This window comes from Dermacentor albipictus, chromosome 4 (assembly GCF_038994185.2).
Source record: "Dermacentor albipictus isolate Rhodes 1998 colony chromosome 4, USDA_Dalb.pri_finalv2, whole genome shotgun sequence".
Lineage (NCBI taxonomy): Eukaryota > Metazoa > Arthropoda > Arachnida > Ixodida > Ixodidae > Dermacentor > Dermacentor albipictus.
This window is the reverse complement of record NC_091824.1, coordinates 18,824,738-18,893,082: the sequence shown is the minus strand read 5'-3', so window position 1 is coordinate 18,893,082 and position 68,345 is coordinate 18,824,738. Positions and strand designations below refer to the sequence as shown.

Below are 68,345 nucleotides of genomic sequence, written 5' to 3'. Positions count from 1 at the left end.
ATCCTTGCGCCCGGCCGCGAAATTCGCAGTTTCTGCCGGAGCACAACGCCGCCTCCCCCTCCATTCCTCACATCCCCCCAGGACCTTTCACGCGACGGGAAACGGCGCGTTTGCCCTCCGCTTCCTTCGTTCGCGTGCGTGAGATTGAGACGCGATCGTTGGCTTCTCTCGCGTGCTTTCACGCGCACATACAGCATACGACACGCAGTGACGGTGTTCTCGCCCTTGGACTTTACACGAAACATCACGGCGACGCCGGCGGCCAAAATATGCTTGCAGTGTCCATATAATTGATATCACAATCAGTGGCGTAGCTAGGTCACCTGGCACCCGGGGCCCTTAGCTCTTCTGTCAACCCCACCCTCCCCCGGGTGTAGTCGAGGAAGGCGAGGATATCAACAATTTTCGGGTGTCTTCAGACGTATATGACACCCTCCCCCCCTCCCCCTACTGGCCCCGTGCACCCCGGGGCCCACGGCCCCCCCTGTTGCTACGCCACTGATCCCAATTAAGCTGTGTGGTGTAGGTGGCTTTGAGAAATCGGCAGCTATAGTGCACCACATATAGGCCCACCACATATAGGCCCTTTGTTTTTTGCTGTAAGATCAGGTGTGCATTAGATTTATACTTCACTTAGGGGCTTTAATGTCATTTCTACGTTAGTTTTCTACTTTGGACGCATAGAAAGTGGGCACACGTTTGATTCGGGTAAGTTAGATTCGGGCAAATACTGCCAAATGAATCAGCAGTGTTTTCTGATTGTGCTTTTTCTCTGCATATTATTTAATCTGACCTGCCAGGTAATTAGATCATTTTTTTGTCCCTCCCATCAGGATTGAATTAAAGGAAGTAGACCTGCTACCACTTATACTACTAATATACCTACTACAAGAAATTAAAATATGGACAAATGCCCTTTGTATGGCATACAAATATGGCATACCCTTTGGCGATCTGTCAAGGCTGCAACAGCAGGGAATTGAAACACTCAGAAGTCCGCTATTAAAACTACTTGTGGATTGGGAACGTAACCCGCTCTTCCCAAATGACTGTCTGCTTTGTAAGAATAGAATTGAATCGATTATGTTTTTTTGCAGAATTTGCATTACAGTTTCTTGCACAATTGTTGGGCCAATAGCAGAAGCTGCAGGAGGCCTGTGAACAAGATAGGAATATTGGCAGCAGCATTGCAGCATAACAGAGCTAAAGAATGCACCAGTAAAGCACCGCCTGCACTGAAGAAACCCCAGACGCTTGTCCCCTTCTCTCTGCAACTGATGGCACAAACACGAGCTACCAGTGCACCCACCACAGGTAGCTTGCGAGAATGCTGGCTAATAAGTTGAGAAACTTGACTGGTTACTGGCAGATCACTCTTCTACAGTGAACTCTTCCTAACAAATAGGGGGGTGCTTAGATTCGCATGCAAACTTTTTTTCCAAATTTTTTCGCGAAAGTAGAGGGGGGTGCTTAGAATCGCGAAAATACGGTATGTTTGGTGCAGTGTAAGAAAGTTAACTTGGCCTATGCAATATTGCTGCATGCCAGCAAAAAAAAAAAAAAAAAAAAAGTGGATGCTAAAAGTGTGGACCCAATTCAAACACATGACGAAAAACGCAACAGATGACGAAAAAATCTCAAGAAGAGAATTGCAAGAAAAAGGTGAAAAAAAAATTAAGCAGTCAACATTGCAGGATGATTGCATTGATAAGTGAGGTATAAACTTGCTGAGATGTCCAATTAATCGCATGTGATACGAGCACATGTGTGATAATGACACGATGGCAGTGACAATGCAAACTAAAGGACGGCAACGATGGGATGGCTATTTGCCTTGCCATTGTCGTTGTCCTTTCATCTCTCTCGTGATCAAAAGTTCACCATAGAGCAGCCAAATTCGAAAAATATGGATGGCGTACTAAAAAACGACATTGTTTTTGCTGCAACGTTTTCAGAGAGTGAAAGGTCCAGGATGGTCCTTTATTACTGGGTTAAACTTATAGTGGAAGCTGAACCTTAAGGATAGTAATGTGTGTCCCACAACAAGCAATGGAAGACAATTGACGTTGACAATGTTACCTATCACAATATCAATGAGAATAAGGAGGCAGAGAGGAAACACTGGAGAAACATATACAACACCATATCCTATACATAGTCCCATTCATGGCTAAAATCAACTTTCCTTTTTGCAGCCACAAAGAAGACATTAATTCAAGTAACAAGGGTAATTTTCTGCAAAGCAAAATTACAAAGCAAAAACAAATTAAAAGTTACAAAGCAAAACAGTGCTAAACACCGTTTCAAAGGAACATTCCACAAGAGTAAAGATTGTCGTTTGTGCTGACAAGAGCCTGACCTAGTATTTATTGCCACAAATGCAAAGTGAGCTTATCCCTTTGTTGGGCAAACACGTAAAAGGGGGAATCATGACAGAGACCAAGGAGACATTTTGTTCAATAGCACTCCAGATATTTCCCATGTGGGTCAAGCGTGTGAGTCCATAAGGTATGTACACAATAAAGATAGCATAATCATGGTGATATAGATGTTCTTAGTTTTCTTTCCCACAGAAGCTAAAACTGCTGTCAAGATTACAGAAAAGGTCCTAAAGGAACTTGAAAACAATGGACAGGACATCGAGTTTGGTCACAGACAACACTACGACAATGTAGTAGCTATAACTACTACATTGTCATAGTCTTTGTGATCATCATTACATTGTATATTACTACGTTGTCATTGCTTACTACACAGAAATATCAGAACACTTGGAGGCTTTTAGAATAAAGTGATTCATAGCAATTTTTGTGACTTTTGCTTAATGAAACTTCAGATAAAGGGTACACATATTTCGGTCCCTTCGAATTTCATTTAAGCCGAGTCCACTGTATTTGAGACTGTTTTGGGAACAATGTTTGATTTTAGTGCACATTTAAGGGTTGATCTGAGAATGAATGTACACTGTCCTATTTGAATTTCTTGTGAATAAGAGTCTTCTGCAAGCAGTGATGGAGCACTCAAATTATTCAACAAAATCATTCAAAAGGTTCCCAAAGTCATGCTGGTTAATGCAAGAGAAACTCCCCAATTAATGTGTTGTGTGAAAGAGGCACTAAAATGACAATGATAACCACTGAGCAAAATGTGAACAAGGTGAAAGCAGGAGCCAAGGTTTCGACAAGTCCACTTGTCGAAACATTGGCTCCTGCATTCACCTTGTTCACGTTTTGCTCACCGTCTTGAATTTCCATCTCCTGCATTCCCCGTCTTTTCCCCCAATGATAACCATCGTTATAATGAAAAGATTAACTTTTTTTTACACAGTGCCTCAAGTTTCAGATTTCAGGAAAATAATGCACCTTTCAAGTAGTGGTGAGCGAATATTTGAAACTTCAATTCAAAAGTTGCTATTCGAACCCCCAAAAGTGGGCAAGTTGGTGCTTAGATTTCCTAGGTATACTTGATTGTGGCACAAAATACATTTACATATGACTCAGCACACTGTGACACATGGTATCGCCTTTCTTTGCCTGGAATCAGCTCAGCGCAAGCCATGTGTGCATTTGATGCAGGCAAGTTTTCACAATCAACTTGGGAGACTTTTAAAGGTAGGCTACCCTCAGTCTGCCTTAAATTCCGTGATTGTGTCCCTGCTACAGAGGCTGAAAGCTGGCACTACCAGTGTCAAAATGCACTCAAAGAAAGGAAGCATGTTAAGCCAGAGGTAGTCCCTTATGTGCATCGTGTGATCCATAACCTCAAGAAGATGGCTACCAGATATGGCATTGCGGTCGTCTTTACGGCTCCCAACAAGCTAGATCAAATGCGCCCCTAGATCACATACGATGGACCGCGGGGATGCCAGAAGCAGCATGCCAAACCTTTCAGGGACTGTGTTGAAGTAGTGGTCTATGAAATACCCTAAGATTGCGGCAAGTCCTACGTTGGACAAACGGGACACTGTATTAATGAAAGATTGAGGGAGCATGCAAATAGTACTGGTAAGTGTGACAATGTGCATCTTCCTGCGCACTGTAAAGCCTGTTGTTGCATGCCATGCTTTGAGCAAGTTTTCATTCTTGGCAAAAATAAGGACCAAACTGCCAGGGAGTTGTTTGAAGCATTCTATATCAACACAGAAAGGGTCTGATTGTGTGAGCGCTACATATATCATATCATATTCTGCAGAAATGTGCTTTTTTCAAAATATGTTATCATGACCATGTTGTTCTACGTCACACTTTGGCTCTCTGTGCACGGGCGAAAGTTCTATTTTTTTCTGGATGTTTCTGAGGCTGTCGGTAAACAGTTGGTAGTTGGCGCTCCACTGCCCTTTTTCTTCTGCACCTTTTCACCAAATGTATTTTTCCTCACAATAAGTATACTTAAGAAACCCCCCAAAATTGCTGTTGTCAATTCTTTGTAAGCTTCATTGCGATGAAAACATGTGCAGCAAAGCACACAGAATGCATTGTGATGAAACATGTCTGCCGTGCAGTGAAGCATATCAAAAAGTAAAAAGTGACACTGTCATGGGGCCCCTGCTGGTGCTTACGGCTACCCTGCACTATCAGCTGAAGTACCCATGCTGTGATGCCTCTTTATGCGTCTGGACAAGACCAGCCAACAGGTGGAAACCTCTGTCTGCCACTAATCTGGCCAAGTGCCTAAAAACATGGTTTACAAACTGCGAATTTGACCAAGAAGCAAGCTTGGCAATGTTTTTAGACCCTCACTTTAAAGTAGCTGAATACCATCAGGATGCTTCAATGGCAAACTGGATTAAAAACATTAATTTAGAAGAAGCGTGACAAAGTTCAACACTAATAAACCCAGATATGTCCTCAACAGTGAAAGCTTTTGAAGGCGCTCCTTCCATGTCAGCACCGTAGATAGACATTGATAAGCTCATAAAGCAGCAGGAATTTCCACTTGCTTGCAGCAGCAATTTTCCCTGCCACAAGCACAGGCTGAGAGACATGTGGGGGAATGAGAAAGCCTTTGCCCCTATTTTTTTTAGCCAAATTATGGTTGTAAACGTGAAGCTAACATATCCATTCCCAGCGGTGGACCTTTCTTGGACTGGTGCGGCCTTATCTGCTGGCAGCTCCGCTGGCATGGCACTGCCGTCAGTTGTTGAAGGTGGCGGTTGTGCTTCACATATCCACGGCATATAAGCAACGAAGTGTGATTCGTTTTCTATGGAGCAAGGGACAAACACCCATCGAAATCCACAGGGAACTGCAGCCCATGTATGGGGAAAGGTACCTCGCTTTGAGAAGTGTGAGATGGTGGTGCTGAGAGTTTGTAAAACGCTATCGGCGGTTCCACAGTCCGATGGTGGTTCCACAGTCAGCTGGATGAATTCTACCACAGGGGCATCTCAAACTTAGTGCTGCGATAGGACACATGTCTGAACCAGTGTGGGGACTATGTGGAAAAATAGTGTGAGGTATGCAGAATAACTCGTATATTTGTAATAAAAAAAGTAGGCGCAGACTTTCCGATTCACCGACGTATGTGCATGATGAAATTTTGGGCCAAAAAGAAAATCCACGTGAGTGACGGCATAAGAATAGTGCCCATCATTGGCTTGGCTTGCAAAGAGATACCTGCAGATATCAGACACAGTGTGTCCAGTGAGCAGCTTTTTGGTGTCTGAAGGAATTGCGAAATGTAGGGCATTATCGCTGCTCCTCAAACTTGTCAAGCAGTTACCTTTCCTTTCCTGCAACAATAAACAACTGCAGTTATGATGCTGTCAAGCAAAAGTGTTCTACTATAGAATTTTGTTGATCATAAAGCATAATTTTCCTGTACATTATTTGCTGTGCAATAAACTTGCTTCTTTATTTCATACCTTTGTTTGGTGAAAAAAATTGCATTTTTGCAAAACCAAAACTAGTGATATTCATCACACCACATCACTCACATCACTTTATTTTCCTTAAAGACCCCTTTTGGGGTGTTACATAAGGGGTGGGGTTTATAAAATGCAGACATCAACAGTGGTCGGAAATGTTGATGGGCAGGTTATGGCACCGACGTGATGAGGAATCCATCAGTTGCTGCTCGTGTAAAAAATGGATTCACGAAGGTGGTGGTATGAGCTCGTGGATGTAAAACTTGAAGAGGGTGACCGATGCGATGGGATCTGCATGGTGGGAGTGCGCTGATGTATGGTTCTTGTCTTAGTGATGAATAAAAGAACTTTTGATACAAGACAAGACTGGCAATGCGGCGGCGAGCAGAAAGATTACACAAACCTGATTGCAATTTTAGAGATGATATGCTAACGTTGCACGAGTATGAGCAGTGAATGAACTTGGTAGCCCGGTTTTGTACAGCTTTGATGGCATTTGTTAAATATGCTTGATGAGGATTCCAGATACCCGATGCGTATTTCAGTTTAGTTCTGAGTGAAATGTAAGCTTGTAGTCTGACATGTTGTGGAGCTTCCCACAGGTGACACTTCAAGAAACCTAGTGCTTTATTAGCCTATGATATCAGGTTAGTCACGTGAAGGATAAAATTTCTGAAATGGTGATACCTAAGTATTTGTAAGTCTGGACGAGGGGTCGAGTGTCATCATCCACTGCGAACACCAGTTTAGCACATGGTTTAGGTCTGCCTGAAGGGATTCTTGGTCAGAAGGGCTAGTCACTGAGCAATAATGCAATCATCGGTGAACAAGTAGGATGCAACAAGATACGTGCTGGGGTAAGTCGTTAATGTAAATGAGGAATAACAAGGAACCGAGGATGGACAGAAGTCACTGGAAGCGGGTTCGAGGGTTGGTTTTTAATGAAGACAGACCGAGAGCGATGCGCGAGGAATTCGTTAATCCACGTGATGATGTTTGGATGTAGGTTCAGCTGGGAAAGCTTAAAGGGAAGCTGAAGCGGTTTTCAATTTCCATGAATTGCTGGGATTGGGAGGAACAGACCTAATAATTTACGGTTCCGAAATTTTTTTCTTCGTTTTGTTAATATAAGGGGCGGAAATCGCTTTCTAAATCACCCCCGCGGACACGCCCCCATCGCTTCCCGGAGCGCCGGGTGAGGAGGTTACCAGAGGAGAGAGCCGGCGAGAGTGACGTCACTGGCGGGGACCGAGCTGCCGGACCGGCGTGCTGGCATGCGCTGGCATGCCTCTTTCCGTCCTGCGCTTTACTGAACGACGCTACGAGAGATTTGCCGCCGTCGCCGCTCACGTTTGTTTTGCGATTTTCGTAAACTGTTCTTTCCTTCTGTGCTGCGTGAGTGCCTACAGCCAAGGGCGCCCAACATGCCCTCGTTCTGTGCAACATTCGGCTGCGCGAACACACGCGGGCGAGACGATGTGGTGTTTCACAGGTTCCCGAAGCACAAGAAGCTTGCAGCGCAGTGCGGTGAGGAGAGATAAGTTCGTGCCGACGAAATCAACTGTGCTGTGCTCGGACCATGTCCGCGATAGCCGGATAGCCTTACGACAAATGCGAAAATGGCTAGTTCAGTTTCGCGCGAAAAACCCTTACGAAATCTATGCTGCGACAGATGGAAGAAGTTATTGAAATCCAAGAATGCCATGATTTGGGAGTAAATGACATGTTCCATGATTTTTCAGGTTATATAATTGGTAATGAAATGGGCCGATAATTAAGAGGTGAATCAGTAGTATCTGTTTCGAGCACGGGAATGACCTTCCCCAATTTACAGTCCGCTAGAATGGATCTTTCAGAGTGCGATTGTAAAAACAATAAACAGAAAATACCGGAACAGGATAGGTTAGTGTTCTCAAAATTTTTGAATTGATGTCATCTATGCCAATGGAAGAGGAATGTTTTATTTTATCTATTATACACGAAATTCCACTACTACTTAATGCTATGGCTTCCATGGCTGCAGTAATAGCAAGTGGTAATGTGTAACATGGTGCTTCAGATTCGTCAGTAAAAACAGATGAAAATTCATTGTTAAAAATGTCTGCACAGTTGGTGTTGGTCATGATTACACCAGTGTTGTTAGTAAGGGCGATAGCGTGCATTTCCTTTGGGTTCATCACCTTCCAGAATTTCTTAGGGTTATCGACTATCATTTTTGGTAGCTCTACTTCATAAAATGAGCGCTTAGCCCTTCGAATCACGGCCAAGTATTCATGTTCAGCTTCACAGTACTTTTCCCACACGTGGATTTACATGGGGCTTAGCTGTATGAAATGCAAATTTTTCTTGTTTTCAAGTCTTTTCAGTGTCCTTGTAGACCAGGGTTTCCGAGTACGCTTTCAAACACTGCATGTTGGGATGTATTTATTCGTTAGTTCAATAATTTTATGTCTGAAAAGTGTCCATTTCTCCTATACACTTCTGGAATGAAAGGTTGTTTCAAAGGCTGAAAAAAAAAATTATTTCAGTGTTGATTGCTTCGTAGTTTCTCTTATTGTATAGCCTAATAGTTTTCTGGGAAGTTCAGCTTAATACAGGTGAGAAGTTGAAATTGGCATGGATTATTTTAGGGTCGCTGATTTTTCAGAGGCATATAATGTATTTAAAACTGTCAAGATGAGTGGTCAGTATGAGGTCAGCAGTGTTAACTGCTTCCCCTGAAATGCGCGTTGGTTCAGATACAAGTTGGGTCCAGTTAAAATTAAGGCAAACATCAATGAAGTCTTTCAGCTCGTCTTGACCAACTATGCACCGAGGTTGATTACTCTAGTCAATATTGGGGTAATCGAAATCCTCAAATAGGAGGATGTGTGCTTTAAGGTGCTTTGAAACTAGTTGATTTAGAAAATTGCGAAGCTTGCGGGAAAAGTTGGGACTAGTGTGAGGTGGCCTGTAACACACACCAATTAATAACCCACAACATTTCCAAGTTTGATGCAACATTAATGGCAGAACAAGACAACTGCTTGCTGACTGCAATTAGAACTCTTCCCCCTTGAGAATCTTTGCGATCTCGGTGAAAAAGTTGAAAATTGGGCAGCTCAAACAGAACCTCCAAGTCGGTGATATTGTTGTGCAACTACGTTTCAGTTAATGCAAATACATTGCTGCCTGACGAAGTTATAAAGTTTAATACAATATTGCATTTCAGCAGGAAGCTGCAAATGTTAGTATAGATTATCGATAGGGAAACCTTGGCACGAGAGGAAGGCGGGGGATAGCGCGATGAGTGGCAAGGATGAGTTGATTGTTCAGATATTTCTTTTACAGGTTCTGAAGTTTCATCAAAAATGTAATGTTTTGGCCAAATATGCAAAGTTTTAAACCACAATGAAAAAAGACCGACTTTGCCCTAGGAAAATAGACAAGGTGTTTCCGACAGTTTTGAACACAGTGCGAAAAGGCTTCACCTACGCTGCAGTCGGTACCTTTAAATTTTGGACCTGTAGAAAAAACAGATTCTTTAGTTTTGAAGGTTGTAAACGATAATCGAGCGTTACCTGTTTTTAGAGTGTCTTCTGAGGCGATGTGTGCTTTCAATATTCGAAAAATATTCAAAAAATATTCGAGAAATATTCGATTCGATTTGCACTTGGTTTCATTAAATTTCCTTTGAAATTTGAAATCTTATATTTGCACACCCCTCCTTTCTTTGCAACATCTCTAACCTTGTATTTGAATCCATGAATTCCACATGTTGAGAACAACAAAGAATAAAAAGAAGAGGTCACTCACTTGTGTCACCTTGCAGCCGAAGTAAGAAACTGGTTGTTGCAGACAGACACATGCAGTGTTGGTTGCTACCTTTTATTGTTCACTATTTCATTACAGCCAAAGAGTCAGAACACACAGTGTGTTTCAAAATTGAACAGATTGCAAGTGAACTGTCAGCCCAAAAAATATAAAACACATAACCTAGTTGTGGCCACAGAACACAATGCCTATTTAAGAAGAGATCAATGCCTATAAAAGCCATGACATGGCAAGCCAGCTAAACTAAAGACAAAGAGAACAGTACAGATGTACAGAATGGCACCCATGACATCACCGGTTGCCTTTGGCATCTTCTGTCTTGCATCACTGCTCTGGTTAGCTGTTACTAATGGTTGTTTTCGAGTTGCCTCGTGACTATCCATGCCTTTCACACTTTTATTTCAGTTGACGATAAAATTTCAAATAATTGTGTAGAGGGAAAACTGGCACTCACACACTCTTGTGGGGGAGCACTTGATGTGGAAGGAGCATGATCAAAAGCAACCAGCCGAATGCAAGGTGAGCACTCTCTTTTGACCAGTTGAAGACAACCCTGTCCGTGAGAGCATTCAGAAAGGACCAGCCAAAGATGCCGTAAGGTTTGAAAACGAGAAATTCAGCATATGGCTTCCCTAGGCCACGAAGTTGTCTTACTTTTCTTTTAAAGAAAACATTCAGAACCTCACCTTTCCTTTCAGTTAAATGCTGAGGCTATGGCATGTTTAAACGCGTCATCCTGCAAAGTTCGAATTACGGAGATTCCGCATTACCTAACTACCTCCAGGTTTTGAAGTTGGGCAGTGCTTAATAAAAATATTATGCTCACACGCTGTAGCACGATGTAGTCGTTCTGACATGTGTGTCTTCCCTCCTTCAGACGTTAAGTTTGTTGGTTTTTATTACTGTAAGGGAGTCGACACTTAGTGGGGGAGGAGAGAGGGGCTGTGCAATGTGGACGTCACTTACAAGACTAAAATGGCACAGCAGAATTCTCACTAAGCGTACTCACAAACAAAAAGTAATGATTGTAACAACTAACATTTGCAACAATGTAGGATATCTTATGCAGCATAAAAGCAAGATCAAATTGTGTAATAATAATTAGTGCATGCTTTTCCTAAATCTTCAAATCGTGACAGTGTGCATGCATGTGACCAATTGCCGGCAACTTGTAAGGCTTGTTTTGACCAAATAAACTTGCGTGAAATTTTTTGTTTCCCATCTAACCACAGCAGGATGCTACAAAGCAGACTTCATAATGCCGGTAAAAACTCACCCTGACAAGTGAGCTCAAGCCAAATTGTTGCATTGCCATTATGGCACTGTGCTCCAATCTGGTGGGGGCAAAATGGTCAGGATTATAGTTGATTGAAGAACTATTGCAGGTCAATGCAAAAGCTACATTCACGATATGAACTACAAGAACGCAATGAGGTAACCTAATTTCATCTCGATAATACGGCACAAATAATCAATGATGCCCAAGCAGTGATGCAAATTCTATTACAGATTTTTGACAGTAAGTCACCGTTGCGAGGCCAGAACACTTTTGCATTAAAACTATGGGGGCAGCTGAGCAATTCTCAAGATGCATAAATGCAAGAGCATTACTTGTTGCCGAGTGTGCCACAGCCGCTCACTCTGCCCTTCGCATTCCCGGGGACTTGGGTGGGGAACATTGTTTCACTGCAGTAGCTCACTTCGCACGTTTCACTGTGTTGTGATGGTCTCGTACTTTGTTGGCAGTGAACTGGTGCCTCCAGCCAGGCATTGCTGTCTCGCCTGATAGATAGATAGAATAAACTTTATTGTCCAACAGATAAGGTGCTCTACCCACCCCCTGACATGCAGGTCAGGGGGCAAGTGCCGCTGCCTCAGATGCAGGCTGGGAGGTCTTGGGTCCCAGACACCTCTTCAGCCAGTTGGATGAGCCGGAGCTGGAACTCAGAGTCCGAGCTGCGCAGGTCTCCCAGGCGTCTCTACTACCTAGTTTGTGCGTTCCCCCAGGAGAGTCTCGCCTGATGATGTAGATGTGAGTGATTCAACTTCAAATGATGAAGACTCCATAGTGCCGACAGTGGCACTACTCCTATCACACCCCGTCTAGTGAATTGCTCACCAGGCAGAGCCCAAGCATGTGCACAGCCTCGAAGATATTCATCACTGTCGCCTGTTGCAACAGTGGCACAATGAAACGCTGGTGCAGTGGTTGGTGCACTCGACTATGGAGCCGTAGCAGTGGTGGTGGGGCAAAGGACTGAATCCTCTACGCCCACTTTTTCTTTTAGTTAGATGAAGATGACGTCACCTGTACGCCATTTTTCTGCTACGGCTTTCTGATGACAGTGGTGTTGCACAACGAGCCAAGTAATGCTCTCAGATTAAAACAATACGATGCCGGACATAAGGAATGGCAGCGACAAGAAAGGCAATACGCATAAAAGGCATGAGATGATTGTGTGAAAGCAGGAAATACAAAAGGTCAACACTTCACAAAATTTCTGGACATGCAATTCTGCAGTGTGACAACAGCAGATGAAATGGTCCAAATTCTCAAAAGGGAAGAAAAATTACTGGCAAGCATTAAAGTGCCTTAAATAATTTATTATTGTACTTGTTACTATGAACCATTTTCTATTCTGGTATCCAAGAAGTGGATGTATCATGACTTTGTGATCGTAGGTTGGCAGAATAAGATACTCACTCATACTCATGTGCACACATTCATAGTCGTTTCCAATCACACTTACTGACACTTACTCACATACACAGTAATGCCTACTCCCACTTGTTGAGTCAATCACTTTCATACTCGCACTCAAACTCACCATCACTGACACTCATTTCAACTGGAACTCACTCCCATTCATACTTACATCCACTCACACCCTTTGTCGCTCCCTAACGCTCTATCTCATGCCTGTGAAATGAGAGTGTAGCAAGTACGAGTCAGTGTACTGGCAAACGAGTATGCCGACCTATGATCCCGACACAATGGCTTGTTCTGTTCCCATGAATGTGCAGCTGTTGTACAGAAGTCTAGCCAGAAGAAATGCATGCAGCACTCTCCAACTTATTTACTTATTTACCTTACTTCCACTCAACATCATCAGATTTTTCTCTCTCATTAAGTCGCTATGACACCAGTTCAACAAAATATCTTCCTAATCCTGCACTTGCAAAGTGTACCCCTTTAGTTGTAAGAAGCAGCAGGTAGAGTTTCTACAATTTCCAAAATACTCCTTTAACTCTTCCTCACCAAATGGCCTGGGTGCATACAACACCAACAATTACATTGCAGATTTTGACAGAAAGCAGGGGGGATAACCTTTCACATCAGGTTTGGCACCATAGAGAAGGCCTTTGCATGAGGTACAGGCCACAGTATTCGCAACTTTCACAACGTAAAGGTGGTGTGGTGGCTATACAGCATGACGGACATCAAGCCGACTGTGCCACTGGCCCAAGGTGCACATTCTAGAGAACGGCACTGGCAGCATGCGCATGCAGAACTACAAGCATGCTAGCAGTCTTGCCGAGCCGCTATGCGTATGCACAGGTCTGAGCAAAACGCGCAGTAAACGTCAAGATGACAATATCTAATGATTCACTGAGCACCGACTAACACTGATGGCTTTTCATCAGTCTCACCTTGTGCACCATCGAGGTGCGATGCCTGCAACTTGAGTGGCGGTGCTCTTCATCATGCCAACTTTGCGATACCTGGCAGCTGCCAGGGTGCTGTTCCCTCTTCCCAACAAAAGTTACATTCTTGCTGCCTCAGGCCAACATGTCGCACTCACATATGGTTAGAATACTATCCAAGGAGTTCAACCAGAATGCTAAACCTTGCCGCCACTGTCAATGCCTCACCCATAGCGTGAAACTGCCAAATTTATAACAGAGTTTACATGAGGCAGGCTTATGGCTGTTAGGCTTCGAATTGCACTCAAGACTGCTACATAAAGCCCAACTTCTTCCTAAAATCTTGGGAACTTGCACTGTTTACCCCAAAATTTCTTCCGGTTTGGTTGGTAGTGGCAAGTTCTTTCTGAGGCCACCAGCGACGCATACATTTTTTGTCCACTTCAAACTTCCACTCAGCCACGCATCTACTTATTTTATCCATGCAATCACCTGGAGCTTGAAGGCTGCAGTATATGCAGTCAGGTGCCTACTTACTGTCACCAGTGGAACGAGCCAGAAGGCACAATGCAGCAGAACAATGTACTGCAGCACAGGCAGTACATTGTTCAGGTGCATGCGACCTATGCTTCATGATCCGGCAGCCTACAGTGATGATGACGCTAATGCCAACGAACAGGGACTAGTACTATCTATTAGCAGCTTGCGCAATTCAACCATCATGCGTTTGACGCTTAGTGAAACTTTTCCTCCCAAATTTTTGTGTTGCACAGTGGGGATTACACGAAGACAGGTCTTGCAAGGCTAAACATGGTAAACAAAGAATTGGGTTTTGCATTTCATGGCCAAATGGGAAGAGCGACTCCGCAGCAGATGCAGAAGATGTGCAGTGTTGCATTCCCTCAGGGAACCAGCAGGAGACTCCAACAAGAGGTTGGCTAGCAGTAAAATACTCGTGGAAGGTAAAAAAACTCACGAACGATTACAATAATCCCTAATGCAAAATCTGAGCGCAGCTGTATATGTTTTGATTCCAAAATATATTGGCTGACACAGACAATCTGTCCCATGAGACAGTTGGGAAACGGAGCGAAGTGTGGTGCAACTGCCTCGCTAATCTGGAGATTGTGAGAGTTGGCGTGTGGGTGATGTATGCACGCGATTCACAGAAGCTGCCGCTGAAAAACCTCCTAGATGACACATACTACTTTGTCACTATCTCTAGCCGTCGTCGCCGCACCACACTTTTTCTTCTCATGTTTTCGCCATACCCTCTTCCACTTTCCGCCTAATGGTTCCACTGCACCCTCCTCTCCGTTTTTCTTCTTGTGCCTCCTCGACCTTGCCAACCTTTTTCATCCACTGCCGTGCTCCGCGTTTGCTCTCATCTTTCACTGTGCTCGTTTGCTCAGTCACACTGTAGGACAATGCCGACACTCGCCGCAAGAACGAGTGCGTAAGAACTGAGCTCTAAAAAGTGATTAAAAAGAAGTGTTGCTTCTTTTTTCAATTCTTTCCTGTTTTTCTGCTTTTGAGGAGTACACAAGTTCACACGCACACAGATAAAATCTGGGCTGAAGTGACGAAAATACAGGGATGTAGTGACTGCTGGAGATTTAGTGTTTGTGGAATTGTACTTTCTGCACACTTCAGATGCTGGAATAATGCGATTAGCATTTTGAAGGCCTACTTCACATGATGCATCCTTTTACATGAAGTGGACTGCAAATAGCAGTTGTGTGAAGTTTTCTTCCCTACTCATTCGACTAACAACTTTCTTTTTGCACTGCTTCAACAACCAAACCAAAATCTGTTTTCTTCTACATAATTCCATATGTCCCACATAATTTGGAGTGCCATTTATAGGCAATTTGCTGGCACTTCTTTCTTTGCCTGAAAATTTATAAGCTGCCCATATCGCAGAGGCCAGTAATTAAGTTGCTATTTTCAAGGACACACTGGTGTGTGAAAGTTGTATGCTGATGTGCAGTTTTGTTTCTAACTTTGTTATTTTTTTTCCTCCTGTGACTTCAGGAGTAATATGCACTAAACAATGCAAAGTTCCTACTAATGGCACTGCAACTAAGCTTGTTGCGGATCGCTACTTGTTGCTGGGCTAGTTGGTTTATACTATTGCCATGGCGTAAAAGGACGAGAAATGATGCGAAGTAACAGCAGGATGATTTTTCTTGTTATTACTTCATATCCTTTTGCACCCTATTACACCATAACAGGCTCATCATGTTGCAACTCCACTGTGGCTTTCTCGTTCAATGCAGTTACATCTACACACAAAAGAACATCTCAGACAGAAATTCGATACAATACACTCAAGCATAATGTCGTTCACTTAAACACTGGGCACAGAAAAAAAAAAAAAACTTAATGAAACACTGTTCAGTCAGATCTATCATCTTGCTCATGTCTCCAGCAACACAGCCAAACACGCCAGTCACAAAAGCTCACCTACACTGTTCCAAACACTTCCTCCTGGGTGGGAATGGGCCTGATCTGAGGGCCGATCCTAGTCCATATGAAACCACATTCGGGACCTGGAGGATTTTGCAGAGGGTACGGCGACTTGCGGGCCTTGTAGTACTCAGAAGGAGCATGGCAAACAAACTCCATGTAGTCCAACTTCCGAGGAATGTCCTCTTCTGGTCCTGAAAAAATTCATGGGTTTACAAATGTTCCACTACAACTTGATGTATTTTCCATTTGACTGCCATGCTGTGCAGATTCATTGTTAATTTTTGGTGGCATCATTGCTGGTTCGTACATTTAACTTTATTAGCGTACACTTGCAAGTAGTGCTAGCAACTTTTTCCTCATTTTCATTGAGGTGCTACTTCTGGTTGCCAAGATGTGTTTTGCATTTTGTGTCTGCTTAATGCGTATCTTTTCTTTTGCATTCAAGAATGATCTCTGCTTCAGTAGTATTGTTATCCCTATTTTTATAAATGTATATTATGCATTTTTACCTTATTTTATTGGATAATGTTATGTTTAACAGAAATTAATAAGTGGTAATTTTATGCATGCAATCTATTGCTTGCCATGCTCAGATGCTAGCGCATGCTTGAGTGCATTTTCACCCATTACAAGATTGTTAATGGTCATATTAATGCTGAACACCAATTTGTACGGTGAGGCAGTAGAACATGTTGTGGGGCTAGTTGGTTCATAGCTTTCACAAGATGAAGCGCCCACAGACACAGCACACTAAGGGAAAAGACAGGACAATGCACTCCTGTCTTCGTCCTGCACTTTGCCCTGTCTTTGTTCTTTCTTAGTGAGCTGTCTCTGTTGGCGCTTCATCTTGTGAAAGCTTAGCGAGGCCTTCAACCAGAGCTACATGTGGCACTCACCCATTGAATATCAAACTGCTTATGCTTTTTTAAACTGTTTTAAAATTTCTTTTTTGCCATTTAAAGTTGCAGTTTAGAGTAGCTAACATGGCTCATTGCAAAAATTGCCTTGTGATGAATTTGTGTAAACCATGTTCATTGTTGACTTTACTGTATGTTCTTGCAAATTCTCTTTTTGTAAGGTAATTACATTATGCATTAACACGTTCATTGTCAATTTAATTCTTCTGTGAATTTTCTATCACACTGTGTTGCATGCAAAGGAAATGCCCAATGATGTTGAATGTTACTTCGTTGTTCTGTTTAAAGTTGTTCTATACTGCACCTGCTCCTGCAATGTGCCGGTACATTGGGATAGCAGTATATATAAAATTTGAAAGATATTGCATAGTTCCTATGTATGCATTCTCTGTATTGCTCTGCTTACTCCTTTTTCAAATAAATAAGTTCACACAATGCTTGTTACTGCAATTCATTCACACACATTGTGGACATGCTTACATCGGCCAAATGCACTGGTGTATTAACAACAGACCTAGTTTTGAAGGGTTCAGTTAGCTGCCTTTATGGCCGAACACTGTAAGTAATGTTTATGTGAGCCCCCTGCACAAACTTGGGTTCATACCAGGAGTAATGAGAACACAAGGTTTTTGAAGGATTAACAATAGTAGAAGTACTAGGGGCAGCTCTGTCGGCATGTCTTCCCTATCACTGCTTCGCAATGAAGGCGGCTAATTATCTAGCACATGATACCACACCTATTGAAAAAATATTCCGGTTGTTCCGGTTTGTTTTTCCATGTTTTCATAGCATTCTCTATACCAGGTGCCTTCTTTTAATGTGAAAAGACTTTTTGAATATTGTTTGCGGCAGATAGCCCAATTATACTCATTGTACTGCACTATTCAATGGGTGCACATTACTTGCATGAAAAACCCAAATTTGAAAACATACAAGCACTATTTGATGTGAAAGAATATCAATACCAGGACATACACCACTCATGGTGTAAGTTTTAGTGAGCCCATTTCAGTGTCAATGACAAGACAAGCAAGAGACACTTAGTACAATCTATCGCTTCTTCATGTTTGCACGTTGTGTGCCGATCGCACCATTTTGAAACTTTTGAAAGTAGCCTGTGCACTGCAGTGGTTTTAGAAACTCAATCCCCAGTGAAACAACATGCTTCTCAGCCTGTCACTCTCTACCAGCAGCAGGTCTTGAAAGCTGTGCATGCGAGCAGTATTGTAGCCCAAGGGCTTGGCCACACTGGTGTGTAACTTTTTGGAATTGCCAGTTAAGAAAGCATGGCAATGCTCTCACATCGCACGCTCGGGCATTTCTTTTTAATCCCCTGTACACATTAACAGACATATGTTCGCTTGGAGCCATTTCACTGCTAGTTAATTCAGACGAGCCTGGTAGCCTCATTTAGGTGTGACCTAAGTGACCCTAGCATAATATCAAAACTGTAACCATTTAGGAGGGCCCTGTGCCTAGCACGCTCATACCCTCAGGGGTGAGGAGCAGGTGAAATGCCGCTCACTGCTCCCATTTACCGCCCGCCAGTGCAAATGTCTAATTCTAATGCAAACCCTTTTTAATAAAAAGTGTGTTCAAATTTGCATGCGCATTACAATCGTAACTAACAATACTCAAAATCAAAAATGAATCTGATTCTTACTAAAAATAAAGCTCAATGCAAGGTAGCTAGCTAGACGGCCAACAAACGGACATCATATTTTTTTTGCTTTGGCTTGTGGTCGTCATTTGCAGTTTGCTGTACATGTGGCATTTCTAATGCAATAGATGGGACTGAAGATGACTTTCTATGGATGGTAGAAAGTGAAAGCGAGGTGTCATCAGACTCCGATAGCAACTAGCCACTAAGATTCATCTGTTATTCATAAAATTGTTTCAACATGGTAGGCGGGCTTAGGTTTCATTACTTGATGTGTGTGGTAGAATCAGCACACAAGTTAATATTTTTTACATGTGGGCGGTAACAAAACTGCCCGTTACAATCGGGGGCACGGTAGGATCATGCAAATACGGTAGTTTTCCTTTTCCCCATGACCTCATGCATTTCTTTACCACATGGGAAAAAAATATAACAAAGTTGAAGTTGAGAAAATAGCACTTTTCTAGTGTGCTGTCGATGAGAGTAGGGTAGAAAGTCGGGCTTTGTGGAAGTGCCATCACTTTTTATTAAATTCCAAGGTTTTAAGTGCCAAAACCACAATACGATTATGAGGCATGTCTTAGTGGGGGACTCCAGATTAATTTTGACCACCTGGGGTTCTTTAACATCCACCCAATGCACGGTACACAGGTGGTTTTACATGTTGTCCCCCATCAAAATGTGGCTGCCGTGATAGAGATCCAATCTCAAACCCTCAGGCTTAGCAGTGAAACCAAGGTCAATTCACATGGTCGAGTAGGCGATGCTGAAATGAAGTTCCAAACCAATGAGCAGCGACATCAGCTATGGTCATACAATTGAAGCGTGCCTACATCTTTCGGGAAAAAACAGCAGTTGATGAAAATTATGTATTCAATACGTCACCAGTGGAAACATTTGAAAAAAAAGTACAGACAATGCCAGTAGCAGAGGAAAATGTGAAGCCACAGGTTGTTTGCTTCCATCCACGAATAATTACGAGTACAAAACTGTGCAGGCTTCCTGAAGTTTGTTCATGGCGATGCGGGCACTGATATGTCAAGACTGTATTACCGTATTTAACACTAATGTTGGCCAAACTCTCTTATGCATAGCCATAAAAAGTAATGACAGATTAGTGACTTCATTTCTTTTAAACTGCCTTTTCACTAAATATGTTTAGCTATGTCTTCAGTGCCAAAAACTACAGGTTGCATGCTTGCTGTGTTAGTGAAGATGAAAGTCTCGTTATGAATTATTTGACTGTTGTGATGTTGTGTCGTTTTATGTTGACGCTGAAATAACAGATGCGTGTTGGTACTAAGGACCCATGCATGTGGCACTTTCTTTTCTGTGCTATTATCACATCAGAATAAGTGCTCAGTTGATATATGGGTTGTCCCACATAACTTGAGCCAAGAATTTAAAAAGGGAAGGCACATCGGAAGTGAATTGAACCGAATGCATACTATTCGCAATAGCCTATAGTAACTCAGACAATCTTGTTTTCCCCATAACTCACTAATTAGTTAAGTTTTCTTACCCAACTTTTCAATTATTGGCTGAGGACCCCAAGTACGATACGCAGATTTGTAGAGCACCTTCAGAAACCACCAATCGAGTTGTCTCCTTTACGTCTCACGTAGCTCTTTTTTTCCCCGAGTTGCAAAGAAAGCCCACGAAATATGAAAAAAAGCCACGTGACGGAGTGCTTGCACAGTGGCATCGTGCTGCTCTCAAGCGTGTGTTTGGTGAACAAGGTTGGCTTCCCTCGGATGACAAAGAAAATGCATGCTGCTGGCCGAGCACTGCCAATGATATAAAGAACACCCTGCCGCTTCCTCGTCGCCAGTCACGATGCAGTCACGAGCGAGTTATGGGGGAAAAAAAAATTGTCTGAGTTACTATAGGCTATTGCGAATAGTATGCGTTTGGTTCAATTCGCTTCCGATGCGCCTTTCATTTTTAAATTCTTGGCTCAAATTATGTGGGACACCCTGTATCACACGGCTCATGTATGTTACTTCTTTTCATATCTTAAACGAGAAGAAATGGGGTTAACCGAGGGGCCCAATTTTTATTAGTCATACCATAAGAAGCCAACAAACACCGACACCAAGGACAACATAAGGGAAATTACTTGTGCTTAATAAAATGAAATAAAGAAACGATAAATTAATGGAAATTAAAGTGGATGAAAAAACAACTTGCCGCAGGTGGGAACCGAACCCACAAAATGCTAAATGCGAAGGTTGTGGGTGCGGTTACCACCTGCAGCAAGTTGTTTCTTCATCCACTTTAATTTCCATCAATTTATCGTTTCTTTATTTCATTTATTAAGCACAAGTAATTTCCCCTATGTTGTCTTTGGTGTCAGTGTTTGTTGGCTTCTTACGATATTCTTTTCATGTCTGTGTTTTTGGTGCCCTTTCCATGCCAAATGACAAGAAGGGTAATCGAGGAAGCCCAATTTTTGTAAGTCACAATCATGTAAAGTCAACGGACAATGAAAGCAGTGTTTAATTAAAATTTAGAAATCATAAAGCAACAACAACAACAACAAAAAAAGAAAATGAGTAGGTGTCAGGCGTGTTGGTAAACATTTATAATAGAAAAAGCACTACTAAAACAGAGGCGTAGCAAGAACAAAGGACAAAACACTATTAAAAATTGGAAAAATTTTATTTATGAAAGATGTTCTTATATACAGAATGAATGTATGTCACCATGAAGCCACTATCGTTGAAAACAAGAATTCAATGTGAGAGGTGAATACAAACCTGACTGCCTTCAATCACAACCAAGACACGTGTTTAAATGTCTTGAAACCTAAGACACAAAGGCCCCCATCATTTTTTATCCAAAAAAGCAACCTCCGAGCTCGAAGGCAGAATTGACGGCTGGCTGACACAGCTATTCCCACCGTTCTTAATGTCATAGGCTTCAATGATCTCTCTTAAAGATCGCTTTGCATGCGTATCAATGATAATCGTGTCACTGAATTTCGGTTTGCATGTGCGTTTGCTGGAGTGCATTGCTAAATGCACTCCAGCAAATGGGAACACCATTTGCTGGTGTTCAAATGGTGTTCACCAGCAAATGGTGAACACCATACTTGCTAAATGCAAGTACGATGTTCCTTTCAAAGAAATTTGATGTTCTCAAAAGCAAATGTTCAGGCATCGGCCCGTCTAGCTGTCGTATTCCTTTACACATCTGAGAGGAATACTGTATAGACCTTTTTTGCACGGAACAAATTTTTTCCCATGATTGATGCCGCACCCATCCTTGGTTCCGCTTTTTTCTTTTGTGATCAACCTTTGCACTGCTGGGCATGTCTTTCCCAATTCGTTTTGGGCTGAGAACACTACACATGCACTATACCTGGATGCTACTTTACTCAAGTGATGTGAAGTGTTATGCAGGTATGGAACAACCACTATCTTTCTTACCCTACACTCGACCTCACCACCCTCGCCCCCTGTTTTGCTCTTTGCCATTTTTATTTCTCGGCGGTTCTTTTTGCAAGCCAACCAGGTGCACTCATCTGGAAAACCAGCTCTTCTTAAGCAGTATATCTGGGTGGAAATGCTTTGTTCCACCAAATGCTCGAAGGATTCTGTCAGGGTCGATTTTATGTAGGACGTCGCTATGCAGTTCTTTACTAACTTGGAATGCGCCAATTTATAGCTCAACAAAGGTTTTGCTGATCTAGGGTGGTACATCCAGCCAGTGTGAATGGGCTAAAACTTAATTTGCAGAGTTAAAAACTTAATTTGATTTGACTGATAATTTGATTTTCGTTAGGTAGATCAGAGGTACCCTCAAGGTCGAATGCTTTTAACGCGACAGCATTAAGGAGCTCGTGTCGCAGAAAAGCCGGTGTCGTCCGCGTCGGTGGCGTTGGCCGTGAGCGATATATCCCAGAAGGCACTTTATAAATAAAAAAAAAACTTCTTGCAAAATGGGCTGGTGGGAATCGAATCAGGGTCTCCAGAGTGTGAGACGGAGACGCTACCACTCAGCCATGAGTTCGATCGTTCAAAGCGAGACAAAATCACCTCTAGTGAATGCGGTGTTGCCCTAGAAACGTGCCGTAGAAAGTTATGCTGCGGTGTATACTGGTAATCATGACCATTTAAATTACAGAAGTCGCAGTTTCACTAGTAGCGAAGTACGTTTCCGCTACATTTCTCCTGCGCTCTGCACACACACGCAGAGCCATCTTGCGGCAAACACAGAAAACCGCCTCCTCGCAATGTACGGCGTTGCCCCGACAAGTGGCGTGCCACTCGCCCCATGATCGCGTCTGCCTTCATGGCGCATCGCGGCCCGGCTGTCCGTGCCGATCGCGACGTTTGGCTTGCTTAGATCGTTTGAGTAGGCGGTAAGAATGGGGTGCGATAACGCTATCGCGTTCCACTCTTGAAGGTGAAGCTTAAGCATCTTCCAATTTTTTCCCTAAAGGTCTTCAATACATTCACAAGAATGTTGCTACCAGGACTATCTTTCACCAAAATGAGGTAACAATCCACAAATCTGAACTTTAGATCCATGCCATCCAATTACGTTTCACTAGCTCTATCCACTTTGCTTAGAAATATATTGCAAAGAACCAGGGCAACACGAGACCAGATACATATTCCGTCGTTGTGGACGTATGCGCCTTCTTCCCACCCTACCAATGTGGACCTGAGACAGTGCCAGCAACTCCATAAATCTTTCAACAGACACCCCACTGGCATTATGAAAGGCAACTTCATCAATGTTGTCTATGACGCACTCTTTTACACTTTGTAGTAAGGGATCATGAGGAATGTAATAATAAAAGTCAGCGACATCAATCCTGAAAGCATCACAAACGCCTACACTATCGGTTTTGAGATAGTTTATGACTTTCATAGAATTGGGAACTATAAACAGATCAAAAAAAGGTTAAGTGATTCCAAATGCTTCTGCAGAAAACCAGAGACCAAGTGAGGCCATGACCCCATTTCCGAGACAATAGTTCGGAACAGCATCTCTGGCTTCTGAAGCTTCATGATAAAGAACGTCTACAACACAAGGCTCTTCTCGTTCTTCACTTTGGAAGATAAATGGCACAAGTTTAAATCAGCCAATAATATAACAGCCCGTTGTTTTACAATGGTAACCTTCTCCTCAACCTCCTGAAATTTCTTAATAGGAGCTTTTGCTTTCTCTATAAACATTGTTTCTGGCAAAATCACAGAAAAAGCCCTCCTTATCCGAAACTGCAATACGAGAGTCACTATTTGCCAGAAATGTAATCCCGGGCCCAAGTTTCTTGGCTACTAATGGCTTCGCGGTAACGTAAAGTAATTCTGTATATAAAACAACGTAAAGTAATTCTGTATATAAAACACCTTTCCTAAATAAATTTTTTCCATTTGCTAGTAGCCCTTTGTCCTGTGTTCTTGCTAACTCTCCATTTTAGTAGCACTTTTCCAATAAAAAAAATGAGTGGAATAAAAAAAAAAGGCTTGCCACAGGCAAATCAGAACGCACGTCTTTGCACTACCCGTGTAATGCTCTTGCCATTTTCCAATACACTTCCTTGTGTATTTATGCATGTGTACAAGGATCTAGCCCTAGGAGTGTTAGCCAATGCTACCACTCACAGCCATGGCAGCAAATGTCGAACATTCTTTCTCGCCACTTCCTCGCGAGCAAGCACTAGGCACTGGGAGTCAGTGGTATGGGGAGCAGGGTAACGCACACATACAGCAGTTTGCGTGTGTCTCCTTTTCTAGGGCAGCTGTAGGGGTGCATGAGTGTTAGCACAGCTGAGTGCATACGCAGCCTGTGAGCCCCATTTCACAGGTAATCTGCTGTATGCGCAATGAGTGGGCATGCCAAGATGGCGTGGCATCATGCGCGCTGTCTTCCCGCGTGCTTACTACTGGAGGTTGCATAATCTCAAGTTTCAGAGATGCATTGGAGCGAGAGGCCGACAAAGCATTCACTCCTCGCTGCCGCCACTTTTCACGGTACTGTCACCTATTGCGGGTGACACTGACAGGCACAAGGGCATAGCGGATGCGAAAGCATGGCTAGCTTCACTTCGTACTATTGATGTGAAGATATCATCAACACAGCTCGAGACCGTACCTTTTGTCGCCAACTCAGAAATTCAACAAAGCAAAATTCTTTCTCATTCAAATATGCATTTTCCTATTGCCTGATAATTCAGGAAACTTCTGTGGCCCCTTCCATGTAAAAAATATATATCTGCAACTGTTAATGCAACAAAATTTCAAGATAACAAAGCAAATTGCCAATTTTACCGACTTCTGTTACATTGAGGTTTACCGGTTGTAGCATTCCAAGACTGACAGAGAAAGAGCCTTGTTTTATTCTCCTTCTTAAACTGCCTTTCCCAGTAGAAGCAGTTCTTCATCTTCTTTGGGTCACTACACTCTCCTTGGCTTTTTGTCCCTCCACTGGATATAAGAGACCACATCGCTGATAGATGCTATTTACATGACACTATGTTCTGTGATGTAGCCAATGGTCTTGAGTATTCCGTCTTTTGTAGTCGTTCTCATCACTTTAAATGGTCCCACAAGTCTTGTGTTAGGGCTGCCATAGCCTTCCGTATTAAAATCAAACTGCCTAAAGTAATAGTGGGAATACTGTTGTTATGGAGCTTGTCAAATGCTCGTTTAAGTGCTTCCCTATGTTTTGTTTGTTTCTCTACAGTTTCCTTTGTGTCCTCAAAGCTTTGATACCCAGTATGTCAACTGCAGACAGGTATGCTGGCTTACCAAAAGTTGCATATTGAGGACTGCATCTCAAAGCACTTGTATGAGATCTGATGTAATGTGACACTGCTGCTTGCAGGCAACACTTCCACCCTCCTGGGAATCATGGGCACATACTTACACATTGTTGTATGTCCCGTGTGACCTGTTCTGCGAGTCCATTGACTGAAACTTCAGAGTGATGTTTTTTTTCTTGTGCCCACTGTGCAAATGACCCGCCCTTGAATGCAGACCCATTGTCAGACACTACGCATTTTCAACCCCTGAAACACGTGTCTATTCAGTAGCGCTATGACAGTTTGTACATTCTCCCTTCCTGACTTGGCAGCTACGATCTTTGAGCAATCGTCACTGCACACTAGAAAACCCTGTTTTCTTCACACCTTCGCATATTTCCTTAGTTCAGCGAAGTCAACATGAACTCTTTCAAATGGCACATTTGCATGAAGTGGAAATATCATACTGTCCATTTTCTGCTTAAACTTGGCCTTGTTGAGTTGGCACTCATGGCAGGAGCTGACGTAATCACCAATATCCTTCATTCCAGCCCATGTAAACCTTCTCAATTTGCAGTAGGCCTGCCAAGAACCATCGTGCCCTCCTGACTCTGGGCTGTCGTGGTATAGCTCAAGAATCTTTTGTACCAATGTAGCAGGAACATGAAACTTTCTTCCTATGGGCATCAATTGCTCGGTACGTTCCCACATTCTGAGCGAGTCCACACTTCACTCGTTCCCACAGCTACTGATAACTGGAAGCCGAAAAAGTGCGCCAGCATCTCACAATTCTTGTCCGCTTCTGTGTGCGACCTCAAAATCAAACTGCTGAATTTCATTTATCCAGCGGACAACTCTTCGTTTCAGTTGAGAAATATCTAGCAAATGGGTAAGCACCTGATGATCAGTGAATAGTTAGAATTTGGTGCCTTCGAGGCACGACCGAAAATACCTAATTGCTAGCACAACCACCAATGACTCCTTCTCTGTTGTGCTATAGTTCTGTTCTGCCTTCGTAGATGTATATGAAAAGTAGCCAACAGCTCCAGCGCCCAAGCTAGAAGCATCCGTCGTAAGTTCAAAGGGAAGAGTGAAATCTGGCAGCATGAGGAGCGAGTCTGATGGTATGGCTGATACTAAATCGTTGTACGCCTTATCACATTCATCAGTTCAAATAAAATCTGTGTTCTTCTGAAGCATGTTGTTCAATAGCTTCACTCATGATGTGAAGCCCTTTATGAAGTTTCTAAAATGTTCAGCAACCCAAAAGAAAACTGAGCGCGTGTACATTATCTGGCTTCATTTGTCATACACGTTCCATGGGCACTTCCTTAGGGCTCTTAATAAATCGGTCCCGAAGGCGTCTAAGGAATGTAATTTTTGCCTTGAAGAACTCACTCTTTTAAAAATTCACTTTAAGTTTAACGTCGCTCAGTGCCATCAAAACAGCAGTCAAATGTTCAGCATGTGAAGCATCAGCTTTCGAGCAGACTAAGACATCGTCGGCATATTCGTTACAAAATACTCCAAGAAAGGGTTTCAAAACACAATTCATTATCTTTTGGAACAAGGCAGCACTGTTCTTCTACCCGAAAGGTAGTAAGTGATTATACTCACATACGTCAAAGGGAGGTCTATATGGCAAAAGTGTTGACGATCTCCGGTTTTCTCAATTATTCTGTCTATCCTTGGCGTTGGGAAAGGGAACAGGTCTGTTTGGTGTTTAAGGATTCAGTAGTCTGTACACAGCCTTAGAGATCCATCTTCTTTTGGAACTAGCGTAATCGCTAAGGCGAATGTGGACACCGATGGCTGTATCATGCCAGCATCTAACATATTTTGGATTTCGCTTTTCACCCAAAGTTTCTTCTCATGGGACATGTTGCAAGGCTTTCTTCTGACCGGTGTAACATCTTTCAGCTTGAAAGGAACAGAAAATTTTGTTGTTGCCGACAGATAGTTACCTAAACAGACAAGTTTGGGGAATTAGTGACGGACGTCTTTTTCGCATATAAGTTGATCCGTGATGATCAGGGACACGCACATCTCTTCAGCCACAGAGACTTCATCATTCCAATAAAGGTTTACATAGATGCATGTTCCTGATGCACTCACCGGGCTCTTGCCATGGGTTCTCCTCACATGCTTGCTTGTAGAACTTGATCCAAATTTCTGGGCCTGAGCTCTCCCCATTGAATGGACCAGGTTTTACCAGTTGGGTCTTTGCTGAGCTTGGATGAAGGCAAGAAGGTTATCCATGACTTGCTGCTGTCGCTCTGTTTGCTGCTGCTGATGCTGGAGCATTTCTACTCTTGCCAGCAACCTTTGCTAGCGTTTGCACAGGCGGCATCATGATGTATTTATTCTTGAAACTCGGAGTGCTTCAGTCTCAGCTTCACTGTTGTTTGAAGGTCGGGCTCCTCCCGCGTCTTCTTGGCTTGACGAGCGACGTAGTTGTGCAGTTGGGAAGTCGTGATGCTTTCAGGCAAATCATACTTAGTGTCTTCATCCACCTCACACAATGAAAAATATGGCTGATCCCGTGAACTTCGAGATATAGTCAACGTTATCCACATACTTGCGGTCTCTATCCTGTCATAGACTGCACCAAGGTAACATTCCAACACTGACAGCAACTGAACCTTGTTTTATTCTTTTTTTTCAACTGCCATTCCCAGTAAAAGCAGTTCTTCATCTCCATTGGTTCTTTGGGCCACTACAACACCGCTGTGGTTTTTATGTAAAAAAATTCATTACCTAAATTTAAAATGCTATCAGTTGCTTCTTTTCTATAATGTCTTACAAAATGCAGAGGTGACATAAACCCAGGGGACATAAACAAGCTAGTTGGTCTCGCATACTGGGATCCTAAAAAAAAAAAAAAAAGTTGTGCTACAAAGAAGGACAGACATAAGGAAGACACCACACCATGCTTAAGGTGTGTGTTGTTGTTCTAATGTCTGTCCTTGTCTTTTAAATTCTACATAGAATCCCAGTATACAGATACATGCCAAGCATGTTATGTTAACGTGTCTGCTCATCATTTGACTTTCTTTGTTGAAATGTGCGACATACAATGCATATGGCCTTCCTGTGACACATTCTTGGCACAATTTTTGTAGACAATGGATATAGGCTATGTGGTAAAAATGTGGCAGAGTTTATTGTAGGAGGCTAACATTCCATTATTTCTGAGCAGCTTGAGATGACCCAAAATGCAAAATAGGTATTTTCGTCCACTATGGCATAATACACATACCAAAGAAGAAGAACTGAGCAACCGCAGTTTGCCACAGTACATTTACAAGCACCCTTTGAGGCTGTAAATGACTACAAATGTTCCTGAACAAATTTTCTAACGTAGCGTCAAACAACCAGTGATTACATATTAAAATGTCTAAACCGGCAAAACATTTTGAACAGGAGGCTTACGAAATAGAGCACCTCACTAATGAAATGAAGCGCATATCCTTAGACCAAGTGGCTTTGAACCATTGCAAGTTTTTCGACACTACCCACAACTTTTCCAATTTCCTTCAAAACTACTCAGCATAATCAGGCCCATCAAACCACAAAGAAAGTATTTGCCCAAGCTTTGTGAAGGCTAGTAGTTATTAGTTATAGTTTGCTGGTGCACAGTGCAATTGTAGGCAACACGCCTATACACTGTAGCAAAGCTTATGTGTTGACTTCCTTCTTTTGGGTCTCTACCATCTTCCTTTGCAGTATAGCATCCAGGCAAATGTGCTGCCAAACCTTCCTGCATTTAAATAAGCAGCTCTCCTTATCTTTCTTTTGTCTCACATCTGAGTGCATGTGGTTGGGAGTGTGAGTTGGTTCTGATTCATGTTTAAAGGGTAGCACTAGAGCTAATGTGGAACAGAAAGGAATGTGCTGGACGACCGGTCAAAAAGCACTGGGGCTGAATGGTAAAGTGGTAACAAAGGCCATCGTGAGTCATATAGAGGATATAAAACAGTCTGACTAATGCCGTGTTTACAGTGATGAATACCTGGTGACAAGGCTGCATAGATACCTAAAACCAAGCACGGAGGTGCTAGTAAAACCTTTGCAATCTGAACTGTAAAGTAAATGCTAGTCATCACATATATGACCACACTTGGTGGGCAATTGTAAAGAATCCACAGATTCCTAACATACTCCACACAGCATAAATCTCAGTTGTAGGGTTGCAATTAGGAAAGATTTAAAAATATGTTGAACATCCTCCTACTGTTGTATAACATGGGTCACAGAGATCGACAAAGCATGCAAGACGGTGTCCTAAGAAAAGTAGAAGCTTGTGAGCGAGAACAATAAAGGAAACTAAAGGCACAAATCTAGTCTGACGCAATGTGAACGCGTGCCATGTGCAGTGCAGTCATGGCGGAATCAGCGTGACTGGCGGTCTTTGGTGTGCTTTGACACAGCTGATGCAACTGTAGGCCGACAGCCTGCTGGCATACAGTTCAGGTGTACTGAAGAAAGTGCACCGAGTTTGCACCTTTGCCAAATGAAGAAATGCTCACTTGCTGCGTGTTTTTGCACATGTATTGCCACAACAGCTGATCGGAGTGCTTCAGAAAGCCACATTAAACGCACTAAACTATAAAGGGGCGAAATTTTCAGCGATCCTGGTATTGCTGGCATGACGTACCCAAGTTCACCAGCTGCTGCTTGGCACGCTAGAAACGCCAGACTATATCCGTGCTTTTAGGGGCTTGACATTTAGTAACAAACATACAGTCTAAGCCAACAGTCAATGAAGCCATGAAATGCACTGGGGGAATTATGTGCCTGATTAAAGTAACTGTATACTACCCAGAATGTGCCTTGAGTAAACTTACAAAATCCTGCTACGAACAAGACAGAGACAAAGAAACAAGTAAAACAAACACGGTACTTGTTTCACGGTACTTGTTTCTTTGCATCTGTACTTTTTGTGGCGGACTTTTGCATGTTCACTCTGTGTCTTGAGAAACCAATGTGGCGTTATCACCAATGCAGAGAGTCACAAAAGAATATCGTGTGAGCCAACAGTGCGCTAGAATGTTGCAACCAAACAAGTTGTTCCACATGGCTTCAGATAACTTAAGACTGCCTTGACTGCTGCCTAGTATGGTACTCTATTTTTTATCAAAAGTTATTTCTATGCTGGAACTTGTGCACTTCCAATTAATTTTTGTGCTAGTAATTATGATTGTAATTATGAAAAGTATCTGCATGAAAGCTGCACCTTTGTGCAGTGTATCGTCTAGTCACCTGCTTACGATAAATTGTATATTTGAAACTTCAGTTTGCACGTTTTGCCAGTGCTTCTCCCCCTTTCTGGCCTCTTGAGGTGCATGTTGTTTTCTTTGTTCTGTGTTGTTTTTTCCAAGATGCTCGCCACCTTCCTGGTGCTGCTATTTGATGAGTGTGTTGCCACTGCCAATTCTAAATCAACACAAAGCTGAGGTGCATTTCAATGCAGAGAGAGCAAGGGATAGAGAGAGAGAGAAACACGCCTGCAATTCATTATAAATTTCCCTTTTTAAATACTTTAATCACGCTTTTTGAGCAGCTAAGTTGCACTTGTTTCGAGTTAAAAAAATTAAATTCTAGGGTTTCACAGGCCAAAAGCACAATTTGATTACAAGGCACACCGTAGTGGGGACTACAGATTAATTTTGACCCATGCCCATAATGCATGGGACGCAAGCGATTTCGTATTTCACTCCCATCGAAATGCAGCCACAGTGGCCTGGATTTTATCCCGCGATTTCGTGCTTGGCAGCACAACGACATAGCCGCTAAGCTACCGCGGTGGGTGGTAGTCAGCCACTAGAAGCTGTGCAAGAGTGCATATGTCTAGACCAATTAATTAAAGGGGATTCAGATCATGAGAAGGAAGGAAAGGAATGAGAAGGAATAAAAATGGATCGGTGTGCATATGACAGAAGCTTGCAAGTCGTGACTGAGAGCTTGCCATTATCCAGAACAGTAAAGTGTACAATCACTGCATTGTACAAAATATGGAAGTCCTTGCATTGGGGGCAGAAACTTGTGACAGAGGAGCTTGAGAAGCCAAGGATTACGCAACAAGTGATGGAATAGGAAATGATAGGAATAATGTTAAAACATGGGGAGACATTGATGTTGATTAAAGGAACACTAAGGACCAAGGAAAATATTAGGTTGAGCTAGACTGAAACATTAAGCTTGTGTAATTATACGAATTCATCATTCAAAGCGAGAAGAGAACTTTCGTAAGTGAAAAAATTATGCAAATAAAAAATCAGTGGCGCCACCTATCATGGAGTATGGCACCGCTCTTCTGCGACGCATGGTGTGACATCAGCACACCGGGAGGCTGGCGCCACCCACAAGCCGGGAGATGGAGCCAAGAGGAATGCCGCCGAGTTGAGAGACGAGTGGTTGATTTGCAGATAGCGGTGAAGGTGGTGACATGGAGATTGCGCCATAGCCTCAGTTTTGGCACGGGCAATTGAAAATGAGGAGTGGCAGCAGGACATTCAGTGGCAGTTTCCTACGCAACAAAGTAGTACATTGGCACCCAGAAAACGATGAGGCCGTGCATGCACAGTGATCATGGTCAATTACAGGGAAATCCCGATAATTTAAAATTTCTTAAACGGACCCTACATGATTTTTACGATGTTGCACAAACACAATGAGTCGTTAGGGAAGGTGCTTCTGATCATTAAGTGACACATTTAAGCGCTCCGCATAAAGCGTCCAATTTATAAAGTTTTAAAAATCTGCACCACTACCAATTGCAGTGGCGCCGCTCCCCTGAATTTCCAGGTGCCCTGTTATAATCTACATAGTGCAATTGACGTCAGCTGGGCGAGCTATCTGACTGGCTACCCAGGTTGTGTCATCGATAATTTTTTCAACCTTACGCTGAACAAATCTTTGTAATAGTTGGAATGTTGGTTAATTTGTTTCTATAAAAAAAGTAAGGGTGTGCAAATACTCGATTTTGAATCATACATAAATATTTAAATAATTTGATTCGTGACTCAAATAACTAATATACTATATCCCGACTATTTGATTGTTTGAATATTGGCACATTTGCTGAATGACTCGGCCGTGTTCAATGCTCTGATGCGCCCAGCGTTCCCACAGCACATGATCTCTATCGGTACAAGGTTCATCAAAGTCAATGATACCGATTGAAACGATTAACACGACGTGCCACCGGGTGGCTGCACCGTGCAGACCATTCATGTTTATGCTAAAGCCACTTCATCACAGTGGTAGTAGTGTGGAGGGGCTTTAATTTATGCCTCTGCCCATCTGTCAAAACGCTCGCAATGCAGGCTGTTCACATAGTTCTCACTGGGGATCGATGGCCAGGCGACTAGCGAAGTTGTTGGGGAAGCTTTGCGCACTGGCTCCCGAGATCCTGGAAGTAGATGACACGACATCACATCACGACACAGAGCTAGTGAAGGCAAAGCTTAGTGCTGATTGCTCGGCAGATGAGTTGAGGAGAAAAAGTGTGGCTAGGGAGAAGGGTAGCTTGTAATCATTCATAGCTCTTTTAATATGAGACACTTCATCCAAATTGTGGTGCAGATGTTTTACTGTAGCTCTACCCTACGTGTCTCCAAACTTTGTAGAGACCATTTCTGGGACTCTTCAAATTACAACTAATGGATATTTCAAACTGCTCTGTTGGTCCAGGCAATGTCATCTGTATTTGAATAGGAAAAAAAAAGGGTGAATTCGAACTCCAATAACTGCTGAACGGAAATGTAAAAAAGAATGTCTCACTCCCATAGACCACCTTTCAGACGTACGCAAGCCAAAAGCGAAGGTTCAATTTGTCGCTAGCTGTCACAATGTTGCACACCGATAATTTGTAGAGGAAAAGCACGTGTGGAGCTGAGAGTGAACAGAAGCATGAAGGGCGCACCCTCCTTTCTCATCTAGCTTAAAAGGAGCATAAGGAGAAAAATAAAGTTGAAGTTTTGCACAAAAACCGAAGCATTGATAATGATAGCAAAGTATTAGAAAACTAAGGTTCATAGTTTTATTGGCCATATGAAGTGCATTATACATTTGCTTACGAATTAAATGATTGAGCATGATGCCACTTGCACACAGGCAAACATGAACGGATTTCACTAGACGACCGTGAACATTCGCTGTCCCAATTCTAGCATGATGAGTGGCAGCCTCAGGGAGCAAACGTTCTGGGCTGCCTCTAGCTGCAACACATGTCCAACACTTAAGGAAGACAGCACATGTGAAGCGACTAGAATTATAACTCGCAGCAGATTGCCTCCAAGATATGACATGTGGCCAGCATATGCACTCAGCTGCATGGACAGCTATGTGCAACAGCCACAGCTGGGCTAGAGCAGGAAATTCAGTAAAACGTCATTTGGGCCTAGTTGGTACATAATTCTGAACATAAACTTACAGTGCAAACACCTAAGACGGACCTAAGACCCACAGCGCCAGTGTGTGTCACATCTTCCTTTTGTGGTCCATCTGGGTGTTTGTGTTGCAAGTTTAAGTTAGAGCAGGAAAGAACCCTTCCCCGTGTGTTTAATCGCATGACTTCAAACATGGCACCCAGGAGGATGGCATACACCACGCCACCATCTTTTTCAGCCCTCTCTCACATCCACAGCACATGCTGTGCGATCTCATTGGATCTTATACTTGGATTTGTACAGTTGGATTTTATACAAAACAAAGCTTCTTCTAGCACATGTTGTCACACGCTGATGGAGGCAATAGAAGATGTTGCGAGCTCGGTGACGGTGTTGCTTCTGTGCACTGTACCACATAATTGACATCAGGCGCTTTATTCAAACGGATTCTCTTTAGTTCTAACTCCGTTTTATCCGAATAAATTTCCGGTCTTTTGGAATTCGAATTAACGATATTCTACTGTATAAGAGTGACATAACAGGTGTCGAGGGAAGGAAAATTCCCACTTGGTATTTGCCCTCCCCACAGACTCCGAGAGCAGTAGTGCACGTGCATGTATTTTAGGATGCTACAACACTTACCCATACTGTAATAGATAAGGATGATGTGTGCATCACAAAGAAGAAGTTATTCTTGAGAAAATGGTGGCATCTGCCGTGACAGTCAGCTGCTCCTACAAGTAAGCGAGCTCAGCAGCAGAGGAATTGCTGAAGTCTTCAGATTTTTTTCAATTATTAAGCCACAATATTAGATAAGACGAAAGTTGAACTTGCAACGAATTAAATACATCCAAATGTTGTTTCGGCAATCTCTATTCAATGGTATTCACAACATAATAAGCTTCCGTTGAATAGACTCTGGTTAACTAGATCTTTTGGCTTATTCAATCCTGACCAAAGGTCCCAGCCAGTGGCCACACGTTTCTATGGACCCAAACATTTGCTTTATTGATCCTGAAATTGGCCGCCACCAGATAATTCGAACTTGGCCAGTCAGCAAGCACATGCCTGACCTCTACGGTGAGCCCAATAACGACCCCTTTAGTGGCAGTATCTAGTTTCAGCAGAGCTTAGGTGATGGTGATTGCGTTGAACTTATGTCATCTCCCATCGAAAACGCCTATTTTCGGACTGCTCTAGGAAGGTTTTCAAGCAATAACCATAGCTCATAATGTCTGATTACGGCATTTACTTGATTCTAACAAGCACCTTTTTGTTTGCGAGAAAATTAGGCTGAAAATTACCTGCGTGGTGCAATCGGACACAATACAGTCAAATGTTGATATAAAGAATCACACAGGTGCACTGAAAATCATTCGTTATTTTGAAATATCGTTGTAATGAAAAACTTGCTGTTATAAGCCAGTGGACAAACCTAGGAATGAAAATGATGTACCTCGGCAGTAGATGCATGTGCAGACAAGCTGACTCTCAAATAAAAATGTTTCACTCACTTTGAAGCTGCTTTACTTGAAGAAATCAGTTTTTTTCTTCTGGCACATCATTGCACTGAGCGATGAAAGTGCGGACTTTGTTCATGTGCAGTAAAGCATCAATGTTCGTCACAATCACATCTTCTGTGTTCAGTGACCCACAGTCGTCTTCCTTCGGGTTGTCATCGTAACTGGAGACGTCGTGAATGCAGTTAACAATCCCTTCGGTCGTCGGTCCGCCGCTGTTAGTGCTGTGCTGTCGCTCTCCACGTAGTCGTTGAAAGAAGAGACGGTGGGCAGCAGCTCCGCAACCTCGGTCCACAGGTCTCCTGGGTTGTCGTCAGTCACCTCCAGGTCATGTTCAAGCTGCACAGGCACTTTGACAAGCCCTGCTTTTCGCCAGCAGTTGCTAATGGTGGACACCTTCAAGTTCCACCAAGCTCCTGTGAGCATTTTCGCTGCCTGACGAATATTGATTGCAGTCGGCTGCTTTAGGCGGAGGTTGGTAATCAACCGCTGCACAAGGCGCGTACGAAATTCTGCTTTCACACTCTTTATAATGCCCTGGTCTAGAGGTGGCAGCAAGGACGTGTTGTTTGGTGGCAGAAACATTAAGTGAATGTGCGTCAAGCGAACATTCACAATATGAGCAGAGCAGTTGTCAACAACCAGTACAATTCTTCAGTCATCCCTCCTCATTTGGTCATCGAGTCTGATGAGCCACTCAGGAAAGAGTTCTCTGGTCATCCAGGCTCGTTTGTTGGTGCGGTAGTCGTATGGTAACAACATGACGTTTTTCATGCAGCGAGGCTTCGCATACTTGCCAATGAAGACTGGTTTAACTTTCTTCGTGCCTGTTGCATTGCAGCAGAGTAGGACTGTCACGCAAAGGTGCGACTTCTTCCTTCCTTTGCACTGCTGCCCTTTGAAGTGCATTGTCCGGTCTGGCAGGAGCTGATAAAAACATGAGGTCTCATCTGTGTTGAAAATATCGTTTTCAGAGTACGATTCAGCCACCTCTGGAAAACGATCATTGCGCCAGGAACCAGCGCCTTCTCTGTTAGCCGCCTTTTCCTTACCCGAGACTACCTGCCAAGTTATTCAGTTCGTTTGGCAGAAATGAAAAAGCCAACCTGCACTGGCTTTTTCTTGGAGCATTGGGCCAGACACGATTACGTTTTGCAGTCTGGCATCTTTGAACCACATGAGAACAGCTTGGTCCATATTTTGAAAGTTTCTCAGTCGCATCAGTTTCCTCGTAGGAGAGAGTTGTAATTCCTGGTGAAGCTTGACAACCTTGTCCCGGTCTTTCAAAATGGTCGCGGCGGTCAATGGGGCAATGCCATGGTGTCTGCACATGTCGATTTGTCTTTTCCCTGTGTCGATTTCCTGCAACATGTCCAATTTGTCCTGCAGCGAAAAGTGCTTTTGCTTCTTGGCACCATCGCTAGCTGCATTCATCATTGCACCTCACGCGAACATCGCCAAACCTTTGTTGTGAAGTTCTTGGTGAAGCAGTTGTCACTTGACATGGTGATGATGATAATTACTGCACTCGCGGTTTCTGTTTAACGCTAGAGTCGCGGCACTGTAACTTTCAGCCAAATTCGTAATACTGATGTTTTTTGGTAATAAAGAGGAAAATAAACTATGTGTGTTATTCTGAAATATGCGCTGTATTGAAATTCGTAGTTCTGAAATATTTTTACATGGAAAATATAGGCAATCTGGCGGGGATTTTTAAAATATTCGTAATTATGATAAATTCGTTAATGTGGGGTTCGTAGTAACGAGATTTGACTGTACCAAAACCGCCTTTGTGATGTTTGTATGCTTTACCGCATAACACGAATGTATAGCGGCGAAGCTGACTTTACAAAACCGCCCGCCACTGTGCAACACATTAGACCCTCGCTGAGTTTTGCAAAGAAATCAAGTTTGGGTTGGCTTTCTACTTAGTATATGAGCTTTAATGTCATTTCTATGTTAGTGTTCTACTTTGGACACATAGAAAGCGAGCACGTGTAAGAATCGACAAAATACTACCAAACAAATTAGTGGTGTGCTTTGGCGTTTTTTTCCGCGTTTAGTTTTGTTCGGACCGCCGGATAATTAGATAACTTTCGTCCCGACAAGGTCAAATTAATGGAAGCGAACTTCGTTTTTTGATCACGGGTGCACTGGAAACCATGCCCTTTTTTCTGCAAATGAGTGATGTTTCACTTAGACATGTCAATTTCACAAAGCACAGCACAGCACCCGCTTGGAGATTTTAGGACTAAAAATAAAAAGAATAAATATACAGGAAGCCCAAATCAACTGTGCATGCACCAATGTTACTAGCACATATGCTCCCAAATATGTCAGCAGCCAAACTAGAGTATGTCAGAAGAGAGCTTATGAGAAGCATATTGACAGACAACGCAATGTGTGTTGCCTCGGTGTTGTTCCATCATATCATTGACTACATTGTTATTGCAAATATGTTGATGTTGTCCAGGCAGTGACATGACAAAAGGCGATGACAAAATGGTGGTCTGCTGTTGGTGAGCCATGATGATGAGCCCCTTGTGTGCATGCTGCTATGTGATGGAAGCTGCTAGCACTAACTGCAATCCATGCCAGCCCTTTTGCTGAAGATTAATTATTAATTATAAAATGTAGAAGCCTAAGCTTAACGAAATTTGCTATACTAATTAGATTCAACTGTATTCACCATAAAGGAAGACAATAAAAGTGGCCTTTGAGTGCAAGTGTTTTTTTTTTAACCTGTTTGTTCACAAACATTCCATGCTTCATGGAAGCGTTCCTCATCACTGAATGAATGAATGTGTGGTGTTTAGTGGCGCAATGGCCAGGTATGGCCAAAGAGCGCCATGCCAGTGTTAATGAGTTTGCAGTGATGTGATTTCTATGAAGTTGATGTGACATGGCTGTAAAGGGGCCTAAAATATAGTAGCTATAAGGTGCATAAAATCCACGTGTAAATAATATTATGGCGATGCCAAATGATGGGTACTATGAGCACTATGATGCATTGTGAGAGAATGATAACAATATACAAAATATGTCTGATGCTAAAATTGGGTAGAGCACAACTGCCTCATTAGAGCCCTTGAAACATAAAGGTTTGGAGGCATGTGCTATATAACACAACTATCACAGCAGCATCCTCTGGAAAGAGGATGCGCTACGAATTTAATGGGCTTATAACATGTAGGACAACATCATTCAAGAAATCAAGGACTGCTTTGGTGTTAAAAAGCAATTCTTTACCAAGAAAAATAGACGAGTAAAGAGGGACGGAATAACGGTATGCAAGAAGAAAACGTTTCTTTCAGCTTCGGCTTTCTGACATTTCAGGAAGGCGAGGAGGACAGTTAGCCTCTCACCACATCTAGCAGAAGTTAAAGATTCATTTCCAGTAAGTAGAATATTATGGGTGCCAAATGTGTGTTCTATTCTGAGACGACAGAATAGGACATCTGTTTGCTGTGATTTGTTGAGAGCCACAAACCTAATTGTGGCTGCAAAACCACGAGCGTTGCGAGTAGTTTCACAGTTTCCTTCGTAAGAAAGGCCCGAGATCTGCGGCAGGGACAGCAGCGGTAGGATTAATAGCTTGCGATGCAATTGATGTGGCCACCTCATATGCCAGAGCATTACCCTCAATACCCCTATGGCCAAGCACCCAACATATGATGACATGCTGGCTAGATATATGCACTTTACACAGGACAGAGTAGAGTTCATTAAGTACTGGATTTTTATGCTTGCAGAGTGTCATCAAGGCCTTCACGACGCTTAGGGAGTCTGTATATATGACTGCTTTTTGGAGTTTTGATTTCCTAATATGCTTCATAGCCGACTATAGAGCATTGGCCTCAGCTGTAGAGATACTTGTTTCCAGATGCAGTACATTGGATTCCAAGAAGGATGGACCGATGGCTGCATAGGACACCCCGGCATGCGAGTTCGATGCGTCTGTGTAGAACTCCATACAGGAGTTCTTGTATCGGAGTTCTAGGAAATGCATTTGGATTTCAACCTCTGGTGCATGCTTTGCGACTTTCATAAAGGTTATGTCTCATTCTATTACCTGCCACTCCCAAGGGGGTAACAGCTTAGTTGGATGCATTAAGCGATGCTCGAGGAGTGGGACATGCATTTAATTGCTAAGTTCCCTCACACGCAGCGAGAAAGGCTGTCTTACAGAGGGACGATTACGGAAAAGTATAGCACACATCATATCATGAACGGTACTAAAATATGGATGTTCATGATTGGAGTGTATTTTGAAAAAATATGTGAGGCTTATGTAAGTTCTCTGCAGATGGAGTGACCATTCATTTGATTCGTCATATAAGCTTTCAATAGGACTTGTCCTGAAAGCACCAGTGGCTAAGCAGATACCTAGATGGTGGACAGGATCTAGCATGATGTCTCAGCATGCTCTGAGAGGTAGAGTTATAGACGACGGCACTATAGTCCAATCGGGATCAAATCAGGCTCTTAAAAAGATTCATCAAACACTTCCTGTCGCTACCCCATGTTGTGAGGGATAGAATTTTTTAGTAAGTTCATTGTTTTTAGACATTTTTCTTTAGGATATTTAATGTGGGGAATGAAAGTAAGCCTGGAGTCAAGTATAATACCTAGAAATTTATGCTCTTCGTTGATAGGTATTTGTTGTCCACACAGTTCTACACAAGGATCTGGAACCAGGCCTCTCTTTCTCATAAAAAGAAAACAAGAAATTTTGTGGGGGTTGATTCTAAATAAATTTTTTTTCTGCCCACTTGGATACCTTGTTCAAGCCCTGCTGTACCTGTCTCTCGCATACTGCGAAGTGAAAGGATTTGAAGCCTATTTGAGTATTGTCCACGTAGACGGAATAAAGGATTGCCGGTGGCAATTAAGCATGAAGCGTGTTCACCTTAACGATAAAGAGTGTGCAGCCGGGTATGCCTCCCTGGGGTACACCAGTTTCTTGTAAAAAAGGTCGCGACAATACGTCGCTGATTTTCAGGTGGAAGATACGATTCGACAAATAGGTTTCTATTACGTTTAGCAGATTTCCATGGATGCCCATTCCCGACATGTCTCGCCGACTATGGGGGGGCTCTGAGGCCCAAGCCCCCTCCAAAATTTTCCAGGTGGGGTGGGGCTCAGCACCCCTTCTCCTCCCCCTCCCCCCCCCCTTGAGCGATGCCGAAGCCCCCTCCCTCCCCCCTACGCACACCTAAAGTGCCATTACCAGAGCTTTGTCACATACATTTTATATTTTTATTGACTTTCCTCGACCTTTTCACTTGAAATTTTACTTGGGCTAATAGCTTACTGCATCATTGGTGGCGTGGACGTGCACGGCTTTTAATTCATACTTTCGCTGTATTTCTGCAAATACTGACAATAAGAGGACACACGCATTAGAAGCACTAGTGGCAGCTGCCTTATCCATATTTTCTCACTTCGATATTGTTTTAAATTCCCACTGTAAACACCATGCACATATACAATGTATTTAAATATACACACAGGATGTGTCCTGTGGGTATAGTTAAATATATTGTTATATTTTTGAAGGAGATGTAGGTAGCCAACAAAAATTTATTTCCAATGGTATAGATAGCCTATGCCTAGAGAATGAATATGTTGCTGTATGTTCATCACGCTTCAAATTGCTTTGCATGCTTTTTTAATTGGAAAAAAGACTATAGACTTCAGTGAGCCCTTTGGCAGAGTCTTTTATCAATGGCTAGTGAAATGCAGGTGAATGTTGTGTGTCTCAGTATTGCTTCTCTTTCCAGTAAGCAAAACTAACAACTCAAGGAAAAAAAAAGCAATTTCTAATAATTTAGAACATTTATTAGGGATGGAAACATCACTTGCATGCAAAGGTCATAAATATATATCAGGTGTATATAAGGTGTCCCAATTAACTATAGTGCACCAAGATTTAAAAAAAAAGAAACAGAGCAGTGCGTTACTCGCAGGAAACATAGTTAATATTGTCTACAGTACAGTGTAGTAACTTCCAGTAACTTTTTCGTTACTGAGATTTAATCAGGTAATTGTAATTAATTATCTAACTCAAGATGTACTATGCTAAGTATAAAAACATCAATGAGGCATTTGAAGGCACAGTCAAGGGACAACTGCGGTATTTTCTTCGGCATGCTAACTGCGTACCAATTTTTTTCCGATAGATAAATAAACTCCGCGAAATATGGAGAATACCACGTGACTGCGCTGCCACTTGGATCATAAAGCAGCGCCCTTTAACAGACTCCCTCCGAGTTATTCAGAACGAAATAAAGGAAATAAAGAAAAGCATCGTGATCAAACTATAGTAGGATACAACTTAAAAAAAAAAAGAAGCAGTTGGCAACCAAGTTACACGAACTGTGCAGTATTGTGCGACTCCGCTAGCCAATCACAAAAGCAAGCAAAACTATCGTTATGCGACGTTTTAAAAATGGCGTTGTACTTGATACTGCCGGAGCATATACTGTTCTTGAAGTCTTTTCATTGGCGGAAGCGATGAGGTGTGCAACAGACATGGACAAAGTGTATGGAGTCTGAGAATTTCACTCTTCAAAAGTCCTCAGTACAGTTCATTTTGTTGCTGAGCCCATTTCACTCGTGAAACTTCACTGCCAACTGAAGTGAAACTTGACAGGAAATAGTGGCAGCGAAGCAAGCATTTTATTTCAGTTCATTAAAGAATTAGGCTTTCGCCGTTTCACTATAAGAGACCAGTGAAAACGTAAAAAATTAAGCACTTATAACTTTGTTTTTGTGGTTACTGCCTTATTTAGGTAACAGGAAAAGTTTGAAGAACGAACTATTTGCAGCCTCGCAGAGGAACAGTGGCTAGTGGTTATCGGGCGTGGGTGGGGCTTCACAGCAGACTTAAGTAGAATCTAGACTTAGGTTCTATCTGACTATAGTGCCTTATCTACTGAACTCCGGCCGATGTAACATGCCACGTTTGGTATTAGGTGGAAACAAGCTGTGCTATCTATTGTCTTAGCATAGATGAAGTGCACAGATGCTTTTTTTCCCCCACAAAACCTATCATCACAAAAGCGAATTGACAATGTCAGTGCAAAGGTTTAAAGGTGCATTTTGTTTCGTCTCACTCGCCATGTGTTTCTCTAATGAGCAAAAAATAAACATTCTTGCCTTTGGATCTGCAAATGACAAGAAGAGGAAGGCCTCAAATATATATATATCAATCATGGAAGTGTGGTGGTAGACAAAACGCATAGACTATCACAAGAAATTATGATAACCTATGACAAACCGGCAGCTTCAAGAAACAGTGGCAGAGGACTCCATCTTTGTGTCTTAACCTACGCACGGATGTTTTAGAGTTTATGGAATCAAACGCTCATGCTAGTGTGTGGCATGTGACCGTCTAGGTACAAATTTTCAAGTCATCAGTTTGGAGGATTCTAAATGATGGCTTTTCACATGTATCACCTTAACTAGCACCAATGCTTGGAAGATAGGGACCTATAGAATCGTCTAGATTTCTCGAATTGGGTCCTCACAAAAACCGATGAGTCACCAGACTTTTTGAGCAACATCCTGTGCACAGATGAAGCCAATTTTCCCAGAAGTGCCTAGGTAAATTTACATAATGTACACTATTGGATGAACTCCAATCTACACTGGGCAACACGCAATTGGCCCCAGTAGCAGTGGTCGCTCAATGTGTGGTGCGGAATTTACGCCGGTGCTACAATTGGTCCCATCTTCTTTGGTCACACACTGACTGGACAGCGTTATGTGAACGAAATCCTTGAGGAGTGGTGGATGAGTTTCTCAGCGAAGTCCCACTATATCTTCCAGTTCTGTGGTATCAGCAAGATAGGGAACTCACACACAGCAGCAGCCAAGCACGAAACTGGCTGGATGTGACGTTTCATGCCCAATAAATAGGAAGGCACGGGCCTATAAATTAGCTGGCTAGGTCATCCGACCTTTCTCCACTCAATTTCTTTCTTTGGGGTTATGTGAAAGACCTTGCTTACATGATCGAGACAGACGTCAGATAAGCTCAAGACAAGGATAACGAATGTCTGCCGTGGAATTCCGGGGTTGGTCGTCAAGAAAGCTACTGAAGATGTGCTAAAATAGACGCAGTACTGCGTCACTGCAAAAGAAGACCTATTCGAATACGTCCTCTAGGCAACAGCTGGTGTTCAACGGAACTTATGAATTCATAGATAATAAAGGCGCATTGAAATCTGATGGTTCTTTTTTTTTTTTGTGCAGGCATGCCGATGGCCAATTAGGCTGATTTAGAAGTGGTATATTTACTTTCTTGAACATATCGGTTTTGCCTTTTTTCTAAACGTTGGTCACTTCCTGGTCTGTTTATTTCGCATTCATTTTTTTGACACAAACCTGTTTTTGCAGCTTGTATACACTTTCATGAAAAGTGAAACGGTCACCTTAATTAGGCTTTGGTCCCAAGCAAGTTTCAGGCGTGAGAGATAAAGGCTTTAGCGAAATGTAGCGTCACGCGCACTCTTTCGATGCGGTGTGAGCAAAGCCGGGATTTTGAAACATTCTATGCCTATTACACTGCTTTTCAGATAATTCACTTAATTAACAAAATGAGGCCAAACTGGTTTCCCTCGAAATCAGGATCAACAGCAGTCATGCACAGCAGTGCTTATATTCGGACTCATAGAGAAAGAAAAAGAGAGAGGCCACAGTTTCGCCGGAAAGGCGAAGCAGTATTGGTACCACCGAAAAGTCTCAGGCTGTGAAATTGAACTGTCTCCTACTATGATGTCATATATTCTCACACAACGCCGTCACGTCACCGCTAAATTCTTCGAGGTCACACAAAGTTTCTTCAAGTGGAAGAAATATATATATATATATATATATATATATATATATATATATATATATATATATATATATATATATATATATATATATATATATATATATATATATAATGTGTGGTTCAGAGTGCTGGTCGGGCCACAGCCTCCCCCCCCTCCAACCCTCCCCCCCAACCCTCCCGGAAAAATAAACTCTCTGCCTATGAGTCTTTCAAGATCCCATAACGCCATATTGTGTCATACGCCTACTCCATATTGAGGAATATTCATAAGAAGAACTGTTAAGGTATAAATTCATCGCGGATATATCCTTCAACGCACACTAGATGATCGGTTGTGGACTGCCCTTCTCTGAAGCCACACTGATAAGGATCAAGCATATTGTTGAGTTCAAGGAAATGTATGAGTCTACAATTATACATTTTTTCATAAAGCTTGCACAAACAACTTGTAAGAGCTCTCGGGCGATAACTTGCCGCCAAGGAAGGGTTTTTACTCTGCTTCAAAACAGGGATCACAATCGCTTCTTTCCATGTGGATGGAAGGTACCCCCAAATAGTATTGAAAAATGCGAGTAGTGTAACTTGTGTGTCAGGGTGTAGGTGTAAGTTTTTGATCGTGCCATACATGACTGTCAGGTCCCGGTGCAGAGCGCTTTCATGCGATCAAGGCAGCTCTCAACTTGGCAATACTGAGAGGCTGGTTGTGCGGTTAGTTCTGTCTGCATTTACATATGATTGGCTTACATTCTTCTATTTGTTTGCGGTTACGGAAGGATTGAGAATAATGGATTGAGCTCGACATACTCAAAGTGCTTCCCAAGAGAGTCTGCTTGGTCTTGCAAAGTATTCCCTTGGTCTTTCACCACAGGCAACAGATAAATTTGCTGCCCTTTTAGCCTTCTGAGTGCATTCCACATTTTTGTCTCTTGGGTATATGAATTGATTCCCGAAAGAAACTTATCTCAGCTTTCTATCTTAGCCTGTCGTCGCGTGCGCCTTCCCTTTGATTTATACTGAATGGACAAGGTTTTCTACAGTTGGGTATTGACGCAGAATGTCCCATGCTTTGTTTTGCTTTATCGCGCTTGTCTGAAGTCATTGTTCCACCAGGGAACTCGTCTTCCATGTGAACTACCTTTTGTTTGAGGGATGAACTTTTCTGATGCATCAATGATAAAATAAAGGGAAAATCAGACATCCACCCGTTCCCTTTATTAATTATGCCTCTCCACCTTCTAGGTTTCCGCAGAACTACTACGTCAATGATAAAAGCGGTAAACTATGATACGGCATGATCTATGGTAAAATTATTTGTGAAATCTCGTGACAAGTAGGTGGATTCTTTAAAAGCTTCCCAGTCAGCCGAGGCCAGTTTCCAGCGAGGCACATGTGGAGAGGAGTCATGTTGTGTTACTAGGTTTAGAGTTACTGGAAGGTTATCACTTCCGAATGGATCTTTAATAACACACCATTCTAAATCAGGGAAGATAGAATGGGAGCCGATAGACAGGTCTATTGACGAGTATGAATTATGGTGAGGATTACAATACGTTGGTTCTTTCTTATTGAAGAGGCACACACTGGAGTTTAAAATGAAGTTTTCAATTAGTCGTCCCCTCTCGTCGCATCACGAGTCTCCGCGCAGCGTGTTATGAGCATTAAAATCTCCAATGAGTATGTAAGGCTCGGGAAGCTGATCAATGAGGTTGCAGAGGACTGCTTTTTCGACATGATGGTTCAGGGGTATATAAATGAAACCTACAGTTACCAATTTATTAAAAAGAATGGCCCGAACTGACACTGCCTCAACGGTTGTCTGAAGGGCGACGGGTAGGCAAGCGACCGACTTGTTGGCTACTATTGCTACAGTGCCAGAGGCGTTAGCTTTGTCGCATCTTTTCGGAAGATGGTGTACTTACAAAGGAAATTAGTGTTCGTAGGTTTCAGATGTGTCTCTTGAACATACAGCAACTTTGGATTATGTTTGTGTAGTAGTTCTGTGATGTCGTCGAGGTAATGAAGAAGTCCTCTGACACTCCATTGTGGTATCTGTGTCTCCATTGTGGTAAATGTGTTGTGTGCTGCGCGTTTAAGAGATGAGGATTAAGCTCACGGGCCCTTTCCAGGCGCCGTGACGCGAGCTTTGTCTTTTTTGGAGTGATCACGAGAGTCTTGCCGCTTCTTCGGTGCTGGTGGCGCCGTCTCGCTGTTCGTTGTGTCCATTGCCTCTTGCGAGCCACTGGACACGCGCTCTTCCGAGCGCTGTGTTTGACGTGAAGGCCTCGCTGCATTGGACAAGACCTTTGAGGCCTCGTTCAACGTCCAAGCACTAGCTGCGACCGCCAGGGGGACAGATGGCGTCATTGCCGACTCGCTGCATGTGGGCCGGACAGCCGCCAGAAGCCGTTGTGTCACTGCCACCAGACACGTCACATGGGCAAAGTTGTTTGGAAGGTAGGACACCCACCTCCATGCTTCCTTGAATGCAAGGGTCTCCTTCACCTTAATTGCTATGATTTCTTTCTCTCTTTTCCAGGACGGACAGGATCGCGAGTATGCAGTGTGGTCCCCATTGTAGTTTACACAGTGCAGAGGGTTATCACAGGATTCAGTGGCATGTTCGTGTGCACTGCATTTACCACAGGTCTGTCGGCCTTGTCAGTTTTGTGAACTGTGGCCGAATCTTTGGCATTTGAAGCAATGGAGAGAGTTAGGGATGTACTGCCTTACTCGGATCTTAATGTAACCTGCTTCTATTGTTTCTGGCAGTACACTGGAACCAAATGTGAGAATTAGGAATGGGAACTTACCGATCTGTGCCTACAGGGCGCGTAAAGAAACAAGAACACAGCGAAAAACACAGAGCTGTCTCATCTGCGTTGAATATTTGCGACGGCGAAAAGCTGTCGGAAATATTTGGACACTCTTCGGACAACCACTTCTCTACGTGACTTGTGCTAGTCGCCTCGCTTTCACCCAAAAGAGTCTTTCTGACGATGCTGTAGCGACTCTTAAATCACTCCTGCCAACCAGTGAAGCTTTCCTCTCCGAAGGCCACAACAAACCATTTGGCCTTCTCCATGAGCATTGGGCCGTCAACAGGTATGTTCTTGGCACGGGTTTCCAAAAACCTGGCGTACAATGTTTTCTCGACCTTGTCAAAGGTTGGGACACGCACACGACACGCTGCAGGGCGACTGAACTGCACTGCCTTCAGCTTAACATCGGCTTTGTTCTTGAGGATCGTACTCAGGGTGTTGCGAGGAATTCCAAACGCCGTGGCGACCGACGACTTCTCTTCGCCAGCCTCCACCCGTCATCAAATGATGTCCGCCTTTGTTGAAAAATCCAAATTCTTGCATTTTTTCGCGGCCATGGCTCCGGAACACGTGCCAAAAGCGGAAAGAAAAATGCACTGCACCACACGAGTCTCAAGCGTTTGCGTTGGCCTCGTGAATAAAAGGAACAAAGTGAATGGAAAGATGCAGCGCTTCGCATCTCTGCACTACCACAAGCCCCAGCTGTACTGACCTTGTTCGTCTTGCTGCGCCAGCGGTGTGAGCCAACCAAAACACAGGAAATGGGTGCCTGCGGTCAGTGTGGTTTGTCCCTTCCGCTTCCCTTTCACACCCAATCGCACTCCAAGTGCTCCTCGTCACGTGCCTTTTACCCACACGCCTCTTTCTCAGAGTGTGGGGCGGCGCGCGTGAGATCACGGGAACATCGCGAGAGCTTCGTGAGGAGAAGCGCACTTGCGGGGGTGGGATGCGATGGGTGAAGCGCACTTGCCGGAGCACAGGAGCTCTATATATGCGAACAATAGCGCTATACTTTTGCATGGGATTCCCAAGGGGATTTTTCAACTGTTTGATATAGGAAATAATTCGATATATCCGGGTTCGATATATTCGGGATCGACTGTATAGGAAAAGTTAAGCTTACATCGAACAAAAATAGCAGCAACTCCCGATATATGGAACGTAAAGCGGTGGAAAAGTGCCCTCAGAAGTTGTCTTTTCCTCGCGGTGACAGAGAAATCCAGCGGTGCAGCTCCATCAAACCACTCTCCCTACTGTGACCGCGCTGTGTCGAGCGAGCTGTCGACACCCGTTGCAAAAAATTATCCTGGCCCGCCCACAGTGCTTGCTCAGACAGCCAATCAGAGGCTCTTGTGCCCTCACAGTGCAAGATGGTGCAAGTGCGAGTTGTCTCGCTGCTTCTTATGTTCATTATGTTTGTGCCTTGTGGGCCTTTTCCCGCAGTGTTGCCATGATGAAGCAGCAGAATTTGCCTTTTGCCGTGAAGCTCGAAATCATCAAACAAGTTGAACGTGGTGAGGAGTCAGATGTCCCCACAGCGTGCAAGATTCCAAGGAGCACTCTCAGCACGATTTTGAAGAGTAAAGGCCCGTTCATGTTAATGGCACAGCAACTCGCCACACGCCGTTTGCCGGTGAACGGCAAGATTTCTTTGCTGTAGAGAGGATGGGACTGGGACCCATTCGTGCGGCAGCCATACAGTGAAGTGGCCAATCAGCGACCAAGGAGTGCTCAGGGTGGTCACTTGGCGGCGCCGATATCGTCGCTAGGCCTTCTCCTGTTCACTCACAAAAGTTCAAAGTTCATGAATCACTGACGCTTACAAGCTGCAATATTTTCTTACAGTTGTCCCTCTTCGCAATAATAATACATAAAGAAGAAAATGTGGTAATATTAGCAGCGCCGCCACCGGCTGCAATGCGAGCACAGCCGAGCCCGTCGTCTGCCGTCGGTAGCTGCGCACTGCAGCCGAACTTGACAAGTAACTGAGCTCTCGTTCGTGTTTAACATTGGCAGTCGCTATCGTGTTTCATAAAATGTACAATTTGCGCATCGCTTTATCTGATGGAAATTATTTTGCTTGGAGCAGAAGCTCGGCCTATGTTTGTGACGCCGGTGGCGGAGGCGTGTATCTTCGCGGTCGTTGATTGGCCCGTCGTTCGTGTGGAGGGCGGTGCTCCAGACAAACTGCTGTTAACTTTGGATACCTCTTGTGCAGCAGACGTTCTATGGCACTGGAGACCGGTTCGCCGTTACGGCATGTTTGCCGCTAGCGTGGACGTGCCTTAAGGGGGAGATTAGGGCTAAAGCAGACAAATTCGCGACCCATATACATATATCTTCATATGTGCCGGCTTCCGCGTGCCTGGTGATGACTGTAAATTCTGACGAGTACGACGAAACTGCTGCTGGTGTTGTTGAAGTTTGAACCGAGCTGTCAGAATTTCCGGAAGCCGTTGACGAATCGACGGTCGAGGAGTTTGTGACTGCAGATGATGGTGTCGTGACCACAGGAGAGCCCGAAAACGAAGACTACATTACCAACATTGTATTGAGCACAAGTGAAAGTGGGCACAATGAGGAAAGCAACGATGGTCCTTTGCCCACATCCTCCAAGGTGATACGTGCACTTGCACTAGCCCGGTGTTCCTGCACGAATGTGGAAGGTTGCGGCCTAAGCTGCGCCGAATCCTTAGACAATGTGGAGAAGTCCGTGCGTCGCAGGCAATGAAACTGCCCAAGCAGAAGAAAATACAGGACTATTTCATGCGAAACTAAGCTGTTTTATCAACAAAGTGATTTTATAAATGGTATGTGCTTTCACGACATCCAATTCTTTAGCAAGCTTATATCAAATTATGTTCTTTGTTGAACTGATAGGCGTTTCTTTGAGAGTTTGATATAGCCGGGTTCGACTGTAGACACTAGGTTACATAATTTTTGACACTAGTTTTTGTCATGCAGCTCTAAGAGGAGGTTGCCACTTGCTAGTCTATATGCCTTATAGCCTGGGCCAACAGTTTGAGTTAGACATTTGGAAACGAGGAAAGGTGAGATCATTCTCGTTGTCATTCCTGGTTTCTCAGAGTGAATTACTTGATAGCGGGTGAAGTTTTGAGTGTGTTGGCCAAAAAATATAAATGCTTCTTCGGGGCGCCCTTGCTTTTGAGGGCAATCAAAGAGTTTGGGAAATGAACTATCCATAAGAAATGTTCAGTTTTCGGCAGTAACGGCAGCTAACCACCATGAAGCCCAACAAGGGGACGCTGAAGGTCTTATAAAGAAACAAGTCCTGCGGTCGTCAACTGTACGTTTTTACTATAACCAAATATGTACAACCAAGGTTCATTGCACCACACATGGTCAACCCTTGCTTACGGGAAGAGCGGAAGTAAAAAGAAATGAAGAGAAAACAGGAAAGATCAAAAGTTGGAGCGAATGACGAAGATTGGAGAGGAGGACAGGAAAAGGCAACTACCGATTTCCCCCGGGTGGTTCAGTCCAAGGGTGCCGTCTACGTGAAGCCAAGGCCAAAGAAGAAGAAGTTTATTTTACCACATAAGTACACTGATATATATAAGAGGTGTGTTGCCGCCACCGAGGGATCGCAAAGGTCCAATCACCCGTCATTGGCTCAACCCCCAGGATCCTCTTTTCCCCAAACACGGCTAAGCTGTGCACAGCTACACGCAGAAGGGTCCAACCCTCGCGTGCTCGGGCACGTGGTGTTGCAACACACTAAACGCCTGCGGACGCAGATGCCCCTGCGGTATCCTCATCACTGATTTTTAATTATTTAGATTCATCAACACTCCATAAATTTCTTCATTTGTGTGAACATGGACAGACCTGCCACAATGACTTGCAGTGGCTGCCAAGCACTGGGACATGCGTACCACTTACTGCCAGAGATTTAACATACAAGTTGTATGTGCCATCCATGGATGCCTCCATGGATGGCTCAACAGGTCTGCAATATTCTTTTCTGCAATTGACAAAAGAGGTAGTTACCCAGAATATAGGTGGAAGGGTCGAAGTGGTCCATTGGGCTCTCCGAAGTAGGAAGCAGCCATGTGATGACTGCACTTTTCTCGCAATACTGGTCTTGCAGCAGGCCTCGAATTTGAGCATAGTAGGTGTCGTCATTCTCATCCATCAGGGCCACAATGTCCCCCACCTGGTAGTAGGTGCCCTGTGAAGACACCAGGCCCAACATGCTTCTGTTCACAGTAAGCAATGGCACAGAAAGCAAACAACACCAACAAGCAGGACCTGCTGTTATGCACGAGGTTGCGGGCTTGACTCCCAGCCATGGAGGCCATATAGTACTGATGCGCAAGGGATGCCAAAATGCTTGCATACTAAGATTTAACCTTTCCTAGCCTGAAAGCTTTTGCTGAAGAAAAGCATTTGAGTTCCATTTAGAAATACTTCAATGATTGTCCAAACTTAATTTCACACCGTCTACAACAACTGGAAAGAATTTGAAATGGCTGTCTAGCATGAAGAAATGCCTTTATATTCACACAGACGCAGAATCGGTAGGCTAACCATCTCACTACTTATGGTAGCATGGAAAACAGTCAGTACTGCAGAGATGACAACCTCAATTAACATGCTTGAATAAGCACGACCTCACAAGCTTGCTGGAGTGTTCATCCTGGCTGGAAATTCCGTGTAGAGCAGTTTTCCGAGCCACAGCTGGCAACATACGAATATGCTTTTATGAAACGACTACCCAATACGTCAATATCAGGCTGTCTCTCACTTAGGCATCCCATTCAGATTTAATAGCTGAGATTTAGTATAATGTCATGAAATGATGGCTACAGGCTAGAACAGGTTAGGCGTCCATTAAAGAACCTCATGTAGTTCAAATGAAAATCAATACTATGTCTTATAGCTCCAGTGTTGCTGTGGGACAAATCCAAGCATTTAAATCTGTAAAAAGTTTAGGGAGTTTATTTTTCTGAAACACTAACACCGAATGCTTACGTGAATTGTGTACTGCAACAATTGTGACAAATAATGGGCATTTTTATAGGAACCATTACCTGTTTCCAAAGTATGCCAAGTTATTAATTTATAAATGCTTTTTGTCTCCTATTTAAATTACTGCCACTTTGTCCAGGGAACCACAATGCAGACGAATCTGGTTAGACTCGTTAAATTAAAAAAAAAATATTTTATGCAAGATTTCTAATATTGTGTGGTATAATGTTTGTTCAAAAGATACTGCACAGTGAGTTAATTAGTTGTGCTAATGAAGATTAGCTTGGGAATGCTTTTCTAATATAAAACAAACTATGACTAACATGTGAAATTTTGAGCCCATTAAGTTTTAAGCATAATGATAACGGGTGATGTGCACATTATGTGAACTTGTTAAGTGTAGCCTATGAAGCCTGAGGTGGACCCTACATATTGCTACAGAATAGTATTACCAATGACGAAGAGGCGAGCAGTAAGAAGACGACGACGACGATTGGAGGCTAGCGCGGGCTGTTGCCTCTTGGCCAAGTGCGGCGTAATACGTTGTAAATTTACCTGTATATAGCTTTTCATCTGCGTCTTCTTACATAACATATCTGGTGAAGGTGGACGTTCCCTGTACCTTGTCACGGAGCTTTGCAGTGGACGGTACGTCGAGCCTCGCTTCATGGCTCCCGGCGATGACAACTCGACTCAGCCGCCTCCGACACCTGCTGCCACTTCGACGACCTACATCATTCTCCCTGCTCTTCGTGATCCTGGCTTATTCTCGGGCAAAGATGGGGAAGACGTCGAGGACTGGGATTGAGGCCGCCTATCCGGCTACCTTCGACTCCAGCCCCACCAACGCACCTGCAGTCACGGTTTCCCTGATCCAGGCAGTTGTCCGCCAGGAGTTTGAAAACATGGGCCTTCACACCATCTGCTCGGCCCATCGCCCTGATACCCATTTGGCTTCTTCCATTCCACCCCGTCCCGCATCTTCTTACCCACCACGCTTCCGCGACCCATCTGAATGGCGCACTGCTGACGACAAGGCCATTTGTTTTCACTGCCGTCACATCGGGCACATTTCTCGGCACTGTCGAAGTCGCTGGACTTCCCCGACCCGGTCTGCTTATACTGCCTACTCTCGCCCCTCAGGTGGCCCTTCTCGTCCCTATGCCGCACGCTCCGATAATGCCGCCACTGACTCTCCTGCGCCGAACCGCCCCTATTCTCGTTCACCTTCACCCCAACGATGACAATCTCACTCTCCCCAACCCCGTCGCTCCTTTTCGCTGACTCCTTTCGGACGCCGCTCCCAGCCAGAAAACTAGATGATGCAGCGCCTCAAGGTGACGCTGCATTGTTCCCTACGCCGCCAAATCCTCTACTGACGTTGCCCACTCATTTGAACCTTCTTGACGTGCAAGTCGACGGTGTTCCTGTATCTGCTGTTATAGACACTGGAGCGCATTTGTCCGTAATGAGTGCTGACCTTCGTACCCGCCTCAAAAAAATAATCACGCCCGCCAGGACGCATGTTGTCCGTGTTGCCGATGGCGGAACAGCCCCCGTAATTGGTATGTGTGCCGCCCGTGTGTCCTTCGCCGATCGCTCCACAATTGTGCTATTCACAGTCATCGCCCACTGTCCCCATGACATCATCCTAGGCTTAGACTTCCTCTCCGCACATTCTGCTCTCATCGATTGTTCCGCCAGTACTCTCCGCCTTGACCTGCCTGTTCTGGATCCCGCTGAACCACACCCCAGTCGCCTCAGTTCCGCCGACTTCGTACGCTTGCCACCTTCGGCACTGACTTACGTTGACCTAGTGTCATCCCCACCAGTGCCCGACGGTCACTATATCGCGGCTCCTATGCAAGACGTCCTCCTTACACATGGGATCACGGTACCTCATACCGTTTTTTATCTATTACGGCGAATTGCGTGTGCCTGCCAGTGGTCAATTTTGGCTTGACGGCACAAGTGCTGCCACGCGGGATGTCTCTGGCCCAGCTTTGCTCATTCGAGGATCATTTAATAGCATCTATTGAGGTAGACGACAATTCAGCCGATCCTCCTCTACCATTGCAGTCGACAACTTGTACCATCGCCGACTTACAGAAAATGATTGCGCCCGACATGCCGTTCGAGCACGCTTGTGAGCTCTACCGCGTTCTGTTTTCCTACAACAATATTTTTTACTTTAACGATCGTTCTTTGGCCCAAACTACAGCTGGTAAACATCGCATTCATACCGGCGATACCCCTCCTATTCATCGCCGCCCGTATCGAGTGTCACCGGCTGAGCGTCAAGTTATTCACGCAGAAGTTTGCAAAATGCTTGCCAAGAACATCATAGAACCGTCATGTAGTCCATGGGCGTCACCTGTTGTACTGGTAAAAAAGAAGGTTGGGTCATGGCGCTTTTGCGTGGATTATCGGCACCTTAACAGGGTTACGAAAAAGGACGTGTATCTCCTACCTCGGATCGATGACGCCCTTTACTGCCTCCATGGTGCTCGCTACTTCTCCTCTATTGACCTCCGCTCCGGCTACTGGCAGATTGCCATGGACGTTCTCAACTGTGAGAAGACTGCCTTTGTAACTCCGGACGGTCTTTATCAATTCAAAGTGATGCCGTTCGGTCTATGTAACGCTCCTGCCACTTTTGAACGCATGATGGACTCCCTTCTTCACGGTTTTAAATGGTCCACATGCCTATGCTACTTGGACGACGTTATAGTATTCTCCCCAACGTTCGCTACGCACCTCAAGCGCCTCTCGGCAGTCCTGGACGTTTTTCGTCGCGCCGGTCTGCAACTGAACGCATCGAAGTGCCAATTCGGCCGTCGCCAGATTACCGTCCTTGGGCATCTCGTTGACGCGAACGGAGTGCAACCGGACCCAGGCAAGATCCATGCTGTTATGCACTTCCCTGTTCCGAAGTGTGTCAAGGATGTGCGCAGCTTCATCGGCCTTTGTTCGTACTTCCGCCGTTTCGTGAGGAATTTCGCCGCCATAGCACGACCGCTAACCGACCTTTTGAAAAAAGACTCTCCTTTCCAGTGGGGCGATCACGAGGCCTCTGCATTCTCTCATCTAATCGACATTCTCACAACGCCTCCCGTTCTGGCCCATTTCGATCCTTCTGCGCCTACCGAAGTCCGTACTGATGCCAGCGGTCACGGAATCGGAGCAGTACTGGCACAACGCCTACGCGGCAACGACCGTGTTATCGCTTACGCCAGCAGGCTCCTCTCACCCGCGGAGCGCAACTATTCCATCACTGAGCGTGAGTGTCTGGTCCTAGTTTGGGCGGTGGCGAAGTTCCGCCCATACTTATATGGCCGACCCTTTTCCGTTGTCACAGACCATCACGCGCTTTGCTGGTTATGCTCACTGAAAGATCCTACAGGAAGACTTGGTCGCTGGGCCTTATGCCTCCAAGAATATTCATATACTGTCATCTACAAATCTGGCCGACTCCACAAGGACGCTGACTGCCTGTCTCGCTACCTGGTAGACGAGCCTGACGCCGCCGACAGTAGTACCGCCAACGGCATTTTCTATGTGTCTGCCTTCGCTATCATTGCCGACGAGCAGTACCGAGACCTATCGCTGCAAGCACTTATCGAGCGTCTGCGCTCTACACCTACCGACGCATCCGTTCGCCGATATGTCCTCTAGGGCGGCATTCTGTACCGAAGGAACTTCCTCCCTGACGGCTCTGATCTTCTTGTCGTGTCAAAACAGCTATGACAGACTGTGCTCTTTGAGATGCATGACGCACCCACTGCAGGACATCTTGGGGTAACCCGCACGTACGACCGCGTCCGTCGCCGCTTCTATTGGCCTGGTCTCGCTCGCTCTGTCCGACGCTATGTTGCTGCCTGTGATACCTGCCAGCATCGGAAAACACCTCAGATACTACCTGCCGGTCATCTCCAGCCGATCACCGTCCCTGTGGAACCGTTCTTTCGTGTTGGATTAGACCTCCTCGGTCCCTTTCCCACGTCATCCTCTGGGAACAAATGGGTAGCCGTCGCAACTGATTACGCCACCCGATACGCTATCACGTGGGCTCTCCCTACTAGTTGCGCCACTGACGTCGCGGACTTTCTCTTTTGTGACATTATCTTACTTCATGGCGCCCCGCGACAACTGCTCACTGACCGTGGTCGTAACTTTCTCTCTAAAGTTATCGCCGACATTGTAGGTTCCTGCTCCACTCAACACAAGCTGACTACTTCATACCATCCTCAAGCCAATGGCCTGACAGAGCGGTTAAACCGTACTCTTACCGATATGCTGTCCAAGTATGTTTCCAAGGACCACCACGACTGGGACATTGCCCTTCCTTACGTAACATCTGCGTACAATTCTTCCCGGCACAACACCGCCGGATTTTCTCCCTTTTATCTACTCTACGGTCGCGAACCGACCTTGCCCCTTGACACGGCACTTCCTCCTGCTTCGATCTCAACAAGCGAGTATGCGCGCAACGCCATCGCCCTCGCCGACCATGCACGCCAGCTTGCCCGTGCTCGACTGACGGACTCGCAAACCACTCAGCAGCGTCAGTACAACGCTCGCCACCATGACGTACAGTTTTCGCCTGGTGCGCTCGTGCTCCTGTGGTAGCCCTCTCGTCACGTCGGACTTTCAGAGAAGCTCCTTTCGCGATACACAGGGCCCTACCGCGTGCTGCGCCAGGTGACGCCTGTGACTTACGAAATTGCTCCTGTGGGTTCAACCTCGTCCTTTTCTCTGGCATCTAGTGATGTCGTGCATGTCAGTAGGCTCAAGGCCTACTACACTGCTTCCGAGTCGGATCTTTAGTCGCTCCGGGACGGCCCTTTTGCTGCCGGGGGTAGTGCTACAGAATAGTATTACCAATGACGAAGAGGCGAGCAGTAAGAAGACGACGACAACGATTGGAGGCTAGCACGGGCTGTTGCTTCTTGGACAAGTGCGGCGTAATACGTTGTAGATATACTTGTATATAGCTTTTCATCTGCGTCTTCTTACGTAACAATATCATCCCACATATAGCTTGCAATTGTTGGAAAATAATATACCTTGTTTGTTGAACAAGTGCGATGTGTCAGGTTTGGATATAACTCAAGTAAGGATGTCAAACTTAGGTCTTTATTTCCTTAACTGCTCGGTAGCCTGCATATTGCTTGCTTATTGTTCTTGTATCTATATGTTTCATGTTCTTCTTATCACGAATCTTCTGCATTATCTTTTCTAAAGTGTTGAATGTTTTAGACGACAGATTCAGGCTTATATTTGATGTCTCTGACCGGAATTAAGCCATGTATAGTTGTACAGAATTTTTTTGTATGTACTAATGTAGATATACAATTTGCGTGTTTTCTTACTCTGCTGTGTTGTCAAAGCTGTAGTACAAAGTTTGAAAGATTGATTGCTCATTTCATCACACAGTTGCCTAAATAAGTGGCAGGAAGCAAAACCACTTCTACTTAAGTTACATTCATCACTCATGAATGGATAGTTGAATTATGGGGTTTTACGTGCCAAAACAACTTTCTGATTATGAGGCACGCCGTAATGGGGGACTCCGGAAATTTCGACCACTTGGGTTCTTTAACATGCACCTAAATCTAAGTACACGGGTGTTTTCGCATTTCGCCACCATCGAAATGCGGCCGCCGTGGCCGGGATCCGATCCTGCGACCTCGTGCTCAGCAGCCCAACACCATAGCAACTGAGCAACCACGGTGGGTCCCTGCTTTGATAGTTTCTCATGATCATGGAAAAGAGATATTGAAAGCAGTCGTGTCAGCTTTCATAGAGGGCATCCTTTAATACTGCACTCAATTCATTTGCAACCTTTAATAGCAGCCAAGGTTACCTTATGTGTTAGAATATAAGGCAAGGTTCTTTTTTCCGAAATCCTTAGTTTTGAAGTCATTCCCTGCTTTATATGCGAGTCTGATAGACTTAGTTACTATTGCAATATGGCTGCAGCAACGCCACATTTTCAGTGACTCAGATTTCAGACGGCAGCGTAAATTGTAGGAACTAATAATAATAAGCCTTGGCAGGTGAAGCAGCACCGTAGTTTTGCGTGTATAACCTGCACCGAGAATTTTAAAATTTTAGCAGTAAAGGTTACATGAGAATTTCGCCTTGAGCTGCGACTTCACGGCCCAGTGAATTTCACTTTATCATGCGGCTTCCTGGTGTGGCTAGAGTGAATTGCACTGCTGTGAAGTCACAGCTCAAGGCGAAGTTCGCATATAAACCGCACCAATTATTGTGGGAAGCTTCTGATTATTTGATATTTCGGGCAATCAGTGGTGATTCTGAAAAATCCATTGTCTACTCTATACTGCCTCATATTAGTGTGCATACTTAAGTTCTTTCTCTTGTGTCCCACAACTGCACCCCTGCCATATAATTGTGACCACTTTATAATCAAATAAATACAGTAATTGAAATGCTGCATCATTACAATAGTTTTAACCTAAAAAAAAATAATATGGCAAGAAATGGTTGCAGGTTTCTGCACAGTATTCTTTCAAGTACTACACCACCACCACTGATGGAAAGTTTCTTGCTAGAGAGAGTAACAATGATCATGATGATAGTGACCATATTGGTTTGAAAGAGAAGTGCTGGTAGTAGGATTAGCTCTATCGCTACAATGTCATGAGGAAATTATTAAAGAAAGATTAGACCAAAATGTAACACAAATTGTGTATTATCTCCAAGCAGCTTGGAAGGAGGCAGTCATATGTCACAGCTCAAGATGAAGTTTGCATATGAACCGTGTTGAGTCCTTTCTTCACCTCGTCTTTTGCACTGTGCAGTCATGTCGATACTGAATGGGATCAAATTTCTGACCAAGATTGTCTTTCTTCTGCAACTTGAGCAAGTATCTCAATTACGATCAAGAAAGATGATCCCGATTGGTCTAAACTGTGATCGAAGGTGCCCATATGACAAAAATACAAATGGTTAAAATGTTTTATGTAACATTATGCCCCGCCACTACAGATGTAATATGTAAAGTGAGCCCATAAAAGGCATCCCAGTTCACTATGAAACACAAAGAGTGATAGATTCCTATGACTGTGCTATTTCTGTGGCTATTACACTGTTCTCATTAACACAATGAAAATGTTCCATACTACCCTAGAGTAACACTACTCTTGCGCAATGTGGAAGGGGGAAAAAAGTGCAGCACAGATAAACGTGCCTACAACAAATTTACACGATGTCTTGTTTTCAACAAGTATGCACTGGAATAGCAGAACATGTGTGCACCTTAGGTGGATTGCCTACAGTCATTGAAGTACCATGTAACATGATTCCGTCAATTTATGCTCTTTCAAGCTCAGCCGGTCTTGGACATCTGGATTACGAATCATCATCACATTACATTATCCACTATACAGGGCACGGTACCATCCATTAAGAAGCGATCATTTCTTGTTGCATGTACACAAACTTTGTTATTGTGAGCACAATGAAAATTTCTTTTATAAAAACAACAAATAGAAAATGCACAGCCTACTTGGTAGGCTAATGCAAAGCATAATACAAAACTTTAGCCTGTGCAGCAATCTAAGATAAAAATAAACATATACTGAAGGTGAAAGTGAGCCTGAATGCTTACCCGAAAAAACACGTAATCACTGGTAACGCATGTTGCCACAGCAGTTGGTGCTCTCAAAGGCTGCAAGGAAATAGTTCACAAACCATCAAACATTCAGAAACGCACTGTACAAGCCACTATTTAATGCATTACTGTAACATAAGAAGTGCTGCATAAATGTCAAATTTAGCTAATCTTCCCCGATCCTACATCAAGCACTAAACGTATTAACATCAGGTAAAAATGGTTGGGTTTTAAGGCTGCAGTGTTTCCAAAGTTAAGCTCTCTTTGATGTTTTGTCAATGGGATGGGAGAGGGTTACAAAACGAATGTTAGCATTCTAGAAGGCGTTCATTCTCCCATTATCTGACGTCACTTGTGCACACTATTGTAATAATAAATCAGTGCCGACTTCCAATTTTTGTCTGCTAGCTAAAGTAGAAACAGTGCTAGCCTTTTCACTAACGCAATCGTGCACCAAGCGTTGGGCGGAATCGACAATGCGGTGGTGGTAGTATTCAGGATGCCCTGCAAAGCGCTCGGATCCAAATCGAACCGCATCGCGGCAAGCGCGGTTGCGGCACTACGTCGAGAACCAGAGGTGTAGAACGCCGCTGAACAACGAGAGCTATTATCCCACAACAGTGACCGCACCGTAACGACGTGAAGGCAAATTGAACGCAGTAAAATCGCGACCGTTTCGGTACACGGAGACCGTAGCCGAATCCAGCTCACGACTGGCCGCAAGCTGGCCATATTGGGCTTATCTCTGTCTTGGGTCGCCATTACTTGCGGTGTAGAACGTGCCGTTCGGGAAACGCTAGTCTAGCGCGTGGATGCGAGGTTCAGGAGACGGAAAATAACCGTCCACGCATGCAGGATGGACAACGTGCAGAACGCTGATCCCTCGATACCAGTGTGCCCGCATGCAAGGACGAATCAGGAGAAGAATCTCAAAAAAAGCTCAGAGCGCCGCTGGTTCAAGCATAAAATGTCTAGCACGGGCGCAAAATGATGCGATGTCATAGTTTCGAAAAAAAAAGAAAAGAAGAAAAACAAGTGCAGCCTATTTTCTAAAGATACAAAAGCGGCGATGGCAAGTTCACACGAAAAAGGTATCTTGCATATGGGCGACAAACGCAGCACTGAAAGAATTTAACAACGAAATTGTACAACTGAACACAAGCAGAAGCTACAAAAAAAAAGAGAAGAAACTACGATTACTGCATGGTTGTTTCACACTTGTCCAAAATTTCAGCGTTATTTTGTCCGTTCAAGACGGAATGGTTTCCAATGCACGCTATCGCACCAGGTGACACAAATGGAAAGCAAACTACAAACCGTTCTTTTGAAAATTGCCCGACGACCTTTTCCTTTAGGTGCCGCTGTCTTTGCCTGCTGCTGCTGCTGCCTCAATTTGGAGCTCTTTGCTCTGGTACTTTTGCGCAACGTGAAAGGGCAGCCGTTCCCGTTCGTCTCCTTAGCAGCTGACTGCTCAGGTTCCGTCGACGCCGTGTGTCCGCGCAGCGCGCAAGAATTGCATATGACGTCGCCCTTCTCGTTCTTCCGCCACATGGAAGAAACGGTAGTCTTGCATGTTGTGCACATCGGTTTCACACCGAACGGCATCGTTAAGGGTGAAACAAGAGACAAACGTAGCTGTCAAGAAGCCAAAGCGGCGAACACGAACTCCATGTTGTTTAAAGATGATGCGACGGTGGCGCCGTACACCGAGGAAGAAACCACAGACAACGGCTAAGTGTTAAACTAAGCGCAAATTTTGCATATTTGTGTCAAGTATGACAATTTTTAAGGCAATGGAAAAATATTTTTGTTATTTATTTGTTTTTATAGACCATATTTATTAACTTTAGGCAAACTGCCGCTGCTGTCGATGTCCATCCTACATCCTTTCATTTGCCAGTTGCTGACACCGTTGCGTAGCCGGCTTTCACGCTTTGCTGTCGGATCAATCACTGGTCTCCGCCGTCTCAGCTGCCAGCATGGCAGATTCGAAGAGCGCCAAGCGTTCTCAGCCACCGTGGAAATCGCCAGAAAATTCAAGCGCACCGCGACTACGCCTGTACAACAGCCTTACGAGGTCGAAAGAGGTATTTGTGCCGCAAGATGCAAACCGCGTGCTCTGGTACAGTTGCGGTCCAACCGTGTATGACGCTTCCCACATGGGCCATGCCCGTTCTTACATCAGCTTCGACATCCTTCGTCGGGTACTTACGGACTACTTCGGCTACAACGTGTTTTACGTGATGAACATCACGGACATCGACGACAAGATTATCAAGCGGGCTAGGCAAGATCATCTTTTCGCGAGCTACCGCAGCAAGCTAGAGCGGCCACCCAGTACACTTCACAGTGACGTGAAGACGGCTATCGAACGGTACAAAGCGAAACTTGAAAAAGAGGATGACCCCGACAAGCGAGTCATGTGTTCACGCCTACTGGATCAGTCGCTGCAAGCTCTTGACGTTTTCGAAAAATCTTTAAATGACAGCTGCGGAGAACGCGAGGCGCAGGCGCTTCTTGACAACGCCAAGGATCCGGTGTCCGAATGGTTAGACTCAAAAATGGGCGCGACTGTCTCGGATCACTCCATCTTCGCTAAATTAGCCAAACACTGGGAGGAAGCGTTCTACAAGGACATGGCGGCGCTTGCAGTGCGTCCACCCGACGTCGTGACGCGTGTGAGTGAATACGTTCCTGAGATTGTCGACTACGTCACGAAAATCATCGACTGTGGGTTCGCCTACGTCTCAAACGGCTCCGTGTACTTCGACACTGCTCGCTTCGACGCCGACCCGAAACATTTCTACGCGAAGCTCGTGCCCGAGGCGTACGGCGACCAGAAGGCGTTGAAAGAAGGTGAAGGGGCGCTTAACGTGGCCGGTGACGACGAAAAAAGGAGCGCCAACGACTTTGCGCTTTGGAAGGCTTCCAAACCGGGCGAACCGGCATGGGATTCGCCTTGGGGCCCTGGCAGGCCCGGCTGGCACATCGAGTGTTCGGTGATGGCAGGTAGCCTGTTGGGTTCGTCGCTGGACATCCACACCGGTGGATACGACCTCAAGTTTCCACACCATGACAACGAGCTAGCCCAGGCCGAAGCTTACTTTGGCAATGACCATTGGGTTCGTTACTTTTTGCATTCAGGGCACCTGACCATCGCTGGCTGCAAAATGTCCAAGTCACTCAAAAACTTTGTCAGCATTCGTGATGCATTAAGTCGACACTCTGCACGAAGGTTGCGCATGGCATTTCTCCTTCATTCCTGGAAGGACACACTGGACTACAGTGAGAGCACTATGGACATGTCCTCACAGTGGGAGAAGGTGTTTAGCGAGTTCTTTTTGAACATCAAGGATCTTCTACGGGGTGCACCGGGAGCTGACAGCATTCGTGCTTTTGTGAAGTGGTCAGAAGAGGAAGTGGTGCTCAACAACAAATTCCTCACAGCCAAGGATGGTGTGCATGCTGCACTGTGTGACAATATTGACACCAGGACCGCTCTGGAAGCCCTGCGCTCAGCTGTAACTGCCTGCAATGTGTACATCAGAGGCAAAGTGGAATCGAAGAAATCTCCTGACGTTACGCTGCTTCGCAATATCGCAGGATACGTTACGCACATCTTGCAAGTGTTTGGAGTTGCTAATGAAAGCGTGATTCCTGCTATTGGATTTGGAGCGGGCGATGGCAAAGAGTCGAATGTGCCTCACGAAGAGCTTTTACAGCCTTACCTAGAAGTTCTCTCTGCATTTCGGCAGAATGTACGTAGCATTGCAAAGAAATTTACCGGCTCTAATGAAGGTGATGAAGTTCTTCAGTGGTGTGACCACCTGAGAGATAACATGCTTCCTGAATTGGGAGTGCGTTTGGAAGATCGTGAGGATGAGAATGGGGCCTTGACATCAGTTATCAAAGTTGTAGGTAGGGAGGCCATCATGGCAGAGAGGGAAGAGAAGAAGAGGAAAGAAGAGAAGAAAAAGGAAGAGAAAGAAAGGAGAAAGCGGGAGATGGAACTCAAGCAAGCAGAACGCGACATGCAACGAGCCATCAACCCGAAGGAAATGTTCCTAAATGAAACAGACAAGTACAGCCAGTTTGACCCGGAGACTGGCTTGCCTACCCATGATGCACAAGGAAAAGAGTTGAGTAAGGGGCAGGTCAAGAAGGTGAAAAAACTGCAGGAAGCACAAGAGAAGAAGTATGAGAAGTACCTTACAGAGATGAAAGAACCTGTTAGTCAGAACAGTGTGGAAGCCACGAGTCATGTTCCGTGAGACATGTGGCTGTGAGGAGAAAACACATGCTAGGAGATGCTTTCACTTTACTTCTTCTGCATTTGTGAATTTCATCAATTGCTATAATTGCAAGCTTTCGTATAATTGGAGAATGTTGAGATTTATATTTGCAACCAATATCCTGGTATTCAAGATGATTTGCAATTTATATGTGTGGCTTATTTCAATTGAAGCTTTTCCAGATAATTTGCTATGATAATAATGGTGGCAAAGATGCTCTTGAATGTTGTTCTGGAATATATGAGGTATTCAGGTCTCTAAAGTTGATTCTGTTTCCTCTATGTCAAGAGCATGTTGCACAGGATGGCATATCTTGAAGTTTTATAACGCACAAGCTTGTATTAATCACTTCACTGGTCCCATGTATCAGTAGTGTTGATCTGTAAATGGGTGTTAAATTTATTGCCATTTGGTTGTTCTGCTGTACAGCTACAAATTTTTTTTTTCGTTTTGAACAATACCCTAATGAGCATCTGTCATTGTTTGTTTCCTTTTATTGTCATTTGCTCATTCAGTAATTCATATTTTTTAATGTTTCTAACCATTGAAATAAATTGGTGATGATGATGATAACAATTGTCGGCCTTTTAATGTTTCAGTATGAGTGCAAGCTAAGCTGGGAGTGTATTGAGTGGAACTGCATGGAGATAAGTGCTAAACTGTTCATTGCATGGCCTCCTTTTCTGAAGCAATGCCTACCTCCTCTTCTATGTGAGAATTGCACGGGATCCTTCGCCGTGCTCTCGCGTCCCTCAGTCCTAGGCCAAAAGTTTTTCTGCCCTATGTGGATGACTGTTTTTGTGTGATTCAGTGCAGGGCTTTGGCTTCGTTCACTGCGTACGTAAACAGTTGGGAAAAGGCCATCCAATTTACAGTTGAGACAAAGGTTAACAGCAGACCCCCATTTTTAGACGTACTTGTCACCAGATGCGTGTACCGTAAGGACACTCACACTGGCCGCTACCTGAACTTTCAATCCGTTCATCCTGGTGCTCACAAAAGGTTCGTTGCTGCCTCCCTGCTCAACCGTGCGAACCGCATATGCACCACAGCAGAAAGTCGTTCCACTGACTTGGACCACGTACGAGGGGATCTCTCGGCAAGCAGCTATCCCACGTCATTTTTGAGTGCTGTGGAACGCCGCCTGTCTAATTCAGTCTGACCGGCTAATTCCCGACCAAGAAAGCATGCTGCATTCCCTATGTTCCAGGGATAAGCGAAACCTTGTCTCGCGTTCTGCGCAGTTATGACGTCGAGGTGGCGCACATGCCAGTGTTTAAGCTGAGGCAAGCACTTGGGGGCAAGGACAGGCTTCCAAGAGAATCGTTTCCCGGCGTAGTCTATAAGATACCCTGCGCAGATTGTGACTACACATACATCGGGGAATTGGGCAACTACAAAGAGAGACTGAGGCAGCATCAGAAAGATGTCGAAAAGAAACGTACAGTATCGAACGCCCTTGTCGAGCACACGGATGCAATAGGCCACAAGAATGACTACAATCGCTTGAGAGTTATCGACCAAGAGAGAAACCTGAAATTGCGGCTGTATCTGGAATCACTGGAGACACAAAAAACACGTCACATGCTCAATCGAAATGAGGGAACCCTACCCCCTCATACATGCACTGCTTACATCACGTTCTGAAGTATACACAAGCTTCCATGAACTTTCCTTCATCCCATTGTGAACAAAGCTTCCGAAGCCGAAACGTGATATAGATTTATTCCTTTTTCAGTACTTCTTTTGGTCGGTGTCCGTCATTTTATTGCTTCAGGATTCTTCTAAGTTTAAACTAGTAAAATTAAGTTTTTACTCTAAAGCAAATAATTATCTTGTTACAATGACCATTGCTATCTTGTAGTGGGATAAGAATAGGTGCATATTGGTGTCACATAATTTACTGTTCAATTTTTTGTATAGGATATGATGAATGCTGATACCATGACTAATGGTCTAAACAACCTCCACTTGTCCAGAAAAGTGGATAAATAATGAGTGAGAAGAAAATGAAATTGACTTTCAGGTGACCTGCAAAGCCCGGGATGTGCCAAGATATAGCCATGTGAACTACACTGATGAGCAGTGTTTAGTCAGAAACAAAATGAACCAAAGAAGCATTAGTAGTAGTATAAAACTTTTATTTTAAAAAAAGAAAAAAAAATCACATTCAGGTCCAGTGGGTGGGTCCCTCAGTCCAGAGCCCCACTGGCGATCGTGGCATGCCGGGCTTGGTCGAGAAGGGCCAATTGGTCCTCCCGCACCGTGCTGGCTAGCCACACCTCCCACTGCCTACTGTTGGAGTTTTGCCCCATAAGGGGTGATTGGATTTCTTGTGGCCGACTCTGGCACGACCATGTGATATGGTCAAGAGATGGTCGCCCTCCGCACCAAGGGCAAGTGTTGGGATACCAGGTGGGGTGTATGTGGTGTAGTAGGAGTAGGTGTGGGTATGTACGGGTTTGTAGTCGGCGCCAGTCCCGCATTTGCGCTGAGTCCAAGGGTGTGTCTGGAAAGCTATATTATTGCCTTCCTCGTCTCTGTGCCTCTAAGATATCTTTTGCTGTGATCGGGATTCTACGAGAGTGCGTTCCGTCGCTCGGATGCTATATTCTCGAGCGAGGCGGTCCGCCCTCTCGTTACCCGTCACTCCGGCGTGCGCCGGACACCACGTAATAGCGTGGTGTTCCGTGAGATTTCTTCCTAGGATTTTGATGGTGATTTTGGGCAGGGTGCCTGCCATGAAAAGGCGACATGCCGACTGCGAGTCGGTTAGTATTACCGCAGAACGTGCTCTATTTTCAGCGTCACGTATAGCCAGAGCCACCGCAGTAGCCTCTGCTGTGGCCACCGACCCTGTTCTGACTGTTGCGGAAATAGTAGTTTGTGCGTTTGTGGCTACCACAGTGAAAGTTTTGCTATCCTGTTTGCACGCGTCCGTGTAATAAACCTCCGGATTTCTACCGAACCTGCGTTCGAGTGTCCTGGCCCGTGCAAGGCGCCGTTGTCTGTGGTATTTCTCGCTCATGTTTTTAGGGATTGGGGACACAGAGATCTGGGCTCGTATGTTCGGTGGGAGGAGTTCTGTTTGGTCGTTACAATGTGCCGGTCTGAGTGGATACCCTAATCGACAAAGAAGTGTTCGACCTTGCTTCGTGGAATTGAGCCTTTCTCGTTGTGCAATCAGTGTTGCAGCCACGAGTTCTTCAAATGTGTTGCTAATACCCATTGCATTAAAAAGGGTCGTGCTAGTGCAAAGCGGTAGACCAAGCGCCGCCTTATAAGCTGAGCGTATAAGGGTGTTTATTTTAGTTACCTCTGAGTTTGATACTTTTTGGAAAGGAAGGCCAAAGGTTACACGGCTTATGATAAATGCCTGTACGAGCCTTATCGTCTCTTCCTCCTTGAAGCCTTTTCTGTTTCTTGCTACTCTATTTATCATCCTAGACACGCTGTTAACCGTTTTCCGGAGATTTGCGATCGTGTGCCCTACTGCTCCATTTTCCTGTATCCATAGTCCGAGTTGTTTGGCCTCCCAGAGCAAGCTTTATCGGAAGTCTATCGTCCTTTCGTGTATAAGGCGCTCTTACTCGGATTAGTTCCGACTTCTCCGGGGCGCAATTCATGCCAGCTTTTGTTACATGATCCTCAACAATGCTAATTGCCTTCTGGAGGGTTTCCTGACGTTCCCCTAAAGATCCCTTTGCGGTCCAGAGAGTTACGTCGTCCGCGTAAATCGCATGTCCTAAGTTTGGGATCCGTTGTAGTTTCACCGCTAGTCCTTTCATCCCTATATTGAAGAGTAGCGGTGAAAGAATTGAACCTTGCGGCGTTCCTCTTTTGGGGGTCTGTAGAACATCTGAGCGGGTGGATCCTAGCCCTATCGTGGCGGTGCGGTTGTCTAGAAAGGATTTTATGCAGTGGCGTTGCTAGGTCGTCTGGCCCCCGGGGCCCTTAGCTCTTCTGTCACCCCCCCCCCCCCCCTCGGGTGTAGTCGAGGGATGTGACGATATCGACAATTTTCGGGTGTCTTCAGACGTATATGACACCCCCCCCCCCCCTTCCTGGCCCTGTGCACCCGGGGCCCACGGCCCCCCGGCCCCCCCTGTTGCTACGCCACTGATTTTATGTATTCATAAGTGCGCTGTCCGCAGTTCATGTTCGATAGTTCCGTTAAAATGCTTTCGTGCGAGATGGTATCGAAAGCTTTTTTGATATCTAATGCCACTATGAATCTGTCTGCATTTCCTCTCTCTGTGTTTAATACTTCTTCTTTCAGTAGGAGAAACACGTCCTGTACCGACATATGCTGTCTAAAGCCGAACATAGTTTCCGGGAAAAGGTTGCTGTTTTCTATGTACCTAGTGAGTCTCATCTGTATAACCTTCTCAAAGAGTTTACCCAGACATGAGGTAAGGGATATGGGTCGGAGGTTTTTTATGTCCCTAGGCTTCCCTGGCTTCGGTATTAGAATTATCTCTGCATGCTTCCATGCCTGTGGGATTTGACCTCCTTCAGTCCATACATGTTTGTTAAAAAGATCTGTTAGCCCTGTTAAAGCATTGAGGCTAAGATTGCGAATCATGGCGTTTGTTATTTTGTCCGGTCCAGGTGCCGTATTTTTCTTGAAAGTTTGCGCTGCCGCAAAAACCTCTGCCACCGATATAGAGGCATCTAGTTCCTCATTGTTCTCTCCTAAATATGTGGGAGTATCA

The 68,345-nt window shown here is 44.4% G+C and overlaps 2 protein-coding genes across 2 annotated transcripts; one reads left to right on the top strand and one right to left on the bottom strand.

Moving 5' to 3' along the window:
* Nucleotides 1-15,493: 15,493 nt before the first annotated feature.
* On the bottom strand, nt 15,494-61,036 carry LOC135917324 (GATA zinc finger domain-containing protein 1). The gene is made up of 4 exons (XM_065450909.1): nt 60,656-61,036; nt 59,336-59,395; nt 50,719-50,899; nt 15,494-15,987 (listed from the first exon to the last, which is right to left on the bottom strand). The coding sequence occupies exons 1-4, from the start codon at nt 60,941-60,943 to the stop codon at nt 15,791-15,793; spliced, it is 726 nt and encodes a 241-aa protein (XP_065306981.1). The 5' UTR covers nt 60,944-61,036; the 3' UTR covers nt 15,494-15,790.
* Nucleotides 61,037-61,236: 200 nt separating this feature from the next.
* Nucleotides 61,237-64,206, top strand: CysRS (cysteine--tRNA ligase, cytoplasmic). The gene has a single exon (XM_065450893.1). It carries the CDS (start codon nt 61,318-61,320, stop codon nt 63,607-63,609), a length of 2,292 nt encoding a protein of 763 aa, XP_065306965.1. The 5' UTR covers nt 61,237-61,317; the 3' UTR covers nt 63,610-64,206.
* The last annotated feature ends 4,139 nt before the right edge of the window (nt 64,207-68,345 follow it).

What these genes read in the sequence shown, in the direction of transcription:
- LOC135917324 (XM_065450909.1), bottom strand. Translation starts at nt 60,943, where the DNA reads ATGCCGTTCGGTGTGAAACCGATGTGCACAACATGCAAGACTACCGTT. An exon ending in GGGCAATTTTCAAAAGAACG is followed by an intron (nt 59,396 to 60,655) that starts GTTTGTAGTTTG and finishes ATTTCCTTGCAG; the next exon opens with CCTTTGAGAGCACCAACTGC. An exon ending in GTGATTACGTGTTTTTTCGG is followed by an intron (nt 50,900 to 59,335) that starts GTAAGCATTCAG and finishes GTGTCTTCACAG; the next exon opens with GGCACCTACTACCAGGTGGG.
- CysRS (XM_065450893.1), top strand. Translation starts at nt 61,318, where the DNA reads ATGGCAGATTCGAAGAGCGCCAAGCGTTCTCAGCCACCGTGGAAATCG.